The sequence below is a fragment of the Ranitomeya variabilis genome, chromosome 3 (assembly GCF_051348905.1).
Source record: "Ranitomeya variabilis isolate aRanVar5 chromosome 3, aRanVar5.hap1, whole genome shotgun sequence".
NCBI classification, from domain to species: Eukaryota; Metazoa; Chordata; class Amphibia; order Anura; family Dendrobatidae; genus Ranitomeya; species Ranitomeya variabilis.
This window is the reverse complement of record NC_135234.1, coordinates 684,260,493-684,331,906: the sequence shown is the minus strand read 5'-3', so window position 1 is coordinate 684,331,906 and position 71,414 is coordinate 684,260,493. Positions and strand designations below refer to the sequence as shown.

Genomic DNA, 71,414 nt, shown 5'->3' with positions numbered 1-71,414 from the left:
TGATATGTAAGGCGGCAACATGATCTTCACCATCTACCTTTTACAACCACTATAGACCTGATTTATCATCATCCTCTGGTTTGGGCTTCGAGAGATCAGGTGATGGTTCTCTGAAAGTCTCTCAGGTGGATGCTGTCGTGGCGAGAAGAAAAGACTAAATTAGTTACCGGTAACTGTATTTTATGGAGTCCACGAGAGCACCCACTCACTTACATCCCTTAGTTACACACACACACAAAGAAAGGAAGAAAACAAATAGTTGGGTGTATATGATTCACCCCTGGTGGTGGTTGTTTTATAAGTATGTACATTAATTATGGAAATTGTCTAGATTTTTTGTGGTTCCTCTCGTGCTCTGTGATCCAACTGAGGAAGCGAGGGGGACTGCCCCTTTTTATCTGTAGGTTCTCTGTCCCTATGGGCGGATCCCCTCCCTCTGGGTGCTGTCGTGGACTCCATAAAATACAATTACCGGTAAGGCTACCATCACACTAGCAGTATTTGGTCAGTATTTTACATCAGTATTTGTAAGCCAAAACCAGGAGGGGGTGATAAATGCAGAAGTGGTGCATATGTTTCTATTATACTTTTCCTCTATTTGTTCCACTCCTGGTTTTGGCTTACAAATACTGATGTAAAATACTGACCAAATACTGCTAGTGTGACGGCAGCCATAGTAATTTAGTTTTTCCTCCCCCACAGCGTTGGGCTACATGCAGGTTAGTAACTATTAACCTACAGATTATACTCATAGCTGCAGGTTAATAGTGTTTTTGCTGGTGACCTGTTCCTTTTAATACTATTTATTGTAAAAACTTGATTCCAGCTCACCTAGTAGCTCTATGCCCATCCACCTGTGGCTGAGACACCGGCCTCGCCCTGGCTTCACATCAAGGAAAATAGAAAACATTGGAGTCCTGCTCAACAGGACTGGATTTTATTTTTCAAAATAAAATATAGTGCATACAGAAGAAAAATTTACATGGTCAACATGACCCAGTTGATGCATTTCGACTGCACTAAGCAGTCTTACTCATGACCCCTGGTCAAAATTGTTGTCTACAGTTAAGCAAGTTTAAGATGAAATACTCTCTTAAAGCCTAAAGTTAAAGATGACACATTTCCTTTGTATTTTAGACAAAATATATTTTGAACTTTTACATTTTAAAAATTTCAAAAAGGAAAATGGGTCAATGCAAAAGTTTGGGCACCCTGCATGGTTAGTACCTAGTAGCACCCTCTTTTGAAAGTATCACAGCTTGTAAATGCTTTTTAAAGCCAGTTCAATTCGTGTTTAAGGCCTGTCCCACACGTCCAGATAATTCCGGTACCGGAGTTGTGTGTCCGTGAGCTCACGTGGCACATCAGTGTGGCACACGTGCCGCCCGTGTACCGACTGGGTACCACACGGACCGTGCAGGAGACAGCGCTAGTTAAGCGCTGTCCCCTGCTGTGGGTGCTGAAGCCGCCATTCATTTCTTCTCTCTAGCAGCGTTCGCTGGAGAGAAGAAATGAAAAATCATTGCTTTGTGGGGTTTTTTGCGGTTGAAATAAAGATCTTTGTCACCACCCCCTCCCACCCCCTGTGCGCCCCACCTCTGGAAAGAAAATACTCACCCGGCTCGCTCGAAGCGTCCTCTCCGCGCCACAGCTTCTCCAGTATGAGCGGTCACGTGGTGCCGCTTATTACAGTGATGAATATGCGGCTCCACCTCCCATAGGGGTGGAGCCGCATATTCATGACTGTAATGGGCGGTACCACGTGACCGCTCATTGAGGAGAAGCTGCGGCACGGAGGACGCTTCGAGGGAGCCAGGTATTTTCTTTCCAGCGGTGGGGCGCACAGGGGGTGGGAGGGGGGTGGTGACAAAGATCTTTATTTCAACCGCAAAAAAAACACAAAACAATGATTTTTCATTTCTTCTCTCCAGCGAACGCTGCTGGAGAGAAGAAATAAATGGCGGCTTCAGCACCACGCTGGGGGGACAGCGCTTACTGTAGCGCTGTCTCCTGCACGGCACCCGGACTGCACACGGACAGCATCCGTGTGCGGTACGTGTTTCACACAGACCCATTGACTTTAATGGGTCCGTGTGCTCCCACGAACACTGACATGTCTCCGTGTTTTGCACGCGGACACACGGTCCGCGAAAACACGCTGACATGTGCAGAGACACATTGATTTTAATGTGTCTACGTGTGTCAGTGTCTCCAGTACGTGAGAAAACTGACACCTCACGTACCGGAATCACTGACGTGTGAAACCGGCCTAAGGGATTTTCATCGATTCTTTCTTGGAAAATTCTTCCAGTTCTGTGAGATTTCTGGGTCATCATGCATGCACTGCTATTCTGAGGTCTATCCACAGATTTTCAATGATGTTCAGATCAGGGGACTGTGAGGGCCATTGTAAAACCGTCAGCTTGCACCTTTGAGGTAGTCTATTGTGGATTGTGACGCATGTTCAGGATTATTATCCATTTGTAGAAGCCATCCTCTTTTCAACTTCAGCTTTTTTACAGACGTTATGTTTGCATCAAGAATTGGTTGAAATTTCTTTGAATCCATTCTTCCCTTTACCCATGAAATGTTACACCCCATGACCTAGGCTGCAACACAACCCCAAAGTATGATTGATAAATTCCCATGCTTAATGGTTGCTGAGATATTTTTTCTGAAATTTTGTGCCCTTTTTCCTCCACACATACCTTTTGATCATTGTTGTCAAAGCGTAAGAGTTGTTTCCAAAATACATCCACTGTTCCTGTTATGTGCCATTTCTTACTTACATTTGGAACTGATGAATGGGCAACTTGAGAATGCTTTGCTATCTTCTTATAGCATTCTCCTGCTTTGTGAGCCTTCACCATTTTTCATTTTTAAGAGTTATAGGCAGCTGCTTAGAAGAACCCATAGCTGATGGTTTTAGGACTAAGGTTGGAGGAAGCTGGCTTTTTATAAAGCTGGGAAATTTGCATGACCTGGCATTTCCTAACGATGATGGTGAGCAAACCATAACCCTAAAGCCAGGATCATACATGCGAGAAATACGGCCGAGTCTCGCATGTTAATACCCGGCACTGCCACCAGCACTCGGGAGCGGAGTGTGCGGCTCCATGTATTTCTATGCGGCCGCACACTCCGCTCCCAAGTGCCGGCGGCAGTGCCAGGCATTAACATGCGAGACTCGGCCGTATTTCTTGCATGTGTGAACTCGGCCTAACTGGCTATTTAAGGTCTGAAACATTGGTAAAAGTTAACTGAACACACAAAGCTCCAAGGGTGTCCAAACTTTTGCATTGGCCCATTTTCCGCTTTGTAATTTTTAAAATGTAAAAGATGACAATATATATATATATTTTACTAAAATACAAAGGAAATGTCATCTTTAAAGAGGTTTTCCGACCCCGAAATCCAATTTTTTTCCGCTAACCTGTGCTGTATTGTAATATACAGCACCTCTATAAAAAAAATGTTTCTATCTTTCGTTCCTTCTGAATTTCACTTCATTCCCTGCACCCACTTTGTTTACCTGCAGCTCTACAAAACTAGACAGCTCCTTGTGCTTTATCTAACCTTACAAAGCTGCCACCGCCCTGCCTCAGAGTCCGACACTGCCCACCCACTACACACTCATTGACTGTCAGTAATCTGCCCCTGTGCTGACCTCCGTCATCAATCACTCCAGAATTGGAAATACCAGAGCAGGGTCCTGTGTCCTCATCTGTGGAAAACAGCACAATCACTGCACTCCACACCACGTCCACAGAGGTGACAGAGCTTCACATGTCTCCACATCACATCCACAGTGGTGACAGTGTCACATGTCCACACATCACCCCTGACATGAGTACTGTGAAGTGAAAAGTCTATAGTGATGTGTATGTGCAAGAATCATAGAATGTTACAGTTGGAAGGGACCTCCAGTATCATTGTATCTAAGGCTTCTTTCACACTAGCGTCGACACGGGGTCGTCGCTATGCGTCGGCCCGACGTGCCGACGCACGTTGTGAAAGTGATACCCGACGTACCATTGTAAGGTCCGGGGAGGAGGGGGCGGAGTTTCGGCCACGCATACGCGGTCGAAAATGGCGGACACAACACGCAAAAAAAGGTACATGTAACTTTTTTTGTGCCGACCGGTCCGCAAAAACACGACGCAACTGTCGCACGACGGTTGCGACGTGTGGCTATACGTCGCAATGCGTCGCTAATGTAAATCTATGGGGAAAAAACGCATCCTGCGGACAACTTTGCAGGATGCGTTTTTTGTCCTAAACGACGCATTGCGACGTACAGCAAACAACGCTAGTGTGAAAGTAGCCTAACCCCCTGCTCAATGCAAGAACCACTAAACCATCTCAATGTCTGTCCAGCCTCTGAAGACTTCCATTGAAGGAGAACTCACCACCTCTCGTGGCAGCCTGTTCCAATCATTGATCACCCTTCACTGTCAAAAAAGTTTTTTCTAATATCTAATCTGTATCTTCTCCCTTTCAGTTTCATTCCATTGCTTCTTGTGTTTCCATGGGAAAATGAGAAAGATGATCCCTCTACACTGTGACAGCCCTTCAGATGTGTAGACAGCTATTAAGTCTCCTCTAAGGCCTTTTTCACACTTTTGTTTTTTTGCCATCAGTCACAATCCGTAGTTTTAAGAAAAAAACGGATCCAGCAAATGTTTCTGCTGGATCCGTTTTTTTCTCATACACTTGTATTAGCGACGAATTGTGATGGATGGCCTTCCGTTTCGTCCGTTGTGCGCTGGATCCGTCATAAAATCGCTGTCCGCCGGGCGGAGACAACGCACAGAGGAACGTTTTTTGTACGTCAAAGTCGGACAGCGATGGATCCTGCGGCGTCTGTTGTTGGCTATAATGGAAGCCTATGGGTGCAGGATCCGTCGCTGTCTGTCAAAAGACTGAAACCAGTGACAGATTCAGTCTTTTGAATCTGAGCATGCGCGGAAGAGTTTCCAGTCAGGGAAACTCTCTCTCGCGCTCTCTTTTTACTATTAATGCTGCCTATGCAGCATCAATAGTAAAAAGATATAATGTTAAAAATAATTAAGAAATAAAAAATCGTGATATTCTCACCTTTCGGCGGCCACCGCAGCCTTCCCGCTCCTCGCAATGCTCCCGGCAGCTCCCGCTCCCAGTGATGCTTTGTGAAATGATGTAGCAACACGCGAGACCGTTACGTCATTACAGGTCATTGTCTTGCAAAGCATCACTGGGAACGGGAGCTGCCGGGAGCATCGCGAGGAGTGGGGGGGCCGTGGGAAGGTGAGTATCCCATTGAATTCAATGGATCGTGCATGCATTTTCGCAGCGAAAACGCATACACAACACAACGTGTGCACATAGCCTTAAATTCCGGCAACTGCATTGACAGATCCGTCAAATAAACTGATCCAGTGCATCAGTTTTTTACAATCTGCACAGGATCCATCTTTTCAACATTTTGACGGATTGTGACTGTTTGTAAAAAAAACGAAAGTGTGAAAGAGGCCTTAGCATTCTTTGTTGCAAGCTAAACATTCCCAGATCCTTTAACCGTTCCTCGTAGGGCACACTTTGCAGTCTGCTCACCATCCTGGTAGCTCTTCTCTGAACTTGCTCCAATATTTCAATGTCTTTTTGAATTGCAGTCTGTGATGTATTAGTATACCCAAGTCTTTTTCACCCATGCTGTTGCTTACTTCTATTTCTACCGCTCTGCAGATGTAATTTTCGTTTTTCTTGTCCAGATGTACAGTTTTGCATTTGTCTGTTAAATACCATTCCACTAGGCGCTAGAACATTGTTCAAGCTTATCTAGATCCTTCTGAATCCTTTCTCTGTCTTCTCTAGTGTTAGCTATCCCTTCTAGCTTTGCATCGTCTGCAAATTTGATCAGTTTACCTTCAGTTCCCTTAACTAGATAATTTATAAATATGTTGAGCACTGGGGCCAAGACAGAGCCTTGTGGTACCCCACTTGAAACACTTCTCCAAGAGTAAAAGTATGTGTGTATCTACATAACCTCCAAATACACTTCAGATACTGCAGAACCTCAGTCTATAGTGATGTATGTGTGTTTGTATCTACATATATGCCTCTTAATACACTTCAGCTGCTGCAGAACCTCACAATACATCTTAGGCCTCCTTTCCATGTACATGTGAAAGTGTGGCACGGCCCATTTTTATCATCTGTGTAATGTGTGTGCCATCCATGTGACACACACCAGAATAAAATCAATAAAAAAAATTACCAATTTTCATGTGTATAAGGGAACCAGTCACCAGAAAAAAAACACTCACCCTGCAGATATAGGGTTAATCTGCAGGATAATAGCATTATTAACCTTCCCGATGCCTGCATTTACCCAAAAGCTGAAGGGAGAAAAAAAAGTATATTTTCCCAGCAGTGTTCTGGGACTTGGTTACAGTAGCCTCTCTGTATTCTTGGAAAGGTGACTGCGGTGAAGCAGTGCCGCGTCAGGAGACCGGAAGGCTGTGGGGAGAATAAAGATAATTTTCTCCCAAGCATTAACACCATATCTGCAGGTTAATAGTATTTTTTTCTGGTGACAAGTTCCCTTTAAAGATCTGCAAACATAGTGATATATATAGAGATGGATGATAGATATTTGGCAGATATTTAACTGCACAACCACATGACATAAAATTGCACCCTTTAGTGCCTGGCGGGTGGGGCTTATTGTGCAGCTTTGTAGTAACCAAATAAATAAATAGAAAAAATCACTTGGGGACCCCTCCCTATTTTTGATAATATCAGCCCACAGCTGTCTGCTTATCTTGGCTGGTTATCACCCTGGGAAGGTCCCTGGTTATTTGACCCTTCACAACCTAAAAATACCAGCCTGCAGTTGCCCCAGAACATAGTAACACATTAGATGCTCCAATTCTGGTGCTTTGCACAGCTCTTCCCCGTTACGACTGCACCAGGGCAATCTGGGTAATGGTACTTGGGGTTGATATTAGCTGTGTAATGTCTGTTTACATCAAGCCCTGTGGTTAGTAGTGGAGAGGCATATTTCGGACACCCCCATTACTAGCCCAGTAATAATAAGGAAAAACGCACAAAAATACTTTCTTGAAATAAAAACTCTTGTTCACTTTACTTAAAAAAAAAAATTATATATATATATGAGAGAGAGAGAGAGAGAGATATATAGAGAGAGAGATAAAGATATATATAGATAGATAAATATATAGAGATATATATATCCCACGCAAGTCAGACGTAGTCCACCTAATCTGATATAGTCCAGCCAATCCGACAAACTCGATGGAGCCTCGTTCTGACACGTCATAGACTTTGCCCACAGCCACTTCCGGGTCGCTCTGCGTGTGACTCCAAAACTCTAGACTAGATAGATGGATGAGGAATAGATGACTGACTGTTGAGGGAGTGATGGATGGAAGAGGGAAGGATGAGTGAGGGGTGGAAGGAAGAGGGAAAATTGGATGGATGAGGAAGGGATGAATGAATGAGAGGAATGAATGAGAGAGGGAAGGATGGATACACAGAGCACATTATACTTATGTAGAAACCTTTTTCTTCCTTGTTAGTCTGATCAACTGAGTCATTCCCCTGCTGCCTTGCACTGTGTGCTGCACGGTGAGGTTGGAGCATGAGGCAGGGGGAGGGTATGGCAAAGACTGAGGGTATGATATCTGTTTTGACATTAGGACCAGTCTCTGCAAGTCAGGTAAATAGCCGGGGAGTCACAATCAGGGGAGAGCTGCTCACTAGTGATGAGTGAGTATAGTCGTTGCTCGGGTTTCCCCGAGTACACTCTGGTGGTCTCTGAGTATTTGTAGCAGCTCAGAGATTTATGGTAGTTTTCATTGCCTCAGCTGCATGATTTACAGTTAATAGCAAGCTTGATTACATGTGGGGATTCCCTAACAACCAGGCAACCCCCACATGTACTCAGGCTGGCTAGCAGCCATAAATCATGCAGCTGTGTCAAGGAAAACTAAATCTCCCTGCAGTTACAAATACTCGGAGATCACCCGAGCATGCTCAGGAAAACCTCAGCATCGAGTATACTCGCTCATCACTACTGCTCACGTCTAAGTGTGATACCTAGGATACCATGCAGAATTCTGACTGAGTATATTACAAACTGTCAGCATTCTGCAGCCTATGTACACACACACAAGTTATACAGAAAGCCTTTACAACACCCTTTAACTTTAGGCCTTTTAGTGATCATTTAATCTTCAATTTACGTAACTGTTTACAATAACAGTAATTTTGACCAGGGTGCTTAAACTTTTACATGCCACTGTATACCGCACGAGGAACAGCTTATAAAATAAAACCGGATGTTCTGTGTATCTCTCTGAAATACCTTATTCAGACTCAACCATGGCAAAAGATTCCACATAATGAGGCAGATGGAGAATGTGGACTCCATCTGGCCTATGATTGGGCGGTGTCCGTCTTTTTAAGCGTGCATAAAAGTGCGGATGGCCACAGTTTTGTGCAGTTCTGAAAAGGACACTGCTGAACAGAGACCAGACAGAGTCCAGAGTAACTCTGCTGCTTCATTATTGCGATTGGATCTGTCGGGCGTTTCATCTGATGAATCAACTAATTCACAGATTAGATGGCTACCCCAATGTAACTGCTCAGCGTAGAGCGCTGGATAAATGTGATCCAAATGTCATGTAAAATATACCCAAGAAAAGCTTCAACTCAATCCACAAAAAAGGCAGGTCCCCACACTCGGGTCTGTCATGTGTCAATGGAAATAGAGGTAGTACAAAGGCTCTAGAAAAGCTAAATTGCTCTCCTCAAAATAAATTCAGCAAATTCTCCACTCCCAAATCAAAATGCCCCTCTCCCTTCTGAGCCTCACAGTGTGCCTAAACCACATTAGTGTCCATATGTTTGCCATTTCTGTAGCCATGAAAGTCGTCCTAATTTACAGGTGCGTGTGTCCAGTAACCCGAGCTGAGCGTAATGTCCTGGGCACTACAATGTGGGTCCATGTGGTTTTAATAAAGACAGCCAGGCCAGCAGACGAGAGCGCCCACTGACCCTTGTGTCTCCACCACATCCATCTGTGTTTGACAGATCCCTTCACTTGAATGGGTGACTTTTATCCACAAATCAGATCAGAAACGGATATGGGGTTTAACTAGTTGTGCAGGAGGAGACATATCTATATTCCTGTGAAATTGGAGGCGCTCAGGTAAGATAAGCCCAGCAGCAGTGCAGAGATGCCCCTCTACCTCCATACACCTAGGAAGTTGTATACCGCCATCATCTTACGTACGTGGGACTCGGTGCTTTTGGCATGCAATACAGGCTTATACACGAGTATTACAGCTCTGTACAGATTTGTACAATACCTACATCTGTCATAGATTTCATTACACTTTAATTTATTCTATTAGACCATACAAAACTGATATTTTGGGGGGGAAAATTGCTCTTTGTATTTAAAGGGAACCTGTCACCTGAATTTGGCGGGACCAGTTTTGGGTCATATGGGCGGGGTTTTCGGGTGTTTGATTCACCCTTTACTTACCCGCTGGCTGCTTGCTGGCCGCAATATTGGATTGAAGTTCATTCTCTGTCCTCCGGAGTAAACGCCTGCGCAAGGCAATATTGCCTTGCGCTGGCGTGTACTCCGGAGGACAGAGAATGAACTTCAATCCAATATTGCGGCCAGCATGCAGCCAGCGGGTAAGGAAAGGGTGAATCAAACACCCGAAAACCCCGCCCATATGACCCAAAACTGGTCCCGCCAAATTCAGGCGACAGGTTCCCTTTAAACATTGAACCATGTTATCAATACAAAGGAGACAATCTTAAAATGCACCAGATTTATCATAATGGCTCATGCTATTTCATGCATTTGATGCATCTTTGGACTAAACATACACCACCTATTAGTGATCTTATATTGTGCCAGGACTTTATCAAAATATTGGTGCATTGTCACATTCTGATCTGATCTTGCCTTTTTCTGTTAAACCATGCTCTATTATTGGAGAATGCATAGAAAGTGTCTAAAACAAATGAATGGGAATAAATACAGTTTACTGGTGCAATTGGCAAGATATATCTCCCTCAGTGTTAGGGCGCATCCAGACGTCAGAGATCAGACCTCAATTCACGGTCTGGCCGCAGGTCTACCAACCTGAGTGACCGCTTCATATTTCTATGACGCTGTCACACTTGGGCCGGGAGAGCTGAGGCCTGTCTATGCATTGTGGTCCAATCTCAGGCTCCTTTGTATGAATGTCTGAATTCATCCTTCTTGGCTTCCTGGGGAACGTCTCATTTTCCTCACAATGTCTAAAGGTTCCAGTGCTGGTGGTACGGAGTGGCGGAATGATTCCATATATTGTGCAAACCAGCTCCTAAGAATCGCACACGAGAACCGGCCTCCCGCTAGCACTGGACACAGACGAATGTTCTGGATAAAGGAACAGGATGATTTTTTTTTTAATTCTTTTTTCTCTTAGGCAACAGATCAATCATATACAGATTTTGTTAAGTCACTTTCCTTCGGGTTTTTTTCGTGTTATTTGCTGTTTTTGTTGCCATATTCTTCAAAATGGCCCATTGTTATTCATAAACTCAGCACCAAGTCAAGTATTATTATTTTTTTTTATCTTGAACCGTTTTTGTGATTTTTGACACCAAAAGTTGTACATTTCATGCAAAAAAAAAAAAGTGCAAAAAGTGATCTAAAATGCTGGAATACTAAAAAATACATCAAGGGGGGACTGGAGTAGAGTTGCATCAATTTTTGTGTCAATTCATGAATGGGGGAAATCATCTAGAATCGCTAAACTCTGCCCATAAGTGGAAAACGAAAAAACAAACAAAACAGGCTAGCGCATATAAAGTACATTTAAAAAAGGTGCAAATAGAATAATGAATTAAGTGGAAGCAAAAGTAGACAAAAAACTGGCGCAAAGGCAATGATAGATCTGGGACTTAATGTCTAGGAAAGACTATTAATCAAAGTGTGGGCCATAGGCAACATGGTTCTCCAGCTGTCAGAAAACTCTGTAGTTTAGCACACTGGGTAATGGCTGCTGTATAAAACAGCATTAATTATACACCAGACTGATAAACTAGCTATAGGGCTGAAGACTTATTGCCACAATCTCTGCAAATGGAGGAGATCCTTGTGGAACAGATGTGATGATAGTGGAAAGTCGCAGTTTCTTTGTGCTGATAATCACAGATTGAAGTCTAACCTCTGGCCTGTATAGCAGAGATAGAAGCCAAAAACCCATCAATTTGGCATCAGCTCAGCACCATTAGCGGCAAACTTCTCCAAAACCCCTTACAAACAGATGCAGTCATTTAGGTTTGCATTATCCCATCATCTTCTCTTTTTTTTTGGCCCTTAATGCAATTGATGTAAATCATTTACCACATGTGCATCAGAAGAAAATGCCAGTGGGCCCGAACTGTCCATTTAGATGAATTTAAATATTTAGTACAGGAGTGTTAGAGAGCGCAGCCAGATCCAACATCTGACGTATTCCTCTGCATTGCTTAAGGAACATTTCTCTCAAATCAAACCATGACCTGGAAATTAAAGTCATTCTCTGGTGTCACTTTTGAATAAGATTTCTGCTCTGGTTTCAAAGAGAACAACCATTATAGGGTCTATAGGGGTCAGTACCCTGCTGTCTGGGCTGTGATTGGCATGTATGTTAGGTCTTCTTTATACCTCTGTACAGCAACCGTGCCAAAATATAATAGACCATGATGAGGTCAGTCTATCAGAAGAAATGAAAACCCATAGCACTCCAACATATGCAATAGATTCAAATGCAGTTTCCCCCCAAAAAAAACTGCATCATTTCAACTCCATAAGAGTTTTTCTCCTCAAGCAAATACAGAGTTGAAATTAGTTGTTTTTTATTGCATTTGATTAGTAAAGAGGACCTTTTTTAATTGGCATTTATTGGAGTGCTGCAGTTTTCCCTTTTGATGTATTGTTAGAGCATTGGACTGGAACTGGACAACGCGAGCGCCAGGGCTGTGGAGTCGGTAAGCCAAAGCTCCAACTCCTCTGACTCCCCAGCACTGGTCACTACTGAGCATGTGCATAAAGTGCAGCACAGATTCATGTCCACTAACAGCCGAGATCCTGAGATCAGGAACAGACATTTATAGGACATTTCCTAACTTTACCAAATTATATGAAAACATTTACAGCACAGCCTGCATTGTACTACTGTACCTAAATTATATATTTTAGGAGTCGGTCCATGTTATACCGGCTCCACCAAAATGGACACAGACTGAAACTCCGCAGTCCTGGCGAGCACAACTATGGATTTATAACCTACAAGGTTACAATTTATGTTGCAGTGCTGCATTTATTTTAGGCATCTTTATATTAAGTGTTAATCTGTGATTTCAATCCAGTTTATTTTTGACTCATAATGAAGTGCAAATCACCAATGACCACTGTTGGGATTCACCAAAATGCAAGATACGAATGTGTGATTCATCACTCCACAGAGCGTCATGTCTGCATCTACTCAACCATGAAACTCCCCACACACAATTTTTATGCTGATGTTACTGCCAGAGGAGGTTTGGACTCTCACTTTATCAGCACAAAACGTCTCAGAACTCCGTGTCCCACTCTGTATCTTTACATTGTCTACCAAGTCATCTTTGAGTTGTCGCTAAAGGCTTTCACTTTCAGTAATACCACTTACAGTTGATCTTGGAATATTTAGAAGAGAAAAAAAATGTCCTGAACTGACATTTTACAATGTTGGCATCCTATTACAGGACCGCAGTCAAATTCAGTGAGTTCTTTAGAATTATCTATTGTTTAGGACAAGAAGAAAAGGACATTGTGGTCGGAAGAGTAGAAAGAACAAGGCGAAGAGGAAGACCGGCAACCTCATGGCTTGATACTATCAAGATAATGGCAGGGAAGACCCTGGTGGACCTATCTAGGCTTGCACAAGATCGATCTACCGACAGCTCGTTCAAGCATCAAGTTGCCAAGGCTCAAGATTGAGCCAAAGGTAATTAAAAAGAAAAAAAAAAAGAAAATTATTTTGCAAATGTTGCAGTGGCACTGAATTCAAAACCTAAATTCAATAATTAAGAGGTACAGCCCAATACTTTCTACAATTGGTAAATTGTAGAAAACCCTTTAAAAGTTCTCTTGGCACCTTAGACTGCTTTCAGATAGCGGTCATTGGGTGCATTTTTTAAGCAGCTACAAGCTTGGATCTTCCATGGTTCCACTGTATAAATCATTTCTATACTCCTGGATACTCATCCTTTGCTCATCTCATTTGCTTTGAATTTTCTTACTGTTGCTCATTTTTATAGAATGAGATTTTTGCATCATATGACCCCCAGCGCTTAAGTACTACCATCAAAGTTTTTATTCTCTTAATATTTTGCACTCTAATTATATAGCACTGTGTACTTACACTTGCTCATTTTATCTTTTTACCCAGTTCATTATTCTCTTTTTTCAATAGGTCTATTACATCACGTGATATAAACTTACTAGCTGAATCATTCTAAGCTCTATGTAGAAACAAGAGGTCAATTTTCCCTGTATGAGTCATGAGTAACTGCAAAAGTCTCTGGCAGGAGAGAGGAGCGAGCAGCTGGGTCAGGATATGACGAGGGGAATGATTTATTCAGGGAAAAGAGAGATTTCCTGTTTCTACATAGAGAAGAGAAAAATGAACTTGGTAGAAAGGCAAAATGAGCAATTGTAAGTACACAGTGCTATATAATATGATGACTGCAATATATTAAGAGGATACAAATTTTGATGAGTGTGCTTCATTAAGTGTGGAAGAAGAAATTACCTTCAACCTCAGAGCTTGTATTTTATTATAGAGTACATAACTAAAGACTGAAACTTAGGGGCTTTATACAACAGGTAGCCCCTGAAGAAAGATTACATTTTTATTTCCATCATTCCTGTTATGATTTATTTGCCCAAATGTCATCCTTCCACCCAGTTCAAGATAAGATTTTTAAGCCAAAAGGTCAAAACTTCTTATTCTTCAAAGATTTTATTTAACAATTTGTTGACTTATGGGGAAAAAGGAAACTATTATTCCGTAATGGAAGGAAGACTTCTCTAGAAATATTTTTTTCATACTGTCATTGCGCAAAAAACAAACTGGACAACAATATGATGTTCATTGCTTCTGGAGGCAGAGGTTAGAATTTCAATGGCCAGAGAACAGGTGTTTGCTGGATATAGTTCTTATACGCTAGGTCCTCGCCCCATCTTTTCTTTGCTTGTGCCTCAAGAATGGGAATACCGCTGACATAATTGAGTAGGAACCATACAAATATTGGTGATAGGAGGCTCAGATACTGGTAACCACTTAGAACTGATGAGGCAGACAGAAACAGGCCGCTCCACTGCAGGATCTCCCCCAGGTAGTTTGGATGACGGCTGTATGCCCACAGACCACTTTGGATAAATTTGCCCTATAGAAATTAAACAGATTCCAAAATGTCATGTTGCTTTAGTTTATTCATTACTTGTCCAGCAACGTATCAGAGCAAACTTTACATGTAGTAACCTACAAACGCCATTGTGTATAATACTCTAAACAATATTTTCTTAAAATTAAAAATCACATACAATACACAATGGTAAAAATACCATAAACCGGACTGGTGACCTATATGAGCCAGTTAAAGTAATTAGAATATAAGTGCAACAGCGATGCCTAAAGGATAAGAAACTGGCAGTAAAATGGCAAGTTAATAAACTATATAAAGCATAATGAACTTGTCCGACGCTGTTAATACAAGAATTAGCCACCAGCTGCACATAAATAACAATCCAGCAATACATAAAGTGCATCATGTTTTTTGAGCATTTAGATTGCATCAGGGTTTCGATGTACCACTGGGCCTTAAAGTGGTATACCTTATGAAATTTCTTTAGACAGCATGGAAATAAGCAAGTTTGCAATTGACTTTCTTTTTCTATCTGTGTTTTATTCTCCTGATATTAGAGCTTTTATCTTACTTAGTGTGCAGCTTGTTGGCAAAGAAGTCAACCATCAGAGCCTGGTCAAGTATCCACAGTAGTTACAGTCCAGGCTGAATAGTTAACTCCTTAGATCCCAGTCAGCTCTCTCCAGACAATTATCTGAATCTGATGTCCTGCATAATCACAATCTCCTGGTCCCCACCATTGACAGTTGTGGGTCATTCCATATCAAGTGATCCAAATATGAATATTTTTTTTATCTGACGTCTTTTGATTTTTTTTATTTGTTTTTATGAAGTACAGCTTTAGTTAATTACAAATTAAAAGTTTAGAATTTTTTTTCTTCATCAGTTAATTTTTTACAGATTTGGAAAGTTTTGAAAAAGTGCGGATTTTGGCCTGGTATGGCTTTACATTTTTTATCATATCTCAGACTAGAATTAAGATAAAGAGGTGGGAGAGGCATCATTTTTCTCAGAACGGTACCGGCTTTCATTTGATATATCACAAGACTATGTTTCTTTTATATTTTGTTTTGGAGAAATCAAATTTAAAATTTTGATGCACAATTGTGAAAAAAACGTAAGTTTTATAATTGTGAAAGAATGCATGTGCGTTACTTGTGTTCTTGTTTATACTTGTACAGGGATTCAACTTGGGACCTATCAATTTTTTTTTTTTTTTTTTAAGCCTTGAATCATTTGATTTTGTTTGTGAGAGTTTCTTCATTTTTTCTTTTCAAATTACAACTTATTGAATTCAACATTTATATGCAACAATAAAGAAACACAAAAAAACAAATACCGAAGTGCCAGAATAAATACATCTTAATCATCATAAGGCCAGTTTCACACGTCCAGATAATTCCGGTACCGGAGTTATCCGTGTGCTCATGTGGCACATCAGTGTGGCACACGTGCGGAAGCCGTGTGCCGCCTGAGGTCCACACGGACCGTGCAGGAGAGACAGCGCTACAGTAAACGCTGTCCCCTGCTTGTGGTGCTGAAGCCGGCATTCATCCCTTCTGTCCTGCTCGGCTGAAAGCAGCGCTTGCAGGAGAGAAGGAATGAAAGATCAAATTTGTTTGTTTTTTTGATAACAATAAAGTTTGGGGGTCACCTCCCGCCTCCCATCCTCCGTGAGCCCGCCCGCTTGCAGAGAAATACTCACCCAGCTCCTGTGATGTCTCCTCTCAGCGCCGGCAGCCTGTCCTGTGTGAGCGGTCATGTGGTACCGCTCATTACAGTGATGACACACGGACACACAACACGGACACACGGTCCGTGAAAACATGGAGACATGTGCATAGACCCATTCATTTGAATGGGTCTACGTGTGTCAGTGTCTCCGGTACGTGATAAAACTATCAGTACACGTACCGGAGACACTGACGTGTGAAAGAGGCCTAACACAACTTGCTCAGCATTTTCAACCTGAATGCATTGAACAAGCCAAAAGAAAAAAGGTGATCATATCATCAAGTGTGATTTTCTAAATAATCCTAATTATATATTAAAAACAAGATTAAAAGAACCAATATTTTTACCACCTATTTATACACGTAACATTTTTTTTCTATTATCTCACTAAACATGTCATTTCTGAAGTGTTTAAGAAGAATAGTACAGGAGTTAAATCCTCGTTCTATAAAATATAAACTAATCAAACAATAGTAGGTTGTTACACTGGCCTTTTATCATCAATGTGTCCCTTCTAGTGGGTGAAATGTGATCTTGTCCATAAGCGCTCACTAGCAATGGCCATGTCCTTTTGTGTCAGAGTATGTCCGGCCTGTCATGGTGCTCGGCTCCACCTGAGTTAATATCTGAGTTTTGTAACTTTTACAATGTCTAGTTTTCTTGGACACACAAAGGACGGCGCTGGACCAGAAGGTGCAGAAAAGTCACTTCTACCTCTTCATTTTCACAATCTTTGGAGAGTACAGTAGCCGCCACCAGCGCCAATCATATTCACAGGTCTCATCACCAGTTATGTCATCCATTGCCAATCTTGTGTCGCCTTCTACCACTTCATGGACTTCACTGTCTTTGCTGAATGAAAAACACGGGTATTACATACCTGGTAATGTGTTTTTTCATGAGACATGACGGCACCACGAGAGAGGGGATCCGCCCATCAAGGACAGGAAACCTTCAAGATAAAAGGGGCGGCTCCTCTCTCCACATCAGTTGTTTTACAGAGTGCGAGAGGAACTCCGCTGGTTAGTGTACACATAAATAATACATCCTATACGGTTCTATTCACCGATACCCCAGGGAGTGTATAATACAAATAATGCACCCAACTAATGACGTGATCAAAAGGGTGGGAATATAAGGGTGCCGTCATGTCTCATGAAAAAACACATTACCAGGTATGTAATACCCCTGTTTTTCCATCGTACATGACGGCACCACGAGAGAGTTACAGAGATTGTATTCTCTTTAGGGAGGGATCACTGCTTGTAACACTCTTCTCCCAAATGTGAGATCAGAGGTAGCAGATAGGTCTAGCCTATAATGTTTAAAAAATGTAGACGGAGAGGACCAAGTGGCCGCCTTACAGATTTGGTCGATGGTAGCATCTGCTCTCTCCGCCCATGACGTCGCCATGGCCCTCGTGGAATGGGCTTTCAGACCCTGTGGAATAACCCTGCCTGCACTACTATACGCTAGAATAATGGCCTCTCTCACCCATCTAGCTATAGTCTGTTTTGAGGCTTTAAGGCCCTTCCTTGACCCCTGGAACGAAACAAATAAAGCCCTCTGTTTCCTCCAGGATTTTGTCATCTCTAGATACTGTAGGATACATCTCCTGACATCTAAGCAATGGAGTCTCTCCTCTTTCTTGTTACTAGGATTGGGACAGAAAGAGGGTAGGGTTATGTCCTGAGCCCTATGGAATCTCGATACCACTTTGGGGAGATATGCCGGATCTAATTTTAATACAACCCTATCGTCCATAATTTGCGTGTAAGGGGGGTCAGCTGACAATGCGTGTAAATCCCCCACCCTACGGGCCGATGTAAGTGCCACTAACAAAGCTGTTTTTAATGTTAGTACTTTATCTGAGGTTGTATTTAACGGCTCAAAGGGGCTTTCTGCTTAAGCTGTCAACACTAAGTTTAGATCCCATGGTGGAGGAGTAGGGGATGGAACAGAGTCAGCTCTACTACAGGCTCGGATAAACCTCATCACCCATCTATTGCTTGCCAGGTCACAGTTGAATAAGGCTGCTAAGGCTGAAATGTGTACTTTGAGGGTACTAACAGCTAACCCCAGATCTAAGCCCTTTTGCAGGAACTCCAGAATTGCCACTATCGGGACCTCCCCTTCCCGTATTGGCCCTGAGCTGGAGAGGAATTTCTTCCATATTCTCCCATAGATCTTGGTCGTTACTGGTTTTCTGCTGCTGAGCAAGGTGGATATTAACCCAGCTGAGAACCCTTCTTTCTCTAGTAACGACCGCTCAAATGCCAGGCTGTCAAATGAAGCCCGGAGTTCTGCGGGTGGTTGAAGGGACCCTGCGTTAGAAGGTCCTGGTCTTCCGGGAGAACCCACGGGTCCGTCAGTGACATCACTCTCAGCCAGTAAAACCATGGTCTTTTCGGCCAGAAGGGAGCTTTGACAATTACCCTGGCCTTGTCCTCCCTGATCTTTCTCAGAACTACTGGAACTAGACATATCGGTGGGAAGGCATACAGGAGTCCTGACGTCCATGCTATACTGAAGGCGTCTACTGCCAACGGCCTGTCTGCTGGGTTCAGGGAGCAGAATCTTTGAACTTTCTTGTTGGCTCTTGAGGCAAAGAGGTCTACCCTGGGTCTTCCCCACATGTGTACTATTTGTTGAAAAACGGACTTTTTTAGGGACCATTCCCCTTGCCTCAGGTGGTTCCTGCTTAAAAAGTCTGCCTTTATATTGTCCACACCTCGAATATGCAGGGCCGATAATGACAGGAAATGCCTTTTGGCTAGAGACATGAGTCTTGTGGTTATGTGCATCAGTGACCGAGAATGGGTGCCCCCCTGGTGGTTCACGTATGCGACCGCTGTCCGGTTGTCCGATAGGACCCTCACATGATGCCCTATCAAGTGTGGAAGTAATCTCTCTAGCGCCTTTTCTATTGCTAGGAGCTCCCACTCGTTTGAGGATAGATTTTTCTCCCCTTGAGCCCAGTGGTCTTGGACCCATAGTGTGTCTGAGTGAGCTCCCCACCCCCATGGACTGGGGTCCGTTGTGATTACTTTGGAGGCTGTGTATGTCCAGGGGACTCCTCTCGGAGATGACTATCTGTAACCACCATCTGAGAGATTGGAGAACAGAGAGTGGGTGAGCTTCTGCTCTAGCTGCCCCTGAAGTTCCAGGTCGTTCTGCAGCACACACCATTGCAGTTCTCTTGCATGGAACTGGGCCCATTTTACTGCCGGTATGCAGGAGGTTAGGGACCCCAATACTGACATGGCCCTTCTCAAAGTCATCTCTGGTTTTGTTAATGTTGTTATAATCATCTGCTTGATTTTTTCCTCTTTCTTCTGGGAGGCGACACTCCTGCGCCACGGAATCTATCGTTATCCCCAAGAAATTCTGGACCATTGCTGGCTCTAGTTTGGACTTCTTGAGGTTTAGTTGCCATCCCAGTGTCTGTAGAGTGTCCATCACTATCCTGACCTGCTCCTGACAGTGAGAAAAGTTCTTCCCCACTATCAGGAAGTCATCCAAGTAGGGTATTATCAGAGTGTCTTTTTCTCTGAGATGTGCTGTGACCTCTGCTATCAGCTTTGTGAATACCCGTGGGGCTGTTGCTATCCCAAAGGGCAGAGCCCTGTACTGAAAGTGACGCAACTGGGACCCCATCTGGACTGCCACTCTGAGAAACTGACGATCTTGTCTGATTGGGATGTAATAATAAGCGTCCTTGAGGTCGAGGACGGACATGCAACACTGGGGACATAGAAGCTTCACCACTGATTTTATGGTATCCATCTTATCTCTGGGGGACTTGCCAAAATAGAAGCCCTTTCCTCCCCTGGGTCGCTTGTCCAGGTTGCTCCTGTCTCGGTCTCTATACTGCTGTCTTCGGAATTTTTGGCCTTTCCGAAAGGAGCGACGAAAGGGCTGAAATGGCTGTTTCGGAAAGTTTTTCTTTTTGTCCCCGGCTTTCTCTAATACCTCGTCTAATGTTGGTCCGAACAGGAAGTTCCCCTCACAAGGTAAAGAGCAAAGCTTCATCTTCGCCTGAGTATCTCCTGGCCAGCATTTAAGCCATACGGCACGGCGTCCTGTGTTGGCTAAAGCTGCTGATTTTGCTGCCAGTCTAGCCGAGTATGCCGATGCCTCAGCTAGAAACACTGCCGCTGCTCTCAAGGTTGGTATTGCCTCTAGGACAGTCTCTCTGGGAACTTTTTGCTCTACCTGTTCCTCCAGGTTGTCTATCCAGACTTTGAAGGATCTAGCTACACAAGTGGCCATGATAGCTGTCCTTAGTGCTCCTGCCGAGGCTTCCCATGCCGTTTTCAGGGAACTATCCACTTTCCTGTCCAGAGGTTCTTTTAGAGAACCTAGGTCCTCGAATGGCAGGGAGGATTTCCTGGCAACCTTTGAGACTGCCACATCAATCTTTGGGGCTCTATCCCAAGATGAGGACGCCTCCTCCTCAGGTTTTTGCCATTCCCTTTTAATCAATTCTTGTAATTGTTCATTAATAGGGAATGACCTCCATTTTCTCTTCTGTAGACCACTGAACATAAGTTCCTGGGCTGTCTTTTTAGCCTTCTCATCTACCAGCCCCATGGTAGAGCGAACGGCTTTTATAAGCCTATCCGTAGCCTCTGCTGGAAATGCATCCTCCTCCTCTGAGCTGTATCTGAGTCCCCCTGTGACTCCGAGGAATCTCTTTGGGATGCTATTGAGGGGCTGGATCTGTCCCTAGATCTGGCATCTGTGTCGGCTGTCTGTAAAACAACCGATGTGGAGAGAGGAGCCGCCCCTTTTATCTTGAAGGTTTCCTCTCCTTGATGGGCGGATCCCCTCTCTCGTGGTGCCGTCATGTATGATGGAAAAAACCCTTGTTTTTATTTGTTTCCCTATATGTGATGACAGTCCGGTATTGCTGAGTCCCTGTGATGAGTTCTGCTTCCTGTATCCGATGTTATCAGAAACTCTCCTCCTCTTTGTAGTCCTGGTTTGTACAATACATAAACTGGATGTTAAGAATATTTTTCTCCCTCCATTTGAACAGTTGCCTGGGTGTTAAGATTTGGTGTGAATCTGGCCTCTGGAGGCTCGAGCTGCCGGCCTGTCATCTGCTGTGCATTCACGGTCCACCCCTGGTCATTCTCAGGCTGAGCCCTAACAAAGCTTTCTCTTCTGTCCTCTCCTGCTTCTAAGCTGTAATATAATACAGTAATATCTAAAAATCATGGATTATTTGGTAAATATAGACCCCACACTGTTAGACCACAGGCTGAACAGATCTGAAATCAAGATTTTTCGAATAGACACTGTAAGTTTTATTTTTTTAAATATGATCCCATCACGATCCCAGCTTGTGTTTCGGTACAGATGTGGCTAGGAGCATAGCAGGCACCTGTGCAGTTTTTGAAATTAAACATTTTTTTTCGGAAATGCGTTTTAAAATTTTGCGTTCGCATGGGTAAAATATTATCAACGATGCTCTTGTGACATATCTGGTGAAAGCCTATACGGTTCTGAGTAGAATGGTGTATATTTTGTTTCACTATCTCTTTTCTAGCCTGAGTTATGAGGAGAAATGTAATGGCAGGCAACACCGAAATTCGTAGTTTTTCCAAACTTTGAAAATCAATTAAAAAAAGAAAAAAAAAAAATTTAGAATTTTTTTTCTTCAAATTTTGCATTCTCTGACACACTATTACCAAATAACAAAATCTCAAAATAATTAAAAATATAGAGGTAAAAATCATTGGTTCACTTGACATGGAACGACCCTTGCCAGAACAATTCTAGTCACTGCTCTCACTTTCCCATGCCAGGCACTTGTTCAAAGACCCTTTTATTTCTATATGTACACTTCAGAACACCGAATGGCAGACAAGTTGTCTCAGTAGCATAAGCTCAGTAGCAGGATGTCTGAAGCAGAACTGTCACTCAAGAAGGAGTCCCTCCCCCCAGCAACCAGGAAGTAAGGAGGCTGCAGAGCTCAGTTGCTGAACACAATATGAGAATACCCCTTTAAACAGACTCCTCCATGAGCCCATCCTGGCTTACAGTAATTGAATATGATTTAGAATTATTTATTATGTTTCAGCTAACTTGTATTCCAGCACTGTGTACCTGCAACCGGACAGTATGTTGCATATAATGCACACAGTGCAGAGAAGACTTCTAAGTCTCGTTCATCTACATGTAGCATATTTCTAGTTCGTGGGTACACAATGGCGGACCGAAAGTGAGTAGAAATATTTTAAAAAATTACAAGATTCAAAAATCAGATTTATAGAATTCAAATATTACTTTAATTTTGGGAGCAGGTGTTACATATACACAGAAATAAAAAATATTTTGCTCCATTTTTTCAATGATTTAAAATGGTTTCCCTAATGAAGGCACCCTCTTTTATACAAAATGGCCATATCGGCCATCAATGGATTGTCATGGATCTTTTCCTTTGAACCCATAGGAATCAGCTGAAATTGCCAGTTTCAGCCAATCATGTAGCAATAAATAATGGCCGTAGATTGAGCCCCTGTTTCTAGCTATTTGCACTGGCTTATAAAAAAAAGAAGACCACAGAGTGTAAGACATCCCCACCATGATACCATCTATTTGTCAGAAACTGACATATGGACCAGGGTCTTTTTTATAAGTTGAAAGCTGATTGTCAGAAAAACTTTGCTTGTTTTAGGAGAGCAGCCGTGAAGGTTCATCTGGGGTATATGCCCTGGGTGCTCAGCTCCAGAAAGCCCAACAATCTGCTTTGCTCTTCCCAGGCTAATTAGAGATAGAGATTTTAATTATCATATTGGAGTTCTAGTTGTAATTGCCTTTAAGTAGTTAATGTGATTTGCTGTAGGGAAACCAAGCATCCCACATCACCTACTGCAATGAACATTGGATTATCGGGAATATGTCAGCATATATCTAATGCCATGTTTACCACTATTACATTGTAGCTGTAGATAAACCATAGTCTGAGCGACTCTCTACTATACACCATTATCCACCAATTCATAATAATTGATACTTAAGATGCCTCCTATCCTTCCAATAAACCCTCCCCACTGGGTTTTTACCTATTTTGTTACATTATAACCTGTGTCATTTGTGTGTCATAAGGGGTCAGGAGCCTCCACTGCTGCACTCTGCCAGGTAACTTTTGAGCAAGGCATGTGTAATTTACTTTTGGTGTCTCTGCCTTGATACACATAGGTGCAGAGTATATACTTGTTCTACATCTGGCAGTGAATCTATATTATACTGGCTGGTTTATCTATATATTGCACAAATAAAGAAAAAAACGAGCAGCACTGTCCCAATACCCACGAACACACAGGCAGCCGATGATAGAATTCACAGACGAACCTTTTTAGCTGTGCCACAACATAGAACCTTCGGTGCTCCTCTCCAAGAAAAAGTCCATATATCAATATCTTAGTGAAGAAAAAATGGGGAGCGCACTCACCGGTCTTCTGTAAAAACACTTCTTTATTGAATAAGTAACATCCAGGCGGTAACGGAGGCCGGGGGAGAGAGGGAGCAGGGGTGGACGACGGCCGTTTCGCGCTAGTCCAGCGCTTCTACGGGTCGATTTGTGCTCAGGAGCCAGCAACGGATATAGTGTCCAGAACTGAACACACCCCACCGCTCGATCCCTCCCACAAACCAAAAATACATTAAGCACACAATTAGAAACATTTAAAACAAATAAAAAAGACATTGGAGTGAATGCAACAAAGCGGAGTATACCGCGCACATGGGAAAGCAATACAGTAAAGAAAGTCAAACATGCCGCTCTGCAATAACCAATCATATGCAAGAAACGGGACCAGTACTCTTGCGCCACCTACAGGAAAATCGACATGTCGACTCTATCATTGAAGCCAAGCGGACCCATAGCGCCACTGCGTAGGATCCACCTGGCTTCACATCTCAGCAATAAGTTATCAAGATCGCCACCCTGGATCGGCAGAGCAACTTTTTCCACACCGGCAAAGGTAAGGCAATCCGTCTTACCACCATGCTTGTCCTTCATATGTGTAATGAAACGAGGGACTCCTTTCCCTGTCACCACTGATCTACAGTGCTCCCGGAAACGGACATACATCGGCCGGATGGTTTTGCCGATGTAGAAGTGCCTACAAGGACAAAATATGATATAAACTATATGGTCAGTTTTACAAGTGATGAAATCATTAACTATATGTGACACCGCACCTATTTGGAGACTGCGACCTATGAGATGTTGCTGACAACATGAGCAGTGGCCGCACCACTTTTTTTGGTACCATATTCCTAAGGTGCACAAATCTACCACATGTCCCCCAGGACGTCCCATTGTGTCTGGGATAGGGTCTCTTACAGAGCCCCTCTCCCAGTACTTGGACTGGTTACTACGCCCTTTGTTGAAAAATATTCCCTCTTATCTTAGAGATACAAACTCATTTTTGGATAGCATACAAGGTTTTGAGTGGCAGGAGGGCTTTTCGTTGGCGTCGATTGACGTAGAAAGCCTCTACACTAGGATCCCCCAGATTACTGGGGTAGATATTATCAAAACCATTTTGAGCACCACAGATAGGAGTGATATGTTTACCAATTTTGTATGTGAAGGATTGAAATTCATTTTAACCCATAATGCCTTCACCTTTTTGGAGGATTGGTACCTGCAGCAGGAGGGTACTGCGATGGGGACCCCGGTAGCTTGCACTTTTGCGAATTTGTTTCTTGGTTATTTTGAAGAAAAGTACATATACTCGGATGATAATAAATTTTTGCAGCATATTAAATATTTCCGTAGGTATGTCGACGACATCGTAATAATTTGGGATGGTCCCAAAAGTATTTTTGATAATTTTGTTGAACATCTTAATTGTACCAACAACCTGAATATGACCTTTACATCAGTATTTGGGGGAGAACGTCTTGAATTCCTGGATGTTTTGGTAGAGATTAGAGAAGGTAAGGTATGCACTTCTCTTTTTAGGAAACCAGTAGCAGCTAATACCATAATGCATTACAATAGCTACCATCCTATGCACACTAAACAAGCAGTACCGTACAGCCAATTTTTGAGAACTAGTAGAGTGAATAATACTGAGGAAGGATTTTTATGTCAGGCCGAAGAGATGAGGGACAGGTTTAGAAATAGAGGTTACCCGGAGAGAGTCCTGACATCGGCTCTTAATAGAGTGAAGGATGAAAGAATAACGAAAGGTATCAGGAAGTCGGCCCGCCAGAGAAAGGAGAATAATAAAAGGTTTAACTTTTGCTTTAAATTTAGCAATATGGATCAGCAGATTAGATTGGCGATAAAAAAGAACTGGCACCTCTTAGAAAGAGACAAAGAACTGGCAGAAGTTGCGGTAAGAGGGCCGTTAATAGCCAATAGAAGAAGCGTTAGGCTTCGGGACAAGTTGGTGAAAAATCGGGTGACAAAACCTAGTACGAATTGGCTAATGGGGGCATCCCCTAAGGGGAATTTCAGGTGCGGCCACTGCTCATGTTGTCAGCAACATCTCATAGGTCGCAGTCTCCAAATAGGTGCGGTGTCACATATAGTTAATGATTTCATCACTTGTAAAACTGACCATATAGTTTATATCATATTTTGTCCTTGTAGGCACTTCTACATCGGCAAAACCATCCGGCCGATGTATGTCCGTTTCCGGGAGCACTGTAGATCAGTGGTGACAGGGAAAGGAGTCCCTCGTTTCATTACACATATGAAGGACAAGCATGGTGGTAAGACGGATTGCCTTACCTTTGCCGGTGTGGAAAAAGTTGCTCTGCCGATCCAGGGTGGCGATCTTGATAACTTATTGCTGAGATGTGAAGCCAGGTGGATCCTACGCAGTGGCGCTATGGGTCCGCTTGGCTTCAATGATAGAGTCGACATGTCGATTTTCCTGTAGGTGGCGCAAGAGTACTGGTCCCGTTTCTTGCATATGATTGGTTATTGCAGAGCGGCATGTTTGACTTTCTTTACTGTATTGCTTTCCCATGTGCGCGGTATACTCCGCTTTGTTGCATTCACTCCAATGTCTTTTTTATTTGTTTTAAATGTTTCTAATTGTGTGCTTAATGTATTTTTGGTTTGTGGGAGGGATCGAGCGGTGGGGTGTGTTCAGTTCTGGACACTATATCCGTTGCTGGCTCCTGAGCACAAATCGACCCGTAGAAGCGCTGGACTAGCGCGAAACGGCCGTCGTCCACCCCTGCTCCCTCTCTCCCCCGGCCTCCGTTACCGCCTGGATGTTACTTATTCAATAAAGAAGTGTTTTTACAGAAGACCGGTCAGTGCGCTCCCCATTTTTTCTTCACTAAGATATTATCTATATATTGGATTGTCTAATCACATGATGTATTTGGTCTTACCTGCCCACTGTATCGTACGGCTGTCTTGTTTGCCCACCTGTTTAAACCCTGTCTATCCATACCTGTTCAATGATCAATAAAGATTTCTGTAATTGTACTTATGGACTATACGGTTGTGTCTTTTGGCTTATTCCACCCCGTTATACGCTGAAACATCCGGATTCCACTCGTCCAACTTTTTAGGAGTAACATCAGAGGTATGTTTTATACGTTAATGTGAGCGAGCCCTTAAGGGCAGTACCCAAGTGAAAGAAATACATTGGTAGAGATTTTTTTTCTGGGGCAACAGCATAAGAACCACACAAGGTACTGCCCTTGTTAGGGCAGGAGATAACAGAAGGGACACTGCAGGGCAGATAGATTGATCAAGTCTACCACTATGGACGGAAACCCTTGAAGTCTGACATCTCTATGGCTCGAATGGGTGAGATCTACACATGTCTTTGTATAATTTATGAACTATGACACTTTATACTGCATTTGTCCTACTGTGTTTTCTTGTAGATTTAGTTTACCCTAGTCTGGGGTCTTTGTATTTATTACATATTCTTGATTGGGCTATCCTTGGGTTGATATGGTCCATCATGTATGCGCATCACTTCATGGGACTGGTCCTGTACAGTATGGCTGATTGGGCTATTGTCGTGTATGATGACTTATTATTGATACCTAACCTAATGAGGGCAAAAAAGGAAAAACCAGCACCAGGTGATTTCCATAAAAATTCAAGTTTTGTCTTTTTTTTAATCCATTGTTTGAAAAAGTTAAAAACATACATATCATAGTCCCAAGGGGCAAACATCCCCCGCATGCCTGACGCGTTTTGGACTTTATGTTCTTACTCATAGGCATCTAACCTAATGAGGTTAAATCTTGTGTTAGATTGGGGTTATGGTATGAAATTTTATTGAAATTATTAAAAGTTATATTTTAAGAAATCCTCTATGCTATATTTTTTCCTGACTGAATTTGAGCACTGCACATTTTTTCAAATCTGCAGCATGTCATGTGATTTCAGCATTTTTGCAGCATTCTTTTCACCCATAGAAAGCAATGACAAGTTGTAAAAAAAAAAAAAACACAGCAAACAGGTTTTGCTGTGTTTTTTCAGTGGTTTTTTTTGTGAATAAAACTAAATTTATTAACCCATTATCTACCAATGTCCTTTTTTTGGGACGCCTAATCTTTAGCTTCTAGCAGCTATGATTTTATAATTTTTATAATTAGGTCCAATTTTTTGCGTCGTGTTTGTAAAATGAATGTTTTCAAAATAGGAAATCATGTCATTGTCATTTTTAATTGAATATTGGGATGCCCTTTTCTGAAAAATCCGTACTTGTAAGGCTATGTTCACACGCTGCGGTTTTTGCTGCGGATCCGCAGCGGATTTGCAGCTGCGGATCCGCAGCCGTTTTCCATGCAGGGTACAGTACAATGTTACCCTATGGAAAACAAAAACCGCTGTGCCCACTTTGCTTTTTTCCACTAGAAAATCAGCGCGGATTTTCTGCGGAAAAAAAGAAGTAGCATGTCAATTCTTTCTGCGGATTCCGCAACGGTTTTCCACCTGCACCAATAGGAAACTGCAGTTGGAAACCCGCAGTGGAATCCGCAGAAGAAACCGCACAAAAACCCGCAGGGAAAACCACCGCGGTTTTCAACTGCGGGTTTACCAAACTGAAAAATCCGCAGCAAAAAAAGGATCGTGTGAACAAGCCCTAAAAATTTTGCAAATTAGGTTTCTGATTCATTAGGACCCAAATCATTAAAAATCTGTCATTAAAAAAAAAAAAAAAAAAAATGAAAATTGCTATTTTGGCAAGTAATGGGTTAAACATGTTCTGTAGACAAATCACACAAATCATGAGACATGGTGCCACAGCGGTTGAACATAGTATTCAAGCACGCTGAAGACAACCTTACCCGAGCACACTCGCTCATCACTAATTAGTGACAAATCATTTTTACTGTTTGCTATAACTCGGAGGAGAATATATGGATTACACACACTTCTATGAAATTTCCATCCTAACACAGTCATAATAAATGGTCATGCAGCACCCCAGAGTCCTGGTCGTTTCAGTAATGTCGCTCTGCCACTAAGGGGAGCGATGTTACGTCTGATTGCACTAAAAGTTCACCTGACCAGGTATCACAGTCACACATTACACTTCACACTCCGGCCACCAGGGGGAACAAAGGGTTCTATGTATTAGGCCACTCCTCACACTCTGGTAAAACTGGGGGCTGGATAGGAAGTTAGGGAGAAGCTGACTGGGTTTCGCCCAGGTAACATCTAGTGAGAGAAGAGCGTTGCTTGGGAAGATTCAGGGGGGTCCCTGTCAGGGGTGGGATCCTGACAGTGGCCTAGCAAAACGACAGATTGTTACGGAGCCGTGCCTGCACCTCATTGTGGCGGCATCCTAAGAAAGGACACGAAGCGAAGTATATTGTGGAGAAGTGAGAAACGAGATCACAGCACAAAGGCGATAGAACCAGAAGGAGTTGTGCCCCGAGATCGGCAACATCCTTCTGAGGCGCGTAGCCGGCAGCCAGAACGCCGAGGAAGTAATAGGCTCTACGCATTACTTTGAACTACGGCAGGGCAGTTAACTCTAGGTTGGCTGTCTCACCTTTTACACCTAATGAAGACAACGGAGGCAATTGTGGGAGAGGGGCGTCTCTAGGGTCCCTATAAAATAACTCCAGGCCTATCCCGTCATACGGGTGCGTCCTATCCATATTATCTGGGGGACGGAGAGAGAAAGAACAGAAACATACACGACAGTTGTGAGGACTATCCCGTGGTGCTCAGCAGGGAAGTACTACAACACCCAGGCGCTAGTAGGTAGGCAACTGATTTCCACCTGCAAAGGGAACTCTGGATGTGCCTTCGGACCGGCCGGTCTCAGCCAGCCCTGTTAGCAGTACTCTGGATTGCGGATGCCGAAGCCTTCAGTAAAGAGGTAAAGAGACTGCCACCCTGTGTTCTTGTCATTTACTGCAACCTATACCACCACCTACTCCTTTTATTGGGCGCCCCTTAGCAGGGCCACGGACCGGGTCAGGCCACCGTGACATTCCTAGTACCGAGAGACCCGGTACCGAGTACCCCGCTGCCCTATGTCTGGGGGCCGCTCCAGTCAGGTCACTCAGTGATGAATATGTGGGACCAGGAATTCAGGACAACACTTACTGCATTATCAGGATCAGCTTTAAAATTCCACTTCTGCTGATCTGAAACTGCTTGTATGAGAAATCCCAGTGACCACAAGGTCCAGCCCAGGTAGTCCTTCAGCCCCAGAGGCTTGTTTCTTGTCTCAAGGTTTAACATTAAGGATGGAAGTAAAGTTACAAATATCCATATACCTGGGAAAGAATAAGGAGACCGATGAAAAATAAAACTCTATATGTCACTGTGATGTCACTAATGAGTGAAATTGATTAATAATCATCACTTCCTGTCATCACCACTGGAATAAACAGTTCATAACAGACAAGATAAATATAGTGTCATATCTTAAACTACCTTGCCTACATTAGTGGATAATGAACGAGTTCCTATAGCTTTAAAGCGATTTTCCACCCAATATACATTTCTCATCTGTTATCCTACCTGGTGCCCTCTATTTACCAGTAACTGCCTTCTCCCCCTAGATTGGTGCTCTGCTCCTCCGGCTCCCAAAATACCTAATGAAGTTGTATGGGGAGTGCAGTGGCAAGTCTGATCCAAAAAATGACTTTCCAACGCCACAGCACAAAACTGAGGTAAATTGTGGGCACCAAATTTATGATTCCACAACCGCCAAATTCATAAAAAGCCATTTTCTATTTTTGGAAAACGATATATTTATGCATCATTTAAATATTTTCCCTTTAATAGAAACTGATCTGCAGTACCGGGACTGGCCACTACATAGTGGATGGAGTTGTACTATCTGGGTTCTGTTTCCCTGGCCTTCATCCTTTCATTCCCTATATAGGGATCTGGACTTACACAAGGGTTCCTGAGTTTGGTACACGTAGTGGCTGCTGGCCGATGGAACGGGGTGGTACAGAATGGTCAAGGAAGTTAAATCAGTACAAGGAGGTCACGAACAGGGACATAACTGTCAGACAGCAGAGTAGTCAAAACCATGGGCTAACGTCAGAAACTGGAATCAAACTAACAAAGCGGAAGCAGAGAAACAGAAGGAGTGAACCAGATAGATAAAAATATAACTGGCACTGGAGGCAGGAACCTAGGAGTTTATATAGCATAAAGCCCCACTCTAGACTCACAGAAGATAATAAATAGAAACAGAAGGAGGGTGAGGGAGCTTCAATGAAACTTGTATGTGACTGAGGTTGAATTTGATAAGTCCACAGGAGGGTGCCGGTCCCGCTGGTGAACACAGCTGTAGTGTAGGAAAAAAGAGGATTCTTGTTGACACAGCAATCGGGTAAAATGCAAAAAAAAAAAAAAAAAGTTTTTTAAGCCACTTTTAAGACATTTTAAAATAGAAAAGGATTAAAGAACACCTGACGCATTTCTGGCATGATAGTTGCGCCCTTAGTCATTGGACAACGACTAAGGGAGCAAATGTCGCACCAGAAACACGTCAGATGTTTTTTAATCTTTTCTACTAATGGCTTAATAAACTTTTTTTGCATTTTATCCGGTCAGCGTGCAGACATGAATCCTCTTTTTTCCTATAGATAAAAACCCATGTTCAATAATTACCGTATATACTCATGTATAAGTCGACCTGAGTATAAGCCGAGGCACCTAATTTTGCCTTGAAAAACTGGGAAAACGTATTGACTCGAGTATAAGCCGGGTATGCATTGTCCCCTCATCCCTATTCTTGTATGCATGGTTCCTCATCCCCATCTTTGTCTGCATGGCTCCTTATTTCCATTCTTGTATGCATGGTTCCTCATTCCCATTCTTGTATGCATGGCTCCTTATTCCCATCCTTGCCTGCATGGCTCCTTACTCCCATCCCTGTAGGCATGGCTCCTTATTCCCATCCTTGTGTGCAGGGTTCCTCTTCCCTGCGCGCCCTCACAGCATCTTGTTCCGATGCCAGCAGCTCCTGCGGCCGAGCGATCACGTGTCTCCGCTCATTAAGGTAATGAATATTCACCTCTCTCCATGCCTATGGGAGTGGAGAAAGGTGAAAATTCATTACCTTAATGAGCAGGCACCCGTGAGAGCCCGGCAGCTGCTGGAAGCCGGCGGCTGCAGCTGAAAGGCCGGTGTCACACTAGAGAGGAATACGGATGAGCAAGAGGCGCAAAAACAACGCATTGCACGCGGACCAATGTTTCTCTATGGGGCAGCTCCCAGCCATATATTTCTCGGCCGTATTTTATGGGCTGAGAAAATCGCAGGATGCTGCGTTTGTCTGCGTATTGAGCAAAAAATCCGCCAATGAAAGTCTATGGGGCGAGAAAAATACGGATTACACACGGACCATGCATGTGACTTGTGAGAAATACCCACCGGTGTTCTATAGGTGTTCTATAGGAAAGCCGTTAATTCAGTGCTGTGTACAGTAAATCACAGGTTAGAATAGATAAAATAAATGTCTACACAATATATATACAGTGCCTACAAGTAGTATTCAACCCCCTGCAGATTTAGCAGGTTTAATAAGATGCAAATAAGTTAGAGCCTTCAAACTTCAAACAAGAGCAGGATTTATTAACAGATGCATAAATCTTACAAACCAAAAAGTTTTGTTGCTCAGTTAAATTTTTATAAATTGTAAACAAAAAAGTGTGGGACAATTATTATTCAACCCCTAGGTTTAATATTTTGTGGAATAACCTTTGTTTGCAATTACAGCTAATAATCGTCTTTTATAAGACCTGATCAGGCCGGCACAGGTCTCTGGAGTTATCTTGGCCCACTCCTCCATGCAGATCTTCTCCAAGTTATCTAGGTTCTTTGGGTGTCTCATGTGGACTTTAATCTTGAGCTCCTTCCACAAGTTTTCAATTGGGTTAAGGTCAGGAGACTGACTAGGCCACTGCAAAACCTTGATTTTTTGCCTCTTGAACCAGGCCTTGGTTTTCTTGGCTGTGTGCTTTGGGTCGTTGTCTTGTTGGAAGATGAAATGACGACCCATCTTAAGATCCTTGATGGAGGAGCGGAGGTTCTTGGCCAAAATCTCCAGGTAGGCCGTGCTATCCATCTTCCCATGGATGCGGACCAGATGGCCAGGCCCCTTGGCTGAGAAACAGCCCCACAGCATGATGCTGCCACCACCATGCTTGACTGTAGGGATGGTATTCTTGGGGTTGTATGCAGTGCCATCCAGTCTCCAAACGTCACGTGTGTGGTTAGCACCAAAGATCTCGATCTTGGTCTCATCAGACCAGAGAACCTTGAACCAGTCAGTCTCAGAGTCCTCCAAGTGATCATGAGCAAACTGTAGACGAGCCTTGACATGACGCTTTGAAAGTAAAGGTACCTTACGGGCTCGTCTGGAACGGAGACCATTGCGGTGGAGTACGTTACTTATGGTATTGACTGAAACCAATGTCCCCACTGCCATGAGATCTTCCCGGAGCTCCTTCCTTGTTGTCCTTGGGTTAGCCTTGACTCTTCGGACAAGCCTGGCCTCGGCACGGGAGGAAACTTTCAAAGGCTGTCCAGGCCGTGGAAGGCTAACAGTAGTTCCATAAGCCTTCCACTTCCGGATGATGCTCCCAACAGTGGAGACAGGTAGGCCCAACTCCTTGGAAAGGGTTTTGTACCCCTTGCCAGCCTTGTGACCCTCCACGATCTTGTCTCTGATGGCCTTGGAATGCTCCTTTGTCTTTCCCATGTTGACCATGTATGAGTGCTGTTCACAAGTTTGGGGAGGGTCTTAAATAGTCAGAAAAGGCTGGAAAAAGAGATAATTAATCCAAACATGTGAAGCTCATTGTTCTTTGTGCCTGAACTACTTCTTAATACTTTAGGGGAACCAAACAGAATTCTGGTGGGTTGAGGGGTTGAATAATAAATGACCCTCTGAAAAGACTTTTCACAATTTAAAAAAAAAAAATAAACAAAGAAATAACATTCTTTTTTGCTGCAGTGCATTTCACACTTCCAGGCTGATCTACAGTCCAAATGTCACAATGCCAAGTTAATTCCAAATGTGTAAACCTGCTAAATCTGCAGGGGGTTGAATACTACTTGTAGGCACTGTATATATATATATATATATATATATATATATATATACACACACACACACATACAGTTAGGTCCATATATATTTGGACACAGACAACATTTTTCTAATTTTGGTTATAGACATTACCACAATGAATTTTAAACAAAACAATTCAGATGCAGTTGAAGTTCAGACTTTCAGCTTTCATTTGAGTGTATCCACATTAAAATTGGATGAAGGGTTTAGGAGTTTCAGCTCCTTAACATGTGCCACCCTGTTTTTAAAGGGACCAAAAGTAATTGGACAGATTAAATAATTTTAAAGAAAATGTTCATTTCTAGTACTTGGTTGAAAACCCTTTGTTGGCAATGACTGCCTGAAGTCTTAAACTCATGGACATCACCAGACGCTGTGTTTCCTCCTTTTTGGTGCTCTGCCAGGCCTTAACTGCGGTGGTTTTCAGTTGCTGTTTGTTTGTGGGCCTTTCTGTCTGAAGTTTAGTCTTTAACAAGTGAAATGCATGCTCAATTGGGTTGAGATCAGGTGACTGACTTGGCCATTCAAGAATATTCCACTTGTTTGCTTTAATAGACTCCTGGGTTGCTTTGGCTTCATGTTTTGGGTCATTGTCCCTTTCCAGTATGAAACGACGACCAATCAGTTTGGCTGCATTTGGCTGGATCTGAGCACACAGTATGGCGGCTCTGAATACCTCAGAATTCATTCGGCTGCTTCTGTCCTGTGTCACATCATCAATAAACACTAGTGACCCAGTGCCACTGGCAGCCATGCATGCCCAAGCCATCACACTGCCTCCGCCGTGTTTTACAGAGGATGTGGTATGCTTTGGATCATGAGCTGTACCACGCCTTCGCCATACTCTTCTCTTTCCATCATTCTGGTAGAGGTTGATCTTGGTTTCATCTGTCCAAAGAATGTTCTTCCAGAACTGTGCTGGCTTTTTTAGATGTTTTATAGCAAAGTCCAGTCTAGCCTTTTTATTCTTGATTCTTATGAGTGGCTTGCACCGTGCAGTGAACCCTCTGTATTTACTTTCATGCAGTCTTCTCTTTATGGTAGATTTGGATATTGATACGCCGACCTCCTGGAGAGTGTTGGTCACTTGGTTGGCTGTTGTGAAGGGGTTTCTCCTCACCATGGAGATTATTCTGCGATCATCCACCACTGTTGTCTTACGTGGGCGCTCAGGTCTTTTTGCATTGATGAGACCATCAGTGCTTTCTTTCTTTCTCAGGATGCACCAAACTGTTGATTTTGCCACTCCTAATATTGTAGCAATTTCTCGGATGGGTTTTTTCTGTTTTCGCAGCTTAAGGATGGCTTGATTCACCTGCAAGGAGAGCTCCTTTGACCGCATGTTTACTTCACAGCAAAACCTTCCAAATGCAAGCACCACATCTCAAATAAACTCCAGGTCTTTTATCTGCTTAATTCAGAATGACATAATGAAGGGATTGCCCACACCTGTTCATGAAATAGCCTTGGAGTCAATTGTCCAATTACTTTTGGTCCCTTTAAAAACAGGGTGGCACATGTTAAAGAGCTGAAACTCCTAAACCCTTCATCCAATTTTAATGTGGATACCCTCAAATGAAAGCTGAAAGTCTGAACTTCAACTGCATCTGAATTGTTTTGCTTAAAATTCATTGTGGTAATGTCTATAACCAAAATTAGAAAAATGTCGTCTCTGTCCAAATATATATGGACCTAACTGTGTATGTATGTATATATATATGTATATATATATATATATATATATATATATATATATATATATATATATATATATATATATATATATATATATATATATATATATATATATATATACACACAGTGGGGCAAAAAAGTATTTAGTCAGTCAGCAATAGTGCAAGTTCCACCACTTAAAAAGATGAGAGGCGCCTGTAATTTACATCATAGGTAGACCTCAACTATGGGAGACAAACTGAGACAAAAAAATCCAGAAAATCACATTGTCTGTTTTTTTATCATTTTATTTGCATATTATGGTGGAAAATAAGTATTTGGTCAGAAACAAACAATCAAGATTTCTGGCTCTCACAGACCTGTAACTTCTTTAAGAGTCTCCTCTTTCCTCCACTCATTACCTGTAGTAATGGCACCTGTTTAAACTTGTTATCAGTATAAAAAGACACCTGTGCACACCCTCAAACAGTCTGACTCCAAACTCCACTATGGTGAAGACCAAAGAGCTGTCAAAGGACACCAGAAACAAAATTGTAGCCCTGCACCAGGCTGGGAAGACTGAATCTGCAATAGCCAACCAGCTTGGAGTGAAGAAATCAACAGTGGGAGCAATAATTAGAAAATGGAAGACATTCAAGACCACTGATAATCTCCCTCGATCTGGGGCTCCACGCAAAATCCCACCCCGTGGGGTCAGAATGATCACAAGAACGGTGAGCAAAAATCCCAGAACCACGCGGGGGGACCTAGTGAATGAACTGCAGAGAGCTGGGACCAATGTAACAAGGCCTACCATAAGTAACACACTACGCCACCATGGACTCAGATCCTGCAGTGCCAGACGTGTCCCACTGCTTAAGCCAGTACATGTCCGAGCCTGTCTGAAGTTTGCTAGAGAGCATTTGGATGATCCAGAGGACTTTTGGGAGAATGTCCTATGGTCTGATGAAACCAAACTGGAACGGTTTGGTAGAAACACAACTTGTCGTGTTTGGAGGAAAAAGAATACTGAGTTGCATCCATCAAACACCATACCTACTGTAAAGCATGGTGGTGGAAACATCATGCTTTGGGGCTATTTCTCTGCAGAGGGGCCAGGACGACTGATCCGGGTACATGAAAGAATGAATGGGGCCATGTATCGTGAGATTTTGAGTGCAAACCTCCTTCCATCAGCAAGGGCATTGAAGATGAAACGTGGCTGGGTCTTTCAACATGACAATGATCCAAAGCACACCGCCAGGGCAACGAAGGAGTGGCTTCGTAAGAAGCATTTCAAGGTCCTGGAGTGGCCTAGCCAGTCTCCAGATCTCAACCCTATAGAAAACCTTTGGAGGGAGTTGAAAGTCCGTGTTGCCAAGCGAAAAGCCAAAAACATCAATGCTCTAGAGGAGATCTGCATGGAGGAATGGGCCAACATACCAACAACAGTGTGTGGCAACCTTGTGAAGACTTACAGAAAACGTTTGACCTCTGTCATTGCCAACAAAGGATATATTACAAAGTATTGAGATGAAATTTTGTTTCTGACCAAATACTTATTTTCCACCATAATATGCAAATAAAATGATAAAAAAACAGACAATGTGATTTTCTGGATTTTTTTTTCTCAGTTTGTCTCCCATAGTTGAGGTCTACCTATGATGTAAATTACAGACGCCTCTCATCTTTTTAAGTGGTGGAACTTGCACTATTGCTGATATATATATATATATATATATATATATATATATATATATATATATATATATATATATATATATATATATATAGATATAGAGAGAGAGAGAGAGAGAGAGAGAGAACATTGACACACACACCCATATATATATATATATATATACATACATACATACATACACACACACACGCAGTTTGGACACACCTTTTCATTTAAAGATTTTTCTGTATTTCCATTACTATACTTAACAAAAAAGTGTGAAACAACTGAAATTATGTCATATATTCTAGGTTCTTCGAAGTAACCACCTTTTGCTTTGATGACTGCTTTGCACACTCTTGGCATTCTCTTGATGAGCTTCAAGAGGTAGTCACCGGGAATGGTTTACACTTCACAGGTGAGCCCTGTCAGGTTTAATAAGTGGGATTTCTTGCCTTAGGCCTCTTTCACACGTCAGTGGCTCTGGTACGTGTACTGACAGTTTTCTCACGTACCGGAGACACTGACACACGTAGACCCATTCAAATGAATGGGTCTATGCACATGTCTCCGTGTTTTCACGGACCGTGTGTCCGTGATGAAAACACGGAGACATGTCCGTTTATCTCCGGCAGCACGGTCCGCAAAGCGTCCCGCACACGCGGGAGAACAGTGTGCACTCTCCTCCGTGTGCACGTACCGCCCGCAGGAGAGACAGCGCTACAGTAAGCACTGTCCCCTATGCGTGTGGTGCTGAAGGCGGCATTCATCTCTTCTCCCCTGCAGGAGAGAAGAAATGAAAAATCAAGTTTTTGTTTTCTTATGTTAAAAATAAAGTTTGGGGGTCACCTCCCACCTCCCATCCCCCGTGCGCCCACTCGCTTGCAGAGAAATACTCACCCAGCTCCCGCAATGTCTCCTCTCAGCACCGGCAGCTTGTCCTGTGTGAGAGGTCACGTGGTACCGCTCATTACAGTGATGAATATGCGAGAGGTGACCCCCAAACTTTATTTTTAACAAACCTTCTCTCCAGCATGCAGCGCTGCAGGGAGAAGAGATGAATGCCGCATTCAGCACCACACGCAGGGGGGACAGCGCTTACTGTAGCGCTGTCTCTCCTGCACGGTCCGTGTGGTCCTCAGGCAGCACACGGGCGGCACACGGCTGCTGCACGTGTGCCACGTGAGCACACGGACATCTCCGGTACCGGAAAAAAAAGGCTGTGTGAAACCGGCCTTATAGATGGGGTTGGGACCATCAGTTGTGTTGTGCAGAAGTCTGGTGGATACACAGATGATAGTCCTACTGAATAGACTGTTAGAATTTGTGTTATGGCAAGAAAAAAGCAGCTAAGTAAAGAAAAACGAGTGGCCATCATTACTTTAAGAAATGAAGGTCAGTCAGTCTGAAAAATTGGTCAAAGTTTGAAAGCGTCCCCAAGTGCAGTGGCAAAAACCATCAAGTGCTACAAAGAAACTGGCTCACATGAGGACCACCCCGGGAAAGGAAGACCAAGAGTCACCTCTGCTTCTAAGTTTATCCGAGTCACCAGCCTCAGAAATCGCAAGTTAACAGCAGCTCAGATTAGAGACCAGGACAATGCCACACAGAGATCTAACAGCAGACACATCTCCACAACAACCGTTAAGAGTAGACTTTGTGCAGCAGGCCTTCATGGTAAAATAGCTGCTAGGAAACCACTGCTAAGGACAGGCAACAAGCAGAAGAGACTTGTTTGGGCTAAAGAACACAAGGAATGGACATTAGACCAGTGGAAATCTGTGCTTTGGTCTGATGAGTCCAAATTTGAGATCTTTGGTTCCAACCACCGTGTCTTTGTGCAACACAGAAAAGGTGAACGGATGGACTCTACATGCCTGGTTTCCACCGTGAAGCATGGAGGAGGAGGTGTGATGGTGTGGGGGTACTTTGCTGGTGACACTGTTGGGGATTTATTCAAAATTGAAGGCATACTGAACCAGCATGGCTACCACAGCATCTTGCAGCGGCATGCTATTCCATCCGGTTTGCGTTTAGTTGAACCATCATTTATTTTTCAACAGGACAATGACCCCAAACACACCTCCAGGCTGTGTAAGGGCTATTGACCAAGAATTAGAGTGATGGGGTGCTACGCCAGATGACCTGGCCTCCACAGTCACCAGACGTGAACCCAATCGTGATGGTTTGGGGTGAGCTGGACCGCAGAGTGAAGGCAAAAGGGCCAACAAGTGCTAAGCATCTCTGGGAACTCCTTCAAGATTGTTGGAAGACCATTCCCGGTGACTAGCTCTTGAAGCTCATCAAGAGAATGCCAAGAGTGTGCAAAGCAGTCACCAAAGCAAAAGGTGGCTACTTTGAAGAACCTAAAATATAAGACATAACAAAAAAGTTTGAAACAACTGAAATCTACTATATAATTGTCTAAGGGGTACTTCCGTCTGTCCTTCTGTCTGTCTGTAACAGTTATTCGTTCGCTGATTGGTCTCAGCAGCTGCCTGTCATGGCTGCCGCGACCAATCAGCGACGCGCACAGTCCGGAAGAAAATGGCCGCTCCTTACTCCCCGCACACACCCCTCCAGTCTGCCCTCACACAGGGTTAATGGCAGCGGTAACAGACCGTGTTATGCCGCGGTGTAATGCAGTCCATTACCGCTGCTATTAACCCTGTGTGACCAACTTTTTACTATTCATGTTGCCTATGCGGCATGAATAGTAAAACGATCTAATGTTAAAAATAATTAAAAAAATAAAAATCGTTATATACTCACCGTTCGTCGGCCCCCTGATCGACAACAGGCCTTTCCCGCTCGCGACGTTCCGCTGTTTGCTCCATGCTGCGATATCACGAGATGATGATGATGTAGCGGTCTCGCGAGACCGCTACGTCATCATCATCTCGCGAGACTGCAATGCACTCTTGGGACCGGAGCGCACCAGCAGCGTCGGTAACCGCTTCGCCGGAAGGTGAGTATAAAACTCTTTTTTATTTTATTTCTTTTTTTTAACAGGGATATCATGCCCACATTGCTATATACTGCGTGGGCTGGGCAATATACTAAATGAGCTGGGCAATATACTACATGAGCTGGGCTATATACTACGTGGGCTGTGCTATATACTACGTGGCTGGGCAATATACTACGTGACTATACAACGTGGGCTTGCCAATATACAACGTGGGCTGCGCAATATACAACGTCACTGGGCAATACATAATGTAACTGGGCAATATACTACGTGGCTGGGCAATATACTATGTCGCTGGGCAATATACAACGTGACTATACAACGTGGGCTGCGCAATATACAACGTGGGCTGCGCAATATACTACGTCACTGGGCAATATACAATGTAACTGGGCCATATACTACGTGGCTGGGCAATATACTACGTGGCTGGGCAATATACTACGTGGACATGCATATTTTAGAATACCCGATGCGTTAGAATCGGGCAACCATCTAGTTAAGTATATAATTCCACATGTGTTAATTCATAGTTTTGATGCCTTCAGTGTGAATGTACAATTTTCATAGTCATGAAAATACAGAAAAACCTTTAAATGAGAAGGTGTGTCCAAACTTTTGGTCTGTACTGTACATATTTGTGTCTATGCATGTATGTCATGTGCAAAGTATTATAGAGTGAGACAAGTGCGATTTATGTGATGACGCTGCATGGTGTACATGATAATTGGAGATGGACTGAACAGGAATTGGCATGTATTAGCGTGGAGTAAGATTTGTGGCAGGTCTCACGGAGGAGAACGCCACTTGTCAGGCGCTCCTGATTCATTACGAGGCATGTTCCACTTAATGAATCAGGAGCGTCCAACTCTTACATGTCTCCTTATCAAGATCAGAGAGCACAATCGCCGATTTTGATGAATCAGGGCATAGGATTCCAAAATTACATTCATTTCAAGCACATTGATATCTTCTTTGCAACTTCTCACCTTGCACTGTCCAGTACACGAAAAACATTCCAGGATTATCTCGCACTTTATCAAATCTCCTATCGCGCCCATCTCGGAGGATTCGTAGGAACAAAAATGTACCAAGACTGAAAAAAGAAAGAAATCAAATTAGTCACATAAAATGCAATAAAATAAATTGTTCTCCAGAAAGATGGAAAATGTCTAGCGCCACCTATAGGCCACTTATTTATGTATGTATGCTTCTACTCCCCATATTTTGTACATGTACTTACCGAACTGCCCATACTGTAACCAAACCTGTTTGGACTTGCTGCCGGAAAAACTTTGCTCCTCTCCATCTCAGGCTAAGATGCGACAGAAGTATAAATGTCCCGCTACCTGTTAATAAAGTTAGCCATAGAGTGAGAAAAATAGCACCACCACCTATGATCTTCCCCCGACATTCCTGTAATTCTGTGGCCTCTGTTTGTTAAAGGGAACCTGTCAGCAGGATTGTGCACAGTAACCTACAGACAGTGTCAGGTCGGCGCCATTATACTGATTACAATGATACCTTGGTTGATGAAATCTGTCTTGTAGTTGTTGTTTAATGGTGATGAGAAAATATACTCGTTACTCGAGATTTCCGAGTATTTTTTAGTGCTCGGAGATTTAGTTTTAATCGCCGCAGCTGAATGATTTACATCTGTTAGCCAGTATAAGGACATGTGGGGGTTGCCTGGTTGCTAGGGAATCCCCGCATGTAATCAAGCTGGCTAAGAGATGTAAATCATTCAGCTTAGGTGAGGAAAACTAAATATCCGAGCACTAAAAAAATACTCGGAGATCACCCGAGCATGCTCGGGAAATTTTGAGTAACGAGTATATTCGCTCATCACTATTGTTTTTAATCTTTATTTTCAGTTTTGAGTTAATGATATGTTCGTGCTCCGGGGCGGCCTGTGGGGGTCTGCATGTGGTGCTCTGATTAGGTATTCATAATGCAGACAGCTGATAGGTCACGGATCCCTCACTGACCTGCCCCTTATACCAAAATACGAAAATGGTTGCACTCAATGGTGTTAACGCATGTCAATGTGAAATACATGAAGTGAGAACAGCAAAATGGCTTTTGAAATTTAGGAGAAATACATGAGACGTTTAGCACAAAATTTGGCCAAATAGTGTGAGCCCATCAACCATCATCAAGGTAATCTCATGGGTCCCTAATGGCCCACTATTTGGGTGCCACTGCCTGTTTTACATCCCTAGTGAAGGGTGTTATGCCCTGTGTTCCTGATGACATAGTTGACATGGTGCCATTCCCCTGATGAATCATGTTTTGAAGAAACGCGTTGAGTGACACGCAAGATCAGTCTAGGGTTAACTAGTCTTAAAGAGTTAGCTGTAGACTGCCCTTGTAGGCAAAAAAGTCTTTGGGTGCCAGGGTCGGTCTGTACAACAGGGACTGACAGGGGCAATAATCAGGACTTTCTTTGAACTGGCAAAAGGATGTATTGGTAGGACTGCCTGAACGCCAAAAATTGGCGAGACTGATCCTCTACTTGCCTTTTCTTGTATAAACACTGAACTCTATTATATTATTGGTCTTAGAACCTGATATTTTGCAATTTCTAATACAAGCGTGCTATACATATGACTGAGATTATCGCCCCTCTAATTGTCCAACCACTGTCAGAATTATTCCTGGACAGGGATGCGGGCTTTGTTTGTTTTTAAGCATGCTTTGAGTGTCTACATGTTTAATGGGATTTTTGCTATTTTTTTTCTTTTACAGTTATATGAAAAAGTTTGGGCACCCCTATTAATCTTTAAGCTTAATGTTTTATAAAAATTGTTTTTTTGCAACAGCTATTTCAGTTTCATATATCTAATAACTGTTGGACACAGTAATGTTTCTGCCTTGAAGTGAGGTTTATTGTACTAACAGAAAATGTGCAATCTGCATTCAAACAAAATTTGACAGGTACATAAGTATGGGCACCGGCACCCTTATCATTTTCTTGTTTTAAATACTCCTACCTACTTTTTACTGACTTACTAAAGCACTTTTTTGGGTTTTGTAACCTCATTGAGCTTTGAACTTCATAGCCAGGTGTATGCAATCATGAGAAAAGCTACTTAAAGTGGCCACTTGCCAGTTGTTCTCCTGTTTGAATCTCCTCTGAAGAGTGGCATCATGGGCTCCTCAAAACAACTGTCAAATGATCTGAAAACAAAGATTATTCAACGTAGTTGTTCAGGGGAAGGATACAAAAAGCTGTCTCAGAGATTTAACCTGTCAATTTCCACTGTGAGGAACATAGTAAGGAAATGGAAGAACACAGGTACAGTTCTTGTTAAGGCCAGAAGTGGCTGAAATAGCTGTTGCAAAAACAACAATTTTTATAAAACATTAAGCTTAAAATTAATAGGGGTGCCCAAACTTTTTCATACAACTGTATAGCAAAAGTCACGCTTTAGCTTCACACTTTATGCTGTATACTTGATGCCAGGAAGAAACGTTCAGAAAAGTACTTCATACATTTTCATGAGCATTTATATTTCTTTCTTCTAAAAAAGCATCTAAGCCTCTTATTTTTATTATTTTTTAACTACCGGTACTAAAAGTAAAAGTAGCTATACATTTTGAAACCTCTATAATAACAGAGCAGCTCGGTGGTTAGCACTGTTGCTTTACAGCCCTGGGTTCAAATCCCACCAAGAACAACATCTGCAAGGAGTTTGTCAGGAAATAAAATAAATCATTCACACCACACCTATGATGGTCCAGGAATCTCAGATAAAAGGAACTGGGTTTTTTTAAGTTTTTTTTTTTTAACCAAGGAAGCACTCCCAACAAAATTGTATTCACTAAATATGTGTAATAGTAAGGGTGCATTAAAATACTTAATATTCACCATATTCCCAGGGCAGCTATGGTTGTTCCAATTCTGGCTCTCTTCCAACATTACGTGTGAATCAGAAATCACTTTTATGTTGTAAGTCTATGGAGCGTGAATCTCCAAAGTGTTACATATTACGCATAGCCCAATGTTACACACTTGTGAAACTGGCCTTACAGTTTTTTTCTGAAGAAAAAATATGGAGGTACCACCACTGTAGAGCCAGTGAGCAGAATGTGCTTTACTACCAAGCTTCGTGCACATGGCATTTCCAAGTAAGTGCCTTTAACCACTTCCCGAGATGACCATTTTCCATATTTGCGTTTTGTTTTTTTTTTCCAAGAGCCATAACTTTTTTATTTTTCCGTCCACATAGACTAATGAGGGATTCTTTTTTTAGTTTTCGGGAACCATTCATTTTACCACATACTGTACTAGAAAGCAGGGGGACAAAATGAAAGTTTGGTGACATTCAAGAAAAAACAAAACGCAATTCTGACATTGTCTTTTCGGGAATTGTTTTTGTGGCGTACATTATGTGTTAAAAATTACATGGCAATATGATTCTCCTCTTCAGTATGATGTCCAGTTTTTTTTCATATGGCAGAGGAAAGGTGGAAAACAATTTTTGATCGTGTCGCTATTTTTTTTAGACCCATAACATTTTCCTTTTTCGGCCCTTGGAGCTGAGTAAGGGATTATTTTTTATGTGGCAAGATAATATTTATATTGATACTATTTGGGTATAGACAAGATATTTTGACTGCTTCTTAAAGCATTTTTTGTGGTGATCAAAAATAAAAAAATAGTGCCACAGTGTTGCTATATATAGTGCAGGGATCCACGCTCAGGAGCAGGCAGCGTTCACACAGGCAATGTGGTCTGGTCCAAATGTTCAGTTTTTTTGCTTTCATAAAATTCCAAACAAAACAGCCTCTTCTGGGCACAAGGGTATCACAGCAAATAAACGTGATTTAGCAGGGAACGTAGGTCAGTGTGGGCCCCCCAAACAGATCACAGTCTCCCTCTCAGCTTCTGGCTGAAACTGCCAACACCAGAAGTCTTTTCTTCCTCCCAGATTCAGCTCACATTTGCTGGTCACTCACCAGCTCCAACACACTCCACTCTACTCTACTCGGCTTTCCCCAGCAGACTGACACGAAATGAACACAGGGCTCTAGATATACTAGGCAGGCGCCTCTATTCAAGCCCTGCAGAGCTAGGATTTAAGCCTGTCCTTCCCACCCTTTCCTACAATAGCAATAATCACGGTCTCCTGTGAAGCTCAGCCAAAGGCTTAGTTTTATTGGAGCTCTGTGACCTTTAAGGCTACTTTCACACATCAGGTTTTTTGTGTCAGGCTAAAGGCCCCGTCTCACATAGCGAGATCGCTAGCGAGATCGCTGCTGAGTCACAAGTTTTGTGACGCAACAGCGACCTCAGTAGCGATCTCGCTATGTGTGACACGTACCAGCGACCAGGCCCCTGCTGCGAGATCGCTGGTCGTGTCGGAATGGCCTGGACCATTTTTTGGTCGTTGAGGTCCCGCTGACATCGCTGAATCGGTGTGTGTGACACCGATCCAGCGATGTCTTCACTGGTAACCAGGGTAAACATCGGGTTACTAAGCGCAGGGCCGCGCTTAGTAACCCGATGTTTACCCTGGTTACCAGCGTAAATGTAAAAAAAAAAAAAACAGTACATACTCACCATCTGATGTCCGTCAGGTCCCTTGCCGTCTGCTTCCTGCTCTGACTGACTGCCGGCCGTAAAGTGAAAGCACAGCACAGCAGTGACGTCACGGCTGCGCTCTGCTCTCACTGTACGGCGGCACTCAGTCAGAGCGGGAAGCAGACGGCAAGGGACCTGACGGACATCAGATGGTGAGTATGTACTGTTTGTTTTTTTTGGTAACCAGGGTAAACATCGGGTTACTAAGCGCGGCCCTGCGCTTAGTAACCCGATGTTTACCCTGGTTACCCGGGTGCTGCAGGGGGACTTCGGCATCGTTGAAGACAGTTTCAACGATGCCGAAGTCGTTCCCCTGATCGTTGGTCGCTGGAGAGAGCGGTCTGTGTGACAGCTCCCCAGCGACCACACAACGACTTACCAACGATCACGGCCAGGTCGTATCGCTGGTCGTGATCGTTGGTAAATCGCTATGTGAGACGGGGCCTTAAATCCGGCTAATGTTGTAAAAAACGGATCTGACATTTTTTTAAAAAACTGATGCGCCGGATCAGTTTTTTAGCCGGATCCGGTCTTCCTTACGGCGCAGGGAGAGAGAGAGAGAGGGAGGGGGAGAGGGAGAGGGGAACGGAAAATCTCCATAATTTGCATGGAAAATACTGTGACGCTGGATTCTTCTTTCACACCTCCGTTTCATCTGTTTTTGGCCGATTCCGTCACTGTGCGTTTTTTCCGCCGGACAAACAAAAGTTGCAGTAGACGTTTTGTCCGTCCGCCGGAAACGACTATTTGGCCGGATTGTGCCTTAAACAAAAAGCCTGATGTGTGAAAGTAGCCTAACAGATCCCCGGTTGTCATAGCAAACTATCGCACCCACACTATAGGCACATCGAAAGACATGCCACATGCCTGTATTATTTTGCTAAATAAGGTTACTACAAAATAAATTAAGCTACATGCCCACCTTGTGAGCTATGCAAACAGGCGTAGCAATGTCGAGAAAGCAAAAGTTCACAGTGGAATTAAGAGAAAGGGTGGCACTGTCTTGAGGTAGGGGGAGTACAGTGGTAAATCTAAAGTACACCTTCCGTGTGCTGTGAGATCGGAAAGGTTTGGAACCAGGAGGAAAGGAACAGTGAGCTGAGGAGAGGAGGCAGCAGGAGGCACCAGGTGCGGTGAATACATGAGAAACATTCTATTTTTGGTAGAAATGATCTGATGTTTAACTAGAAGTGTGATCAATACGAACAGCAGCACCGCTATATGTTATCTCATCTCATTACACATTTACTGTCAGGTTTTCTACTGTGTAAGGTCACAGATGACAAAGACAAGACTTGACCTTTCATTTTCTCTACCTGAAGTGAAGACATCAGAGGAGGCAAGAAGTACTGGGGCTGGGATTATTCCTAAATTATAAATTAGGAGTATTAACTAGTGTACAATAAGGTTAAATAACCATTATTATTGCTATTACTATCATTAATATGAGCAGGTTCACAATAAAATATCTGTGTTACGCACAGATATGGGGAATTACACCAGTGCCTCCAAGGCTATGAGCACATAATGACTTTTTTAGTCGGATTCCGCCTGGAATAATCACCAATAAGCCGCAAAAAAAGTGAACATAATGCAAAGCAACGTAAAAACGACATTGCTGTTCAGTCTCTTGTTACTTTCTTTAACCGCTTAAGGAATCAGAAGCTGTGAAGCAGTTAAAAGGTAGTATGTACATTCTACGCTTGATACTTATAGTACAACCACAGCGTGACCGCCAGTGAAGCCAAAACCAATGGCTTTTCCCTGAATCAGTTCGCCTAGGAAACGTCCATCCACAAAACGTTATTTTAAGAACAGATTCCATTTGAAATCCACCTCAAAGTATACAAACAATTTTGTGAGGAAGGTTTTAAAATGCATCTATTCCAAAATCCTCCTCTAAGACTGCTTCAAATACTTATTCAAATGAAAAGTCTACTTTTCTGTTCATGCTTGAGGTTTTTTAGCCTTTTTTTTCACAATGAGATTTTGTAAAACCTAGCTACAGAAAAAAAGTAGTGATGTGGATTCCTCTTTGAATCTATTCATAACTACACAATACTTAGTCAAAAATACTGCTAAACCCCTTAACGACCAGGGGTATTTCAGTTTTTCAATTTCCATTTTTTGCTCCTCTTCATCCCAGAGGCTTAACTTTTTTATTTTTTGGTCAATATGGCCATGTGAGGGCTTGTTTTTTGAAGGACGAGTTGTATTTTTGAACACCACCTTTGGTTTTAAGATATTGTGTACTGGAAAACAGAAAAAAATTCCCAGTGCGGTGAAATTGCAAAAAAATTGCAATTCCACAGTTTTTTTTTTTTTTTTTTTTAACCATGTTCACTAAATGCTAAAACTGACCTGCCATTATGATTCTCCAGGTCATTATGAGTTCACAGCAACCTCTTTTTCTCATCTTTCAGGATACATCGGGGGCTTATCTACAGCATTCCAGAATGCTGTAGATAAGCCCCTGATGCCAGTGGGCTTAGCTCACCTTCGATTTTGGGGGTGACAGGTTCCCTTTAAATGCATGAGCTTAAAAATTATTTTTGCCATTTGGTTTTTTTTTTAAATTCACTATTTGCGTTCTATAGTAAAAGGCCCCCGATTCATCAAGATTGGCGATTTTCTCACTGGCATTGATGGAGGGGCATGGTGGAGTCAGAGGCTCTTGATTCAAGATAAAGTCAATGTCTCTCCATGAATTTGGAGTGTCTGACAAGGGCCGTGACAGCTGCATACAAATACATGAACTTCCCCACACGATCACCGCCAGGAGATCGGCTCAGCTGACAGCCGAGCTCCTGCAGTAACAACCAGGTACGATGCCGACACAGCCCTTGGCTTAATAACGCTCTAGATGCTGTGATCGATAATGATCGTGGCATTTGGAAGGTTCTGAGAGGGAGTGGGCTCCCTTTCTCACAACAATCTGCTCCCTGTGACAAAATCACAAGGAGCCGATGGTTGTCATTGCACCTGAAGGTCAAACAATGATCTCATGGTGTGCCAAGTACAGTGGCCTGTGAGACCCAGGCATAGGCAGGGTGAAACAGAAGAACTACCTGTATAAACACACAGGTCTAAAAAAAAAAACACAAGGCAAAAAACTGCTTTTTCACCATGCCAAACAAAAATTGGAATAAAAAGCTTAAAAAGGCGAATATAAATAAAATTGGTATTGCTGAAAACATCATCTTGTCCTCCAAAAAAGAAGCCACCATTCAGCTCCACCAGTAGAAAAAGAGTTACAGTTCTCAGAATAGTTTTTATTGTGTAGAAGCGACAAAATATAAAAGATATGATATAAATGTGGTATTGCTGTCAGGGCTGTGGAGTCGGAGTTTATGTCCATTTTTGTGGAGTCGGTTTAAAATAGACTGACTCCGTCTCCTAAAATATATTATTATATATATATATATATATATATATATATATATATATATATATATATATATATATATATATATATATATATATAATACTTTGGTTACAGTAGTACAATGCAGGATGTGCTGTAAATCTACTTTTATAATTGTCTAAGGGTCACTTCCGTCCTTCTGTCTGTCACGGATATTCATTGGTCGCTGTTTTGCCACGACCAATCAGCGACGGGCACAGTCCGGCGGAAAAATGGCCGCTCCTTTCTTCCCGCAGTCAGTGCCCGCTCCGTACTTTCCTCCAGTCTGCGCTCACACAGGGTTAATGGCAGCGTTGACCGCGGTGTAACGCACTCGGTTTACGCTGCTATTAACCCTGTGTGACCAACTTTTTACTATTCATGCTGCCTATGCGGCATGAATAGTAAAACGATCTAATGTTAAAGATAATAAAAAAAATTAAAAATCGTTATATACTCACTGTCTGTCGGCCCCCGGATGGACAACAGGCCTTTCCCGCTCCAGTAACCGGTCCATGCTGCGATCTTGCGAGATGATGACATAGTGGTCTCGCGAGACCGCTACGTCATCATCTCGCGAGACCGCAATGAACTCTGGAGACCAGAGCGCACGAGCAGCGTCGGTAACTGCTTCGCTTGGATCCGGGGGCTCCGGAAGGTGAGTATATAACTTTTTTATTTTATTTCTTTTTTTTTTTTTTTAACAGGGATATGATGCCCACATTGCTATATACTACATGGGCTGGGCAATATACTACGTGGGCTGCGCAATATATAACGTGGGCTCCGCAATATACCACGTGGGCTCCGCAATATACTATGTGGGCTGCGCAATATACTACGTGGGCTGCGCAATATACTACGTGGGCTGCGCAATGTACTGCGTGGGCTGCGCAATGTACTGCGTGGGCTGCGCAATGTACTGCGTGGGCTGCGCAATGTACTGCGTGGGCTGCGCAATATACTAAGTTGGCTGTGCTATACACTACGCATACATATTCTAGAATACCCGGTGCGTTAGAATCGGGCCACTATCTAGTGTTTTTATAATAATTTGGGAAAGTTATGAAATGTCCTATAAATGTTTGTTCTGTTCCTGATCTCAGGATCTCGGCTTTTAGTTGATTTGAATCTGTGCTGCACTTTATGTGCACGCTCAGTATCGTAATAAAAAGCGATCAAAAAATGTCATGTGCCCAAAAATGGTACCAATAAAAACCATCAACCTGTCCAACAAAGAACAATCCCTTACATTACTCTGTCGGAAGAAATGTGGAAAAATTATAGTTCTCAAAATATAGCGATGCAAAAACTTTTTTTTGCATAAAAAGCATATTTTAGTGCGTGACAGCAACCAAACAAAAAAATACTGATATAAATCTGGTATTGCTGTAATCTCACCGATCCAAAGAATAAAGTAGTCTAATCACTTATACCGCACAAGGAACGGCGTAAAAAATAAATAAAACCAATTCTTCACCTGCTGTTCATTCTGCCTCCTATAGATCGGAGTAAGGCTCGGCGCACATTTATCCAGCTCTCTACGTTGGGCACTGACACCGGAGTTTACTTGTAAATTTCTGAAATACGCGATTCAGACAGAACCCCCGGTGGAAGATTCCCTATAGTGAGGCATATGGAGGCACTGTGGACACTGTCTGGCCTATGATCTGGCTGTCTTTTTAGGCCTCTATAAAATCAATTTCAACCTGTTTTCTGCACCTCTTAAAACATGGGCACCACCAATCAGAAGCCAGAAATTGCTGCCTCAGTAGTAAATGGATCTCTCGGGGGTTTCATCCGAATCACGTATTTTGTAAATTTAGAAGGAAACACTGATTTACAAGTGCTTCTCACTAAATTAGAATATCATCAAAATGTTAATTTATTTCTTGATAGACTGCCTTGAATAGGCGCAATTTATTGCCGTTAATACTATTTTTCACTAGGTCATTTTTCGCCTGTAATGGAGACTGACTTATATAGAGTCGAGAGGTCTCCTCCTGTTGTTTATCTTGGTTTTATATTCTTCTTTATTTTTGATTCACAGGTTTTTCGGGAACAATTCCCCATTTTCTGTTTTGATTTTTCAGTAATCTTTTTTCTAAAGATCACCACTTGAACAAATCTCGCTCATGTTTGGGTCTTTATACCCCCCACCTGCGATGGGCGAGTACTATACTGTACAAAGTTGGTTATTTACCTTGTTATATTGTTTTTTCAGGCTCTACGGTGTGACGGAGGACCTTGAGGACAGGACTGATGGCTGAAGGTGGGTCTGATGTGGGCTCGGTCACGGTGGCATCCTTTAACGTGAAAGGCCTTAACTCCCCCGCGAAGCGCAATCAAACCCTTTAATTGCTGAAGAAACAATCTGCACAAATAGTGTTTCTACAAGAAACACACTTTAAAATAGGTAGAGCTCCGAATATGTCATTCTCTTCTTTCCCCACTTGGTATAATAGTTGCTCCTCCTCTGCTTCTAAAGGTGTGAGCACAACACTTAAAAAGGGACTTCCCTTTACATTCGGTGACAGTTTGGCAGATTCGGAGGGCAGATATATTTTTGTAAAAGGTCTATTGGCCAACACGAAAATTACCCTAGCCAATCTATACGCTCCCAACACCAACCAAACTCAATGGCTCATTAGAACGCTAGATACCCTCCATCTTTTCCAGGAAGGGTTACTGATCGTGGGGGGCGACCTAAACTTAACGCTACAACCAAGTATAGATGCTTCCAGTGGTTCCTCCCCCATACCTCAGAGATCGAGACAAAAATTCCTAAATAAACTAAGATCTCTTCAATTAGTTGATCCTTGGCGTAACTTTTTCCCCACCACAAAAGATTACACCTTTTTTTAGCCTCCACATAATTCATACCACCGTATAGATTATTTACTTGTGCAATCTCGCACTCTACACTTAATCAAATCTTCCCGTATTGGAGAAATTACAATTTCGGACCACGCACCTATTTTCCTGGAAATACTAATCTCCACCTTACCTAGAGCTACCATGACATGGCGATTAAACGAATCACTGCTAGACAATCCAAAACATGTGAGCAGCTTAAAAACCTCCATTTCTCGATTCTTTGATGAAAATATTAACACTGGGCAAATCTCTCCCATCATCTGGGAAACACATAAGGCCGTCCTCAGAGGGGAACTTATCTCTTTAAGTTCGTACATCAAAAAGCAGAGAGATAAAGAGATTCAGTCTCTTCTACATCAAATTAACTTATCAGAACGCACGCATAAGGCCATGTGCACACGTTAAGTATTTTTCGCGTTTTTTCGCTATAAAAACGTGATAAAAACGCTTACATATGCCTCCTATTATTACTAGTGTATTCCGCATTTTTTGTGCAAATGTAGCCTTTTTTTCCGCGAAAAAATCGCATCGCGGAAAAAAAAGCAACATGTTCATTAAAATGCGGAATTGCAGGGGATTCCGCACACCTAGGGGTCCATTGATCTGCTTACTTCCCGCACGGGGCTGTGCCCACCATGCGGGAAGTAAGCAGATTATGTGCGGTTGGTACCCAGGGTGGAGGAGAGGAGACTCTCCTCCACGCACTGGGCACCATATAAGTGGTCAAAAAATAAGAATTAAAATAAAAAATAGTCCTATACTCACCCTCGATGTCTTCCCGCCTCCACTGCACGCTGTCGCTTCGGTTCCTGTAGCTGATGTGCGGTGAAGGACCCTGCCGATGACGTCACTGTCCTGTGATTGGTCGTGAGCGGTCATGTGACCGCTCACGTGACCGTGACGTCACGGAAGGTCCTGTGCGCACACACCAGCTATAGGAAGAGGAACGGCCGCCGCTGAGGAGATGTCTGGGTGAGTATAACCATTTTTTTATTTTTTTAATTATTTTTAAACATTCTATCTTTTACTATAGATGCTGCATAAGCTGCATCTATAGTAAAAAGTTGGTCACACTTGTCAAACACTATGTTTGACAAGTGTGACCAACCTGTCAGTCAGTTTTCCAAGCGATGCTACAGATCGCTTGGAAAACTTTAGCATTCTGCAAGCTAATTACGCTTGCAGAATGCTAAAAAAACGCAAAAAAAACGGAAAAAAAACGCAAAAAAAAAATGCGGATTTCTTGCAGAAAATTTCCGGTTTTCTTCAGGAAATTTCTGCAAGAAATCCGCAACGTGTGCACATACCCTAAAACTACCAGATCGAGTGAGTCTCTTCAAGAACTCATTTCCCTCCGCAACAAACTCAAAGATCTGTTAAACGTGAAATCAGCAAAACTGTTCATGTACTGCAGACATCGCTTCTACATGTATGGAAACAGAAGTAGCAAACTCACTGCAAAGCTGCTTAAACAGCAAAAAGAAAAGAAATTCATTAAACATATTCTCACTAAGACTAACAAGAGAGTTGTGGACTCTAAGGAAAGTGCTGAGACTTTCCGCCAATATTATGAATCTCTTTACAATCTGCCCCCCCTCTGACGACATGAAAGACTGCTCAATGGCCATAACCAAAATTCAAAATTTCTTGGCCCCTCTCTCTCTCCCGACAATTTCCCCTGGGGACTGTGATACACTTCTTGCTGAGGTCACACTAAAAGAGGTAGAGGACACTTTAAAAGACACCCCCAACGGTAAATCCCCCGGCCCTGACGGATTCCCGGTGGGATACTATGAAAAATTCTCTGACATCCTCCTACCCCATCTAGTAAATCTTTTTAACTCCTTTTTAGAGGGATGACCCCACCCCGCCAAGCACTGGAAGCTTACATTGCCATCATACCAAAAGAGGGGAGGGATGACAGCCTCTGCAGTAATTACCGTCCCATATCGTTGCTAAATACGGACCTCAAACTGTGGGCTAAGATACTGGCCTCAAGAATTAATAAAATATTAAGCGGGATTATTCGCCCTGACCAGGTGGGGTTTGTGAGAGGCCGTGAAGGCAAAGACAATTCTGTAAAAGTTCTACATGCTATTTCTTACGCCAGAACGACCAGGACGCCGCTGGCCATCCTGTCAACTGACGCTGAAAAAGCGTTTGACAGGATCAGTTGGCAATATATGGTTTACGCATTACAAAAATTTGCCTTCCCGCCCCCTTTCATAGATGCCATTATGTCCCTTTATGTGGATCCATCTGCTAGAGTCGAGAGTGAACGGGATCTTCTCGGAACCTTTTAAAATACGTAATGGCACCAGGCAGGGCTGTCCTCTTTCCCCTTCCCTTTTTATAGTGGTAATGGAAACCCTGATGGAAAAGATAAGGCAAGACAATGATATTAAAGGCCTTAAGGTGGGCGAGACAGAGGTTAAGGTGGCTGCTTTTGCTGATGACCTCCTACTTCTAACCACTAACCCAAGTTCATCTTTCCCCAGACTTATGTCACTATTTGCAGAATTTGGTGAGATTTCTAACTTTAAAATAAATATGAATAAGTCAGAAGCTTTAAATATCTCGGCTAGCACCACAGATGTCTCAATATTAAGAAAGGACACCCCCTTTAACTGGCCTGTAGACAAATTAAAATAAATTGGAATCTACTTAACGGCTGACCCTTCCTCCCTTTATAAGTATAACTACATTCCCCTCTTAGCCAACCTACAACTAGACTTAAGAAAGTATGACCTTCCATATCTATCTTGGATAGGTAGGATAAATGTTATAAAATCCTACATCTTTCCTAAAATTTTCTACATCATCAATATGGTCCCTATAATTCTTCCTAACTCTTTCTTCCTTTCAATTAACCAATTGGTCTCTCAGTTTGTGTGGAAATATAAAAAAGCTAGACTTCCTCTAAAAATCCTCTCTTTACCCAAAGACGAGGGTGGTCTCGGCTTGCCTGATTTTCGCACCTATCACAAAGCAATCCACCTTGCTAGATGGATAAACTTAGTTAAACCTAACCCGGATAACCTAAACACGCAACTCGAATTGGCCCTTTTGGGTAAAGGGGCTGATCGGTATATCTGGACATCTACCATCCCCCCGCAACAAAAATTCGACGACATACTTTTTAACACCTTATCTATTAGACGTACCCTTATCCCAAACCGTCCTCCATTGTGCCATTTTCTCGATAATATTCCGCTCAAAGTTACTCCCTGGCTAACAGACCCTAAATACAAAGATGCCTTCGGACTTTGGGATTCCCTGCCTAATGTCACAATCTCTCAATTTCTGTCCAGATTCATTGCATCGACAATTGGCCATCTAACGCGACTAAACAACCCTCCAACCTTCTGCAGAAACCATATTTGACATCATGTCGAAACTCAAATCAATCGAGAAACAACCCCCAGACTGGTTATGGCTAGAATTTCTGATTAGGCTGAAATCGCCAATTACCAGGTTAGTTTCTAAGCTATACGCTAATCTCTTAAAATCCCCAAACCAATTTAAGCCACTTTATCTCTCTTCCTGGGAGACAGAATTAAAAATTACACTATCCCCCCGAGAAACTAAACAGGTACTTGCCAACTCCCACGGGTTTTCTAGATGTATTTTATTACAAGAGAACACGTTTAAAATTCTTTCTAGGTGGTACAGAACCCCAGAGCGACTTTTCCACTTTGGACTAATGGACTCCCCATTATGCTGGAGATGCTCCCAATCTACAGGGACTCTTCTGCATATCTTTTGGTCCTGCCCAGAACTACCACAATTCTGGACTGACATCAATAAATCTCTACACAACATGGGTTTAATGTCGCGAGATCTGACTCCCCAGGATGTATTGCTTTCCCTCCCTTCCACAACTTTTAATCCAGGGAAACAGGAGCTGCTTCCCATACTAGTTGCAGCTGCCAAACATTTGATTTCTACACATTGGAGGCAATCAGCTTCCCCAACGCTGAAAGAATGGACCTCAAAGGTCCAAGACTTATTTCGCTTGGAAGAACTTTCTAGCTGGGAAACTCGTTCACACGAGAAGTTTCATAGCTCTTGGCTTCCCTGGATTGAATTTTCATCCCATTTGGGCGGACTTGGCCGCCCCTCCCCATGACCCCCCCCCCCATGAACCCATTTTCACCTGTATAGACATTCAGTGCTATAAATGACTTCTTCCCCCTACCTCTCTTTTCCCCGGGGTTCTATGATGCAACGCCGTGGCCGTGCCCACCACCTTGGCTGTCCAGCCTTTTTTGGTTGACTTGCCTTCTATATGAGCCTCATGTCCTTCCTCACTTCCAGAAATGAATAAAATGCTTGCGAAAACTTCCTACCGTCACACCCTGTGGCCTTTACTTACTCTATATGTTTAATAATCCAATTTAAGGCTATCTTTTTCCAGGCCTGAACCAGTTTGTTTTTATGTTTTTCATGCTCATTTGTCTACTTCAAGCTATATTTGCACTGAACTCCTGTTGCTTTCAGTGTTCCATGTCTCTCTTGTATCTATATATAATAGAGATGTACTTGTGAGCATAAATGTTTTGATATTTTGTTTATGTTACTTGAAAACCTAAATAATGAATTTCAAAAAAAAAAAAAAAGTTAATTTATTTCAGTTCTTCAATATAAAAAAGTGAAACTCATGTATTATATAGTCATTACAAACAGAGTGATCTATTCCAAGTGTTTATTTCTGTTAATGTTGATGATTATGGCTTACAGTGAACAAACACCCAAAAGTCATTATCTCAATAAATTAGAGTAATTAACAAAAAAAAACCTGCAAAGGCTTCCTAAGTGTTTAAAAAGGTCCCTTAGGGTACCGTTACACTAAACGACTTACCAACGATCACGACCAGCGATGTGATCGTTGGTAAGTCGTTGTGTGGTTGCTGGGGAGCTGTCACACAGACAGCTCTCTCCAGCGACCAACGATCAGGGGAACGACTTCGGCATCGTTGAAACTGTCTTCAACGATGCCGAAGTCCCCCTGCAGCACCCGGGTAACCAGGGTAAACATCGGGTTACTAAGTGCAGGGCCGCGCGTAGTAACCCGATGTTTACCCTGGTTACCATTGTAAAAGTAAAAAAAAAAACACTACATACTCACATTCTGATGTCTGTCACGTCCCCCGGCGTCCACAGGGTTACGTGCTGCTGCCGAGAGCTTCCTGCACTGACTGAATGTGTCAGCGCCGGCAGCAGCGGTGACGTCACCTCTTTGCTCTGCTTTACGGCTGGCCGGCGCTGACACATTCAGTGCAGGGAAGCCGCCAGCGGGGGACGTGACAGACATCAGAAGGTGAGTATGTAGTGGTTTTTTTTACTTTTACAATGGTAACCAGGGTAAATATCGGGTTACTAAGCGCGGCCCTGCGCTTAGTAACCCGATATTTACCCTGGTTACAAGTGAACACATTGCTGGATCGGTGTCACACACGCCGATCCAGCGATGACAGCGGGTGATCAGCGACGAAATAAAGTTCTGGACTTCTAGCTCCGACCAGCGATATCACAACAGGATCCAGATCGCTGCTGCGTGTCAAACACAACGAGATCGCTATCCAGGATGCTGCAACGTCACGGATTGTTGTCGTTCTCGCTGCAAAGTCGCTTAGTGTGAAGGTACCTTTAGTCTGTTTCAGTAGGATCCACGATGATGAGGAAGACTGCTGACTTGACAGATGTCCAGAAGGCAGTCATTGACACACTCCACAAGGAGGGAAAGCCACAAAAGGTGATTGCTACAGAAGCTGGCTGTTCACAGAGTGCTGTATCCAAGCATATTAATGGAAAGTTGAGTGGAAGGAAAAAGTGCACAAACAACCAGGATAACCACAGCCTTGAAAGGATTAAGAAAAGGCCATTCAAAAATTTTGGGGAGATTCACAAGGATTGGACTGCTGCTGGAGTCATTGCTTCAAGAGCAACCACACACAGACATATCCATGACATGGGCTACAAGTGTCGCATTCCTTGTGTCAAGCCGCTCCTGACCAATAGACAATGCCAGAAGTGTCTTACCTGGGCCGAGGAGAAAAGGAACTGGACTGTTGTCAGTGGTCCAAGGTGTTGTTTTCAGATTAAAGTAAATTTTGCATTTCATTTGGAAATCAAGGTCCCAGAGTCTGGAGGAAGAGTGAATAGGCCACAATCCAAGCTGCTTCAGGTCTAGTGTGAAGTTTCCACAATCAGTGATGGTTTGGGGAGCCATGTCATCTGCTGGTGTAGGTCCACTGTTTTTATCTAGACCAAAGTAAGCGCAGCCATCTACCAGGAAATTTTAGAGCACTTCATGCTTCCCTCTGCCGACAAGCTTTTTGGAGATGGAAATTTCATTCTCCAGCAGGACTTGGCACCTGTCCACACTGCCAAAACTACCAATTCCTGGTTTAAAAACAACAGTACCACTGTGCATGATTGGCCAGCAAACACGCCTGACTTGCCTGGTATTGTCAAGAGGAAGCTGAGACACCAGACCCAACAATGCAGACGAGCTGAAGGCTGCTATCAAAGCAACCTGGGCTTCCATAACACCTCAGCAGTGCCACAGGCTGATCGCCTCCATTCCACGCTGCATTGACACAGTAATTGATGCAAAAGCAGCCCCGACCAAGTATTGAGTGCATTTACTGAACATACATTTAACTAGGCCAATATTTTGGATTTTAAAATCATTTTTCAAGCTGGTGTTATAAAGTATTCTAATTTACGGAGATAATGACTTTTGGGTTTTCATTGGCTCTAAGCCATAATCATCAACATTAACAGAAATAAACACTTGAAATAGATCACTCTGTTTGTAGTGACTCCATATAATATACGAGTTTCACTTTTTGTATTGAAGAACTGAAATAAATTAACTTGTTGATGATATTTTCATTTAGTGAGAAGCACTTGTATATTGGAGTTTCCATCTAAATTTACAAAATACGTGATTTGGATGAAACCCCGAGGGATCCATTTACTACTGAGGCAGCAGAGTTACTCTGGATACCTTCTGGCTTCTTTTTGGTGGTGTCCAGCATAAATATGAACTAATCCAAAATGTTCTGTACCATAAAATGCTACAAAGAAAAGCTTCTACTCAACCCACAAAAAAAGTTCCCACTCAGGGTTGCTATCTGTTAATGGAAATGTAGGGGGCTTCCACATTACTGGTAGCGCAAAGGCTCTAGAAAAAGTGATGTGGCTCCCACCAAAAGAAATCCAGCAAAATTTGTGCTCCCTAATCCCTTCTCCTGAGCCCCACAGTATGCCTAAACCTCAGTTAGCGTTCACATGTTTGGCATTAACATAATGATGAATGCCTGCTTAATTACATGGCCCCTGTCTCCAGAAGCACGAGCCAGGCACAATGTACTGGGCACTACAAGGTACTAGGCAGTACAATGACATGTTTTCATTTTCACTTAGCAACATCCACTGCTGCTTGTTTTTGGAAAACAGCCATGGAGGCAAAATCATCACTACACCTGTAGATAAATTTCCAGAGGGGTGTAGCTTCCAAAATGGGGTCATTTAAGGGGGAAATCCTGCTCTGCTAGCACTCAGGGGCTCTGTATATGGAGTCCGCAAACTATTCTATGAAAAATTGTTCTCCAAGAGTCAAATAGCGCTCTGTCCCTCCGGAGTCTCGCAGTGTGGTTAAGCAGTACTGTACTGCCACATATGGGGTATTGCCACTTTCACAAGAAATTGTGTGACAAGTTATGTGGTCATTTTTACCTATTTTTTACCTTGTGAAAATATAAAATTTAGGGCTAAAACAACATTCTAGTGGTAAGTTTTTTTTCTTCACTGCTCAATGGTATAAAATTTTGTGAAACACATGTGGTGTCTGTCATGATCCGTTCCAGGGTTTTATCCTGTCTGCCATTTTTCCAGGCGGATCATGTAAAGTGTTAACTTTGCTCTGCCTCATTCTGGGTTCAGGTTTGCAAGTTAGCTCCGATGCATCCTGCTGGCAGTGTCAGCTATAGTTCTGCCTTGAGCATGTGAACCCGACTCTGGTAGCTCTTGATCTGTCCTGCTGTGATCCCTGACTTGACCCGCGTCTGTTTACTCCCTCTGTCTGTCCTTTTCCCAGTGTTTCCCTGTTTGTTGGTTTGATTCTACGGTTTTTGACTTGGCTCGTATTCGGACTAGCTTCTGCCTTTTGTCTTATCCGCTTCTGACCATTGCTGAACCCCCTGGCTTGTTCCTGACCACGTATACTGCTGCTACTATTGGTACTTTTGCTTCTAACGTTTTTTTTTTACTCGTCTGACCATTCTCTCGCCACTTGTTGGCGTCTGTGCTTCTGCTCTGTGTGTGCAGTCTTACTTCCCTCTCATGCTCCCCGTGGAGGTTGTGCTATACTGCACTGCAGCAACATGACCGTGTCAATATGCAAAATTATAAAACGCTCCTTCCCTTCCAAGCCCTGTTAAGCCCAAACAACAGTTTATGACAACATATCAAGTATCCCTGCACTCAGGAGAAATTAAACAACAAATTTTGCTATCCATTTTCTCATGTTACCTCTGTGAAGATTAAAAATAAAGATTTTGAGGAAAAAAGTATTTTTTAATTTTCACGGTCCAATATATTAAAATCTGTGAAGCACCTGTGGGTTAAAGATGCTCACTACACCTCTAGACAAGTTCCCTGTAGTTTCCAAAATGAGGTAACAAACACGACATTGTGAACGCTATCTATTCCAGACAATTTTGTTCTCCAAAAGTTAAATGGTGCTCCTTCCCTTCCGAACCCTGCCGTGCGCCCAAACAGTAGTTTTCCACCACATATTGGGGTATCTGTGTACTCAAGAGAAACTGCACAACAAATTTTGCAGTCCATTTTCTATCACTACCCTTGTGAAAATGAAACATTTTGAGCTTAAGCAACATTTTTGTGAGAAAAATGTACTTTTCACTTTTACGGTTCAACATTATAAAATTCTATAGGAAAAAGAGAATTTTTCTAGAAAAAAATAGATATTTTTTTTATTTTCATGGCTCAACATTCCTGTGAAGCACTTGTGACTTCATCGTGCTCACCACACATTTAGATAAGTTCCGTAAGGGGTGCAGATCCCAAAATGGGGTCACTTGTAGGGGGTTTCCACTCTTTAGGCACATCATGGGCTCTCCAAACACCGACATGGCACCCGCTATCTATTCCAGACAATTTTGCATTCAAAAAGTCAAATGGCCCTCCTTCACTTCCAAGCCCTGCTGTTCGCCCAAACAGTAGATTTCCCCCACATATGGGGTATCCTCAAACTTAGGAGAAACTGCACAACACAGTTTGGGGTCCATTTTCTCCTGTTACATTTTGCAAAAATACAAAAAATTGGAGAAAAGTAAAACATTTTTGAAAAAAAGTAAAATCTTCATTTTTTTTCCTTCCACATTGCATTAATTGTGTAAGAGTTAATAAACTTCTTGAATGTGGTTTTGAGGAGTGCAGTTTTTAGAATGGTGTCACTGTTGGTTATTTTCTGTAATATAGGCAGAGTCCCTCCAAGTCACTTCAAATATGAGGTGGTCCCTAAAAAGGTTTTGTAAATTTTGTTGGAAAAATAAGAAATTGCTGATAAACTTTTAACCCTTCTAACTTATAGGAAAAAAATATTCTTAAAAAATGATGCAGATGTAAAGTAGACGTGGTAAATGTTATTTATCAATGATTTTGTGTAACATAACTCTGGTTTAACCCCTTTACACCCCAAGCCTGTTTTTACCTTCCTGACCACGTCAAATTTTACAATTCTGACCAGCGTCCCTTTTTTATGAGGTTATACGCTTCAACGGATCCACTGATTCTGAGATTGTTTTTTGTGACATATTGTACTTCATGATAGTGGTAAAATTTCTTCAATATGACTTGCATTTATTCATGAAAATTCGAAAATTTGGTGAAAAATTTTAAATTTTACATTTTTATGCCCTTAAATCGGAGTCATGTTACACAAAATAGTTAATAAATAACATTTCCCACGTGGCTACTTTATATCAGCACAATTTTGGAAACATAATTTTTTTGTTAGGATATTAGAAGGGTTAAAAGTTGACCAGCGATTTCTGATATTTCCAACAAAATTTACAAAACCATTTTTTTAGGGACCACATCACATTTGAAGTTTGAGGGTTCTATATGGCAGAAAATACCCAAAAGTGACAACAATCTAAAAACTACACCCCTCAAGGTGTTCAAAACCACATTCAAGAAGTTTATTAACCCTTCAGGTGCTTCACAGGAATTTTTGCAATGTGGAAGGAAAAGATCAACATTTAACTTTTCGTAACAAAAATTTTAAATTAGACCCAATTTTTTTTATTTTCACAAGGGAAACAGGAGAAAATGGACCAGAAAAATTGTTGTGCAATGTCTCCTAAGTACGCAGATACCCCATATTTGGGGAAAAACTACTGATTGGGTATGCGCACACATTGCAGATTTGCCTGCGGAATTTTCTGTGCAGATTCTGCATCTCTTGGTAGAAAACGAAGGTAAAAATCCGAGCGGATTAGTTGCGGTTTTGATGCGGATTTTCATGCGGATTTGTATGCGTTTTTGAAAGCTAACTAAAGATCTATTATTGAACAAAAAAAAAAAAAAGAATTGTGATGTCATTTTTTGTCCAACCTCCCATATACATACTCCACTGAAGAATAATGTTTACACACACAGAAAGAGATAGATAATAGATAGATAGATCTATAGATAGATGATACCAAGCCCGATGTTTAGTAATAAACACGATAAAATGGTACATGAAGAGTTAAATAAAGAGACACACAAAATCTGTGTTAGGCAGGGGTCAGACTTGTGAGAAACTCACTCGAGTCTCACACTTCAATACCCGGCACTCCTGGGGATGGGAGCATTCAGCTACATAGAAATAAATGCAGTCCACACTCCGGTCCAGAGTGTCGGGTATTGATGCTAGAGACTCGTGCGAGTTTGTCACAAGTGTGACCCCGGCCTTAGCACAATATCTGTTTAATTTATTAAAAAAATGGAAGAAAAAAATGGCGTGGGCTAGCGACTAGGGGCTGATGTTTAGAGCCTGAAATGGGGTTAATATAATATAGCAGCCATGCAGTATCTAACACAGCCCACGCAGTATCTAACACAGCCCACGCAGTATCTAACACAGCCCACGCAGTATCTAACACAGCCCACGCAGTATATAACACAGCCCACGCAGTATATAACACTGCCCACGCAGTATCTAACACTGCCCACGCAGTATCTAACACTGCCCACGCAGTATCTAACACAGCCCACGCAGTATCTAACACAGCCCACGCAGTATCTAACACAGCCCACGCAGTATATAACACAGCCCACGCAGTATATAACACAGCCCACGCAGTATCTAACACAGCCCACGCAGTATATAACACAGCCCACGCAGTATATAACACTGCCCACGCAGTATCTAACACTGCCCACGCAGTATCTAACACTGCCCACGCAGTATCTAACACTGCCCACGCAGTATCTAACACAGCCCACGCAGTATCTAACACAGCCCACGCAGTATCTAACACAGCCCACGCAGTATATAACACAGCCCACGCAGTATATAACACAGCCCACGCAGTATCTAACACAGCCCACGCAGTATATAACACAGCCCACGCAGTATATAACACAGCCCACGCAGTATCTAACACAGCCCACGCAGTATATAACACAGCCCACGCAGTATATAACACAGCCCACGCAGTATATAACACAGCCCACGCAGTATATAACACAGGCCACGCAGTATATAACACAGGCCATGTAGTATACAGCAGTGTGGGCACCATATCGCTGTTGAAAAAAAAAATTAAAATAAAAAAATAGTTATATACTCACCCTCCGGCATCCACCGAAGCTGTGCCGTGCGCGTGATGCTGCCGCCAGCTTCCGTTCCCAGAGATGCATTGCAAAATTACCCAGATGACTTAGCAGTCTCGCAGCATCGGTGGATGGCGGAAGGTGAGAATAGCACAATTTTTTTTAATTATTTTTAACATTATATCTTTTTACTATTGATGCTGCATAGGCAGCATCAATAGTAAAAAGTTGGTCCGGGATGGGGCGACACACTGGCGCTGACTAGAGGGGAGTAGGGAGGGGCCAATTCGCGGCCGCACTAAGCCTGTTGCTGATTGGTCATGGCCTGCCGGCCGCGACCAATCAGCGACGCGGGATTTCCGTTACGGAAGTTGCAGACAGACGAAGTGCCCCTTAGACAATTATATAGATATATTACATTGGATCAGGGAGTATAGTGTTGATTTATACATACATAAAATGACAATTGTCAGATTTGTATAATGAGGCCCAGACATTAATGTATATTATCAGCAATGTGGCTTGGTCATTAAAGGGTTAATGTAATTTACTTGATTTTTTTTTACCACAAGGTAAGAGTAAAAAAAAACAAGGAAATAAAGAACTATGTACAGCTAAAAAAAAAAATAACAAAAAAACAACAAAAACAAACACGTCCTCATTCATTTATTTTATCACCAAAAATACACAGCGCTCTGAGATGAAACCCCAGTGCAGAGTAGAAGTGTTGGCACGCAGTGCGGCTGCGCAGTGAGAGCCGCGCTATAATGCTGCCTACTCGCTATCACTCGCTACTGCTAGGGCCTACTGCACATGCGCTCTGGACTTTATGTAACGTTATCAAGCTCCGCCCTTAGTTGCTAGGTTACAGGAAAGCGTCCGTCATGTGATCAGCGCTCCGGCAGCCATTAATGTTCAGGGCAAGTAATGTCAGTGCATATATAAGGCGTGAACTGAATCTGTAGCGCCAGTGGCGCAGTCCGGAGATCGGGCGGACGGCAGCGCTGTACTGATCTGTGGGAGGCAGCGGCGCTGGGCGCTCAGCAGTGGGGGGCAGGCTGCAGCTTACCTGCCAGGTCATAGAACCTCTCAGTGTGGAGTAAAGCGGCCGCCGCCCACAGGATCCACTGGATCCCGAGTCCCAGGAGCAGGTGGAGGCACAGAGGCTGCAGCATGGCGGGAGAAGATCACGGGGGCGGCGCCTCCCCGCCCTTATGTACCACCTCTGCTCCAGCTCCCGCCCTGCTCACCACCGCTGGGGGGCGCTGCACTGGCTCCTAACTTTCTGGCATTGGGACGGTCTATGCTGTGCTCGCCGGAAGTGCCCACCTTTTAACCCCATCGTGACTGGGTCATTTCCTGATTTTCTCACTTAAAAAAGAAAACCAATTCTTCCCCTTCTCCCAGGGCTTGTGGTGTTTTGTGAGACTAGTTATCCTTGTGAATGGTGCCATTCATTTTACTGTACTGGGAAAAAGAATTCCAAGCGGGAGGCGACTTCATTGTGCGAGTAAAACGACCGACGTTGTGATTCCAGCGATACCAAATTCTAAAATGATCAATCATCCCTGTGAGCCACTTATACAGTAAAGGCTGAAATAATTCAGAATTCTGATATATTTATATATTTGTCACTAGACTCCCCACCATAGGTGTTACAGACAACATTAGCAGCTTTTTTTCATTTTGTCAATGAAAGCAACAAAAACAAACCCATGAGTTGTTGCGTTTCAATCTTCTTTTTTTTATTTTCGGTTTTGCCATTTAATGTATTTTAATGTGTGGGTTAAATAACTTATAGACATTTAAGTTAAACTTTTAGGACCACAAAGAGGCTAAATATGTGGGGTTTTCTGCTTTTTATTTTTGAGATGGGATTGGGACCATTCATACTTTTATGTTTTACATTTTTAAAATATTTTTGTTACCAATTTTTACTTTGTGCTCAGCATTAATATTATGTTATATTCATTTTTATCTCCTAACATTGTGCCGAATTAAGTATGTTGACTGCTAAAGTTACAGCAAAATACTTCCGGGACATAGTGCGCCGGCGCATGCGCACTAATGGTTTTCGGCTTTGCCCGCAGTTGGGCAAAGCATACTGCGCATGCGCAAGGCAAGATTGCTTTGCGCACACGTTATCTAGGGAGGAAAGCGAATCAACGTCAAGTCAATTTCGCGACCAGCGGGAAAAAAGGGGTTAATAAAAGACCCCAAAAACACCGCCCATATGACCCAAAAAAAAGGACCCGCCAAATTCAGGTGACAGGTTCCCTTTAATGACCGGGCTAATTTTTGCAATTCAGGCCACTGTCCCTTTATGAGGTTATAACTCTGGAACGCTTCAACGGATCCTGATGATTCTAACACTGTTTTCTCGTGACATATTGTACTTCATGATAGTGGTAAAATTTATTTGATATTACCTGCGTTTATTTGTGAAAAAAAAACAGAAATTTGTCGAAAATTTTGCAATTTTCCAACTTTGACAGAGTTATGTCACACAAAATACTTAAGTAACATTTCCCACATGTCTACTTTACATCAGCACAATTTTGGAAACAAAATTTTTTTTGTTAGGGAGTTATAAGGGTTAAAAGTTGACCAGCAATTTCTCATTTTGACAACACCATTTTTTTTTAGGGACCACATCACATTTGAAGTCATTTTGAGAGGTCTATATGATAGAAAATAACGAAGTGTGACACCATTCTAAAAACTGCACATCTCAAGGTGCTCAAAACCACATTCAAAAAGTTTATTAACCCTTCAGGTGTTTCACAGGAATGTTTTAAAAAAAATTAACATTTAACTTTTTTTCACAAAAAATTTACTTCAGCTCCAATTTGTTTTATTTTACCAAGGGTAACAGGAGAAAATGGACCCCAAAGGTTGTTGTACAATTAGTTACTGAGTACGCCGATACCCCATATGGGGGTTTAAACCACTGTTTGGGCGCATGGCAGAGCTTGGAATGGAAGGAGCGCCGTTTGACTTTTCAATGCAAAATTGACAGGAATTGAGATGGGACGCCATCTTGCGTTTGGAGAGCCCCTGATGTGCCTAAACATTGAAACCCCCCACAAGTGACACCATTTTGGAAAGTAGACCCCCTAAGGAACTTATCTAGATGTGTGGTGAGCACTTTGACCCACCAAGTGCTTCACAGAAGTTTATAATGCAGAGCCGTAAAAATAAAAAATCATATTTTTTCACAAAAAGGATCTTTTCGCCCCCAATTTTTTATTATCCCAAGGGTAAGAGAAGAAATTGGACCCCAAAAGTTGTTGTGCAATTTGTCCTGAGTAGGATTAAGAGACATGCCGATAAGAGACGTCTGGATCCTCCCTTATTCCGGCCAGGTGATAAGGTATGGCTGTCCTCCAGGTTTATTCGTTTAAAGATCCCCTCGTATAAATTGGGTCCACGGTACGTAGGTCCTTTCGAGGTTTTGTCTCGTATCAATGATGTTGCTTACAAACTGAAATTGCCCGCTTCTCTTTGCATACCTAACTCTTTTCACGTTTCCCTTTTGAAACCAGTCATCTTCAATGAGTTCCATGTTTCTCCTACTCAAACTCCTTTACCTGTCTCCGACCCAGATGTCTTTGAGTTAAGGACATTCTTGCCATGAAAAAGTCTTGAGGTAAAACTCTCTTTTTGGTTGATTGGAAGGGTTTTGGTCCCGAAGAGAGGTCTTGGGAGCCCCGTGAGAACATGCAACTCAGATTTTATCCAGGTTTCTGTCTGGTCTTAGAAAGGGGAGTAAGGGGAGGGGTACTGTCATGGCCACTCCTTCTGCGGCTGTGCCTGCTGCCGGGACCACCGCCACTCCCCCCGCTCATACTTACCCGCTGCGGCACTCTCCTCCTGCAGGCGCGCGTCCTCTCCTTCATTCTTCTCCGCTCCCTGGTTTTCATCGGGTGCGCGTGCGCACCACCCACTCCAGCACTTCCTCTTTCTGATTTGCAGGCACTCTGTATCTCCTCTCTGTGATCCTGGAGGACCGTGACCCGGAAGTCCTTCAGCACTCCATATATTTAAGGCGATTCCTTCCTCTGCTCCTTGCCTGTCTGTCATTTGTGCTTCTGTGACTCAGGTCCACCTTTGTCTTTGCACTGCCTGTTCTGAGTCTTCGCTCTGTCCAGCCAGTTCAGCTTCTCTGCCTTTCCCAGGCTTCCTTGTCTCCTCGTCCAGTCCAGCCTTCCCAGTGCTCCTTTGGTCTCGCCTGTACTCAGCTCTTACCAAACTGTACTTCATCTTACCCCGCTCTGTCCGTCCTACGCCCAGCTCCTCTATTTTGTACCTCGTACTACCTGTCTCCGGGTTCCAGCTTCTGCGGCAATAGTCTCCCTTGGGTCTTCCCCTAACGCTCCCTGTATAGGGGGTGGTCTACGTGGTCAGCTCACCGTTGGGAGGTTCGTTGTCGTGGATCTGCGGGTCCACTCCAGGTGTTCCAAAAGATCTCACAAAGAGTTCTGGCTCCTACCAGTTAGATGCACCTAATCAACTCGTTACCTACATTAAAGACCGCTGTCTTACATAGTCACCTTTATAAAAGTCTCCTGTCCACAGACTCAATCAGTCAGACTCTAACTTCTACAAAATGGACAAGACCAATGAGCTTTCTAAGGATGTCAGGGACAAGATCATAGACCTGCACATAGCTGGAATGGGCTACAAAACCATAAGTAAGACGCTGGGTGAGAAGGAGACAACTGTTGGTGCAATAGTGATAAAATGGAAGAAATACATAATGACTGTCAATCTACAACGATCTAGGGCACCATGCAAAATCTCACCTTGTGGGGTATCCACCTAAAACTACATAGGGTGAACTTGTTAGGCTGCGTTCACATTAGCGTTGCGTCAGGCGCAGCCGCAGCGACGCATGCGTCATGCGCCCCTATATTTAACATGGGGGGGCGCATGGACATGCGTTGCACTTGCGTTTTGTGACGCATGCGTCACTGTGGTGCATGCGTCAGGGCGCAGAGGACGCTGCATGATGCAGTTTTTTCTGCGCCAAAAACCATGCAAAAGTGGACGCATGCTGTTATGGTCCGGTGATTAAGGAGCGACATGCGACTAGCTCTGAGCAGGTGGTAACTATACCGACCGCAGTTCCTAATCTTAACACAGACACTAGCAGTAGCCGTGGGATGTTCCTGTCACTCCCTGGACACCTCGTCACAGCCGGAGAACTAGCTACCCCTAAAGGTAGAAACAGGAAAGCTGTCTTGCCTCAGAGAAAATCCCCAAAGGATAGGACAGCCCCCCACAAATAATGACTGTGAGAGGAGAAGGAAATGACATACGTAGTATGAAACAAGATTTAGCAAAGGAGGCCACTACTAGCTAGACAGAATTAGTACAGAACAGAAAACTGTGCGGTCAGTAATAAAAACTAGAAAAAGTCCCCGCAGAGAAATGCAAAAATCTCCACACCTGACTAAAGGTGTGGAGGGCAAACTCTGCTGCCCAGAGCTTCCAGCTTAGCTAAATATATCCATACTGATAAGCTGGACAAATGAGCAAAACATAGAAAATGCCAAACAACAAAGTCCACAACAAGTGAACTGCAAAAAGACAAGCAAGGACTTAGCTTTGCTGAAATGGTCAGAGTGGCAGGGAAATCCTCAGAGAGCCATGACTCCAGGCTCAACAATTGACAACTGGCATTGCATTAGGGATAAGGCCAGACTAATATAGCCAAGCCAGAAAGACGATCAGTGAGAACAGCTGCTGATGCTAAATCCAAGAAGCAGCCATACCACTCAAAACCACAGGAGGGAGCCCAAGAGCAGAATTCACAAAAATGCTACTTATAACCACCGGAGGGAGCCCAAGAGCGGAATTCACAACAGCATGCGTCACAAAACGCTGCGTTGTGCATGCGTTTACATTTGCGTTGTGCGTTGCGTCGCCGTCGCACAACGCAAATGTGAACATAGCCTTAGTGATCTCAACGCAGCTGGGACCACAGTCACAAAGAAAACCATTGGTACACATTACGCCGTAAAGGTTTAAAATCCTGCAGTGCCCGCAAGGTCCCCCTTCTCAAGAAGGCAAATGTGCTGGCCTGTCTGAAGTTTGCCAATGAACACCTGGATGATTCTGTGAGTGATTAGGAGAAGGTGCTGTGGTCGGATGAGACAAAAATTGAGCTCTTTGGCATTAACTCAACTCGCCGTGTTTGGAGGAAGAGAAATGCTGCCTATGACCCAAAGAACACCATCTCCACTGTCAAGCATAGAGGTGAAAACATTATGTTTTGGGAGTGTTTATCTGCTGAGGGCACAGGACTACTTCACCGCATCAATGGGAGAATGGATGGAGTCATGTATCGCAAACTCCTGAGTGACAACCTGCTCTCCGCCAGGACATTAAAAATGGGTCGTGACTGGGTCTTCCAGCAAGACCATGACCCAAAACAGGCAGGCAAGGCAAGAAAGGAGTGGCTCAAAAAGAAGCACATTAAGGTCATGGAGTGGCCTAGTCAGTCTCCAGACCTTAATCCCATAGAAAACTTATGGAGGGAGTTGAAGCTGAAAACCTTAATGATTTATAGATGATCTGCAAAGAGGAGTGGACCAAAATTCCTCCTGACTAAGGTTGAGCGAAACGGGTCGGCAATTTTCAGAAGTCGCCGACTTTTGGCAAAGTCGGGTTTCATGAAACCCGACCCGACCCCTGTGTGGGGTCGGCCATGAAGTCGGCGATCTTCTGAATCTGGAATCGGAATTCCGATACCGATTCCCGATATGTTTAAGATATCGGGAATTGGTATCGGAATTCAGATTTAAGTGTAAAATAAAGAATTAAAATAAAAAATATCACTATACTTACCCTCTGATGCACCCTGGTACTAAGCGGGAACCTTCCTTCCTTAGAATCAGCCTTCCAGGACCTTGCGGTGACGTCGCGGCCTGTGATTGGTCGCGCGGCCGCCCATGTGACCGCTCGCGCGACCAATCACAAGCCGCGACGTCACCGTGACGTCACCGAAGGTCCTGGAAGGGCTGATTCTTAGGAAGGAAGGCTGCCGGAAAGAAGCAGAGGGTGAGTATATTCCTATTAGGTATATACTCAGCCTCGCACGCGCCCTGCTTCTTTCCGGCAGCCTTCCTTCCTAAGAATCAGCCCTTCCAGGACCTTCGGTGACGTCACGGTGACGTCGCGGCTTGTGATTGGTCGCGCGAGCGGTCACATGGGCGGCCGCGCGACCAATCACAAGCCGCGACGTCACCGCGACGTCACCGCAAGGTCCTGGAAGGCTGATTCTAAGGAAGGAAGGTTCCCGCTTAGTACCAGGGCGCATCAGAGGGTAAGTATAGCGATATTTTTTATTTTAATTCTTTATTTTACACTTAAATATGGATCCCAGGGCCTGAAGGAGAGTTTCCGCTCCTTCAGACCCTGGGAACCATTGGAAACCCAATGCACTGCATTGGGTTTCGAGTTTCGGCCGACCCCGACTTTTTTATAGGATCGGCCGATTTCACTCGACCCGACTTTTGAAAAAGTCGCGTTTCGTGAAACCCGACCCGATCCTATAAATGTAAAGGTCGCTCAACCCTACTCCTGACATGTGCTCA

At 43.1% G+C, this 71,414-nt stretch overlaps 1 protein-coding gene across 1 annotated transcript; it reads right to left on the bottom strand.

Annotated features, from left to right (window-relative positions):
• Positions 1 to 14,058: 14,058 nt before the first annotated feature.
• On the bottom strand, positions 14,059 to 65,116 carry LOC143817014 (uncharacterized). Its single transcript, XM_077298057.1, has 5 exons — positions 64,883 to 65,116; positions 41,334 to 41,439; positions 41,080 to 41,186; positions 29,771 to 29,943; positions 14,059 to 14,487 (listed from the first exon to the last, which is right to left on the bottom strand). The coding sequence occupies exons 1-5, from the start codon at positions 64,986 to 64,988 to the stop codon at positions 14,212 to 14,214; spliced, it is 768 nt and encodes a 255-aa protein (XP_077154172.1). The 5' UTR covers positions 64,989 to 65,116; the 3' UTR covers positions 14,059 to 14,211.
• Between the last annotated feature and the right edge of the window lie 6,298 nt (positions 65,117 to 71,414).

What these genes read in the sequence shown, in the direction of transcription:
- LOC143817014 (XM_077298057.1), bottom strand. Translation starts at nt 64,988, where the DNA reads ATGCTGCAGCCTCTGTGCCTCCACCTGCTCCTGGGACTCGGGATCCAG. An exon ending in GTTACAGTATGGGCAGTTCG is followed by an intron (nt 41,187 to 41,333) that starts GTAAGTACATGT and finishes TTCTTTTTTCAG; the next exon opens with TCTTGGTACATTTTTGTTCC. An exon ending in CGTGTACTGGACAGTGCAAG is followed by an intron (nt 29,944 to 41,079) that starts GTGAGAAGTTGC and finishes ATTCTTTCCCAG; the next exon opens with GTATATGGATATTTGTAACT.